A 71,906-nucleotide genomic window follows, 5' to 3' on the forward strand; every position below is an offset into this window, starting at 1 on the left:
GCATAGAGTTTAGTTCAGGAATTTACATTAAAACAAACAATACAAAAAGCGGTAATCCCTGCATATAACTTAGTTCAGGAGATTACATTAAAACAAATAATAAAAATCATAGTAATCCCTGCATAGAGTTTAGTTCAGGGAATTACATTAAAACAATCAATTCAGAAACAGTAATCCCTGCATAGAATTTAGTTCAGGAGATTACCAAGAAAACAAACAATTCAATAATAGAAAGAAATAGAAACATTCACTAAAAACATCCATTAATAACGCCAACCACCACACAGCTCATCACACAGGTCACCACACAGGTCATCACACAGATCACCACACAGGTCATCACACAGATCACCACACAGGTCACCACACAGGTCATCACACAGATCACCACACAGGTCATCACACAGATCACCACACAAGTCAACAACTCACACTAGGGTCGATGATCACCCATCAACACCAAAGTCGATGATCACCCATCAACTTCAAATAAATTATCTCACAACAACCCACATCATTTACACAAAATCATCACACAGATCAACACATAATATTGTTTCCTCATCTCCAATAGCCTCAAACAATAATGAAATCATTCTCCAAATATTGTTTCTCAACTCAAACCATCACCAAAACCATACCTATTTCTTTCAAAACTCAAAGCCAACAAAACCATCTTTTATTTCCAAAACCATATATTTTCCTCAACATCACATTATACAACAATAGTAATCTACACACTCAATTCCACCAAGATATATATATTTCACGTAAAGATATATATACGTAGTCATCCACTCAGGGATACCACTAATACCAACTATAGTTTTATAAATTAATTACTCGAAAATCATTTATATCAAAACCTTGTTTTAACTTACCCATGAACCGTTGTCGATCAAGTTCATATATTTTAAAACAAATAATTTATTTTGATAAATATGATTTTGCATACTAACAATTAATTCTACTAAATTAAACAAAACTAATTTATCGACCAAAACACCGTGAGATTTACTCACCTCTAAATCCAGCTGCGTCTTCACACAAACCAAGACAAGCACAAAATCATCCATACTCCGCTCACACAATTTCGTCAATCACCTAAAGCAAGTACAACCTCGATTCAGCACACGAATTAACAAAAACCATTTAATTTCGAAACTCCCGAAACACATTAAAAATCCGAAAGTGACGTCAATCAAGGCGAAACTTCATCCAAGACCACCCGGGGTCTCCAGAATACTTGTACAATCAATCCATCAAAATTACAAGTCAATCGGACGGCCGAATCCCAACGGATCAAACCGAAAACCCTAAAACTTTGAAAATTCATAACATGCTCATACGATTTCCAAAAATTACAAACTATATATCGAAATGCTCGTATCGACGAGTAGACCGCACTGAGAAGAAGAAACTGCCCCAGAGGTGGCCGGAAGCCGCCGGAAACCACCACCACAGTAGCGGCACCGCCACCAAACCAAAGTCAAAATTTGACAAAACTTCCAACATGAAAGTTCTTCATCTCAACTCCAATTGAAACTTTCATAACTACACCATAATCAGATTATGAGCCAAAAAGTATAATTTTACCTCGCAAGCCGAAGGATTCGAAAAACCCTAGTTTCAAAAACTCCAAAATTCGATCACCACAGATCAAATCGCTGCAAGCCTTCTTGGGTGTAGCTTCTACTTCCTCTGGGCTAGAAAAGCCCTCAAAGAACTCGAGCTATAGTGGCGGGAGCTGGGAAAACCAAGGCCGGCGATTTGAGGCGATTTGCGACTCCACCGTGCAACTTCTCGGCCTTGTAGCGTCGTCTACGGTGCTTCCCACGACGAATCACCACCATAGACGTGTAGAGGGGACTGAGGAGAGCAGGATTCCCTTTGGAATCGAAGCAAAAGGTATCACAGCAATGACTACGATACCCCCCCCCCCCCCTCCAAAACATCATCCTTCCATCCTTGCCTTGCCATGGAAAAGCACCACCACCGAGCCACGCCACCACAGACACAACACAAGCCAACATGCTCCGACCACACTCCACCGATCTGGACCCTCCCATTCCAACGAAACAAACTATAAAACTAAGACAACTAAGAAAGCAAAGACCCCTCCCGGACCGAGACGCAGCGGCAGATTCGCCGGCTACGGTCGGCCGGGAGAGCCAACACACAGGATCGGGTTTTCTTTCTCTTTGGAGCGTGAGGTGCGTTATGTCGGTTTAGGGTTTTTTCGAATGAGTCATAGTTGAGTGACCATTTGTGAAATTCTCTCTATTATTAATTTATTAATACGAATTTTAAAAACTTAACCACTTGGTCGGATTTACCCCTAAAAATACGCCATCTGGCATGCGGCTTAACGCCGTCATGGACGGCAGGTACGTATGTTGGGTCGGGCCGGGTATTTGGGGTACCAATGTGATAGTTTCGGAAAGTTGGGTATGAAAATTTAGAATGGGCCATAGTTGGAGTACTATTTGTATTTTTTTCCCTGAATATTAAGTATAAGTATGTTCAACTTCAAATATTGGTGACAGCATAATTGCCATTTATTCTGATATTTTGATAATAATTTTTTTTTTTTTTTTGAATGGGGGTTAAGAGCTCCATCAGATGTTATTATTGATGGAATTTTGATAATAATTTTATGGTTTCTAAATTTTGAGTTGACAGCAAGGGGCCAAAGATAACTTTTTTTTTTCTTGGGAGCTTTATAATTTAGAGAGTACATTTCAGTTATTAACTAGGTTTATGTGGGTTACCTTGTCATCCTGTTGATGTTATATTTATCATTCAAGTTATTTCTTTATACTTTAGTCTTGACACTGCTTGTCCTCAGTCATTTGTGTAGTCTCGAATTTGATGGTAATATTGTTAATTGTCATTATAATTTATATACTTTTATTTATTCATTAGCCTCTGTAATACAAGGATGATAACAGGCAAGATACACCTGAGACAAACGGTCTTGCAAGCCTTATCAAGTTCTATAGTGGTTGGTATGATTGGGATCATTGGATTTCTGCATAAGACAGTTTTTTAGCTGGGTACTGAACACTTTTGCTTTCATACATAGCCGGATAATTTTATTTGGCAACTAATTCTCTCTTGTTCAGTGGGATGCAGCAACTAATTTTAGTTTTAAATACACACCCCTAATTACTTAATACACACTCCTTACTCAATACACCTATCATTTAATTTCTCATTCTAACATTTTACTAAATACACAACCCAAATTACCTAAAATATCCTTAAACTTAAAAATCATGAAATACACTATTATTTAACATTATTTGATTAGTATATATAATTGACCATATTAATTACTTGTGTTAGTTATTGGGAAATCCATAAGGATTCATTATTGTTCCCTTCAAAGTTCAAATAGATGCTTAGAAATAGGTTTTATATTATTTGATCAAGTATTAAATTTTGAGTCGAACATTCAACCAAAATTGTATCAGTAGTTTATCCACAATGGCATAACTACGAAGTTGTCATTGGATGGTCAAACACATTAACACTTACAAAGTTTTATACCTGTGATGTTTTATATTAGATAATAAATTGTCTAATAATCACTTTTAGATAAAAAAAAATGAACTAAAAAGTGGGAGTAAAGCGATATGTTTTAAAAAAATTTAATGCTATTGATTTCGAAATTCTAAATTACATGGTATCTCACCTACAATTCATTTAAGGAAAATTTAAATTAGATGGTTTCTAACTTTATTCTTGTTTTAAATGAGGATGCCATGTATAGAAATTCATTGTGTTTATAATTATAGAATAATATAAGGAACATATGATTATTATTATTATTTTTCTTTTAATACATAGATGTCTATTTTGGTCATTTAACCTACCTATAAAATCTGATTTGAAATATAAAATAATAGAGATGTGTATTAAGTAGTTTGGGGTGTGTAAAAAAGAGCCCTAAAAACCCAAAATCCAGCCCAAGGCCCAAACAGAGAAACAGGCCTAGCTCAGGCCCAGACCCAACACAGGTCCGTGACAGAACCTCGTCGCCGGAGCAGCAAACCCAGACACTTTTTTTTTCTAAATAACTCCCTACATTTTGGGGAACCTAGTGGGTTTCGGCCCAATCAGGACACTTCGTGTGTTTCTAGTCTACAAGTTATGGGTTCTTTTTACACCTAGTTAATGAATCTTCCGGAGTACCACAATTGAGTGCATTGACGAAGGGAGATTCACAATAGTTTTCTTTGTGTTGATGGAGTTTGTAGGCTTTCAAATAAGTGAACTTCATTGTACTAGTGGAGGGTACCCGTATTCCCTTACCTGCTTGACCACTGATGTAGGGTACAAGTATATAGGGTTTATTTGTATGTGTCGTTCTGGCTTTGAGATTAAATGAAATCTTTATTACTCTGTCAAAAAAAAAAAGTAGTTTGGGGTGTGTATTTAAAATTTCTCTATTACTTTACAGTTTGGAAGGAAAAAAAAAAGTATTAGTTTCTGTTTTCTTGTCAAAGTTAGTTTTAGTTGTACTTTTTACACCTTTAATTAGTCAGCTCTTATCTCTATGCATTTGTGTATGTAATTATATGTTTTGGATCAATGGAAGCCTGGGAGGAATGCAATAATCTCCGGAATGCAGGGACATATCAGGTAAGTTGCTCCTTTTAATTAATCAGTTGGGAAAATTTCGCAAACAGTACACCAAGTAAAGGCCACTAATAATTCTTATACATAAAGTTCCAAACCAAGCATTTCAGTACACGAAATCTAAAATTCGACCCACTATCAGTACACGACGTCAATGACGCCGTTAATTTGACACCAAAATGTCTATTATGCCCTCAGTTCTTTTTTTTTTTTAATAAATTTTTTTTTTCGGTTCTTTTTTTTTTCCTTCGTTTTTATCTCTTTCTTCTTTGCCTTTCTCTTCAGTAAAGGTTCATTCTTCCTTAAAAATTGAGTCTTGGACTTGAACCCTCTTGCTTCTAGTGAGAATTCTTGTGGGTTTTACTCAGAATTTGATTGTTTGTGATTATGGATCCAACTTACACTGGACTCCCTGATTTCATGAACGACATTGATTTCAATCCCATGTTACCCAATTCATCTCAATTCCCAGAAATCCCAAATCAGTACCGATTTAACCAGCTCTCTCCAGATCTCAACCTTTTCAGCAATCAGTTTTCAATTCCACCTGTGCCGGATTCCGGTAATCTTGTTCCTCCAATTAGTACTGTTAGCACATAGGGAGGTTCAGTTTCTGTTCCTACCACTGTTAGCCCCGGAGTAGATTCTCCGTCCTCTAATGATATTGACTTCTCTGAAACTGGACGCCAACCTGGACGCCTTCGTCAACAACTTGCTCAACATTCTCGACGCTGTGGGAGTCAAAAAGTGCGAATCGAGAGTTAAAGATGACATCTTTCCGAAACTTGAAGCTCGCCGGAGGAGGAGGAGGCCAGGCTCTTCCCGACCCAGCCCAATTCGTTTCCAGTGAGTTTTCATTTTCTGGGGATGGTGGTGTGATTAAGGTGAGTTGAATTTTAGATTGTTTCGGGATGTGAAAGGTTGAATTTTTGATTTTGGCCGGGTTTGTGGGAACTGATGAGTGATGACCGTTGTGAATTTTTGCTTGGATAGCTGCAGCTCGAATTGATGAAGAAGAATTTTTGCTTGGTCATTAGTTTCCCCAATTTGGGAGGTGATGAAGAAAGGAGAAATGGATGAAGAAAGTAAGCAAAGAGAAAAAAAAAAAAAAAAGAGAGAGAGAGAGAGGGATCTGAGGAAGGAGGAATCGAATAGATGAAGAAAAATAAGAAAGAAAGAAAGAAAGGAAAACTGAAGAACAGAGGTGGGTTTCGAAGTGGGTGAGCTCGGGCTTCTTCTCACATGAAGAACAGAGGTGGGTTTCGTGGAGCTGGAAGAAGGAAGAAGAAAGAGATAAAAACGAAGGAAAAAAAAAACAGAAAAAAAAATTATTAAAAAAAAGAAAAGAACTGAGGGCATAATAGACATTTTGGTGTCAAATTAACGGCGTCATTGACGTCGTGTACTGATAGTGGGTCGAATTTTAGATTTCGTGTACCGAAATGCTTGGTTTGGAACTTTATGTATAAGAATTATTAGTGGCCTTTACTTGGTGTACTGTTTGTGAAATTTTCCCTTAATCAGTTTGTTGTAAATGGTATACAGTGGCATGTATGTTTTTGTTTAGTTTCTTGAAGCTTGTTTATATATGTAGCTTACCTTGCTTGGGCTGAAATATTTCTGCAGGCATGACTTGACCTCGGTTAAATCAGTTCTTATTTCTGTATATGTATCTCTATATATAACCTGTTCATGGCTATAGATGGGTTCGAAAGTTTCAAATAAGTGGTTTATTGAAAGAAAAATTTAAAAATAATGTATGATGTCAGCTGATATGTGAATATGCAAAAGTGTTAATGAATTGAATCTGGTTAGGCCCGGGATATAAAATTAAGTACGGATTGTGTCTCCCTTGGGTGAAAGACCCTAAACCCGATTGGCGCTTGACGCAGTCGGAAAGATCACCTAAGGTTTACAAGCAATAAACCTAAAACAAAGGTTCTGGAGTCCACCAGAGATAAAAGAGATAAATCTCAATTTGATTGATAATATGATAAAAGATAGGTTCTGCAGCCGTTTAAGGTTGCTTATATAGGAGAAAAGAAACCCTAGGGCGACTAACAATGAAACCCTAAAGCCCACGGGTAAAAATAAAACAAATCCAAAATAAACTAGGAAACCGAAAATTCTGAAAAACAGTAAAAGGCAATTTTGAGGCCCTAGACGACCCCGAAAGCCCGAAAAAGGTCACACATCGTGTCATAGCGACGAGTTTTGTTCCTGGCGCGATTCCCTTTCCAGAAAGCTATGGCACGATCAAATCAGACACCAAATGTGAAAGTTGCAATAGTAACTTTGGTCTTGGTTTTCCTCCTTTTGCACGATCGAGCTGTTCTTCAATTCGGGCTGCCATTCGTTCTACATCAGGGCTTGTGGATTCGAGCGGATAATTAAGTAAGAATTGTGCCTCCCTAGGATGAAAGACCCAAAACCCAATCGGGAATCCGCTTAGTACGGGGTGTCCTTGGTGGCCTTAATATGAGGTTCAGCTTGTACGGGGTGTTCTCGATGGCCTTAATTCGAGAGGTATAGGGCCTAACCAGGAAAAAGTGAAAACAAGAAAAATAAAATAAAAATAAAGAAAGTGTAAGAAAGGGAACTTGGAATGGATTCCAAAACCATGTTGAATGAATATACTTGTTGATGGTTTTGAATCCAAGTTTCTGTCAAGAAATGGTTCCATCCTTGTGAGAGAAGTGTTGAGCAGTACTTGTTTGGCTTCTAGCAGAATTATGTGATTGTTCGCAATACGTTTCAAAGGTGGCTAACCCAAAAAGCTGGAAAAAATTAAAAATAAATTAAAAATAAATAACCGAGAGAATTTTGTTTCCCAGTAAGATAAATTGGGAGCGATACAAGTACAGAGGCTTGTTTACAAATTACCGTGTTCAAATTGTTTGAGTAAAATGTACTGACTACTGGATATAAGCTATTATGTGTGAAACTTGACTGCTATTATGTGTGAAACTTGACTGTGTCAAAGTCCGTTTGGTGGTAATGTGCTTGAAAAGGGAATCACATTAAAAAGGGATGGATTGCTCTTTATTACCTCCTGCATATATGTGCAGATTTCCCCAATCAAGTCTATTATTGCCCCGTATCCCTAGATCAGGGACGAAGTTTACCAAAATAAATATAAACATAGTGGTGATTGAAGAGAGGCTTTAAAGAAATAATGTGAGTGTGACTAATTCTATACAAGCGGGTTACACTTAATGGTTATTGTTTTTGACATATTTTTAATTTCGAGGACGAATTTTTTTTAAGAGGGTGGATTTGTAATAAAACATGCGTGGTGACGAGTCTGAAAGAATTTTTTAGAAGTTTTTAAGACACCTGCACTATTTATTATGATTTCATTTTGAAGTTTTGAAATTATGAATAATTAATCAAGAAAGAGAAAATAAAAAGGGAAATTTTGTGGTGCAATCTGGATCATTGAAATTGACCACCGCTTGACCACAGCCATTGAAAATCAATTAATGGAGAACTATGTAGAGGCGGAGATCAGATCGATGCGGGGGAGCTCCAAAAGCTTAAGGCTTCTGACCCCTTTCAGTGACTCGACGACCCGCAACGGAACCCAATTGGAAATCCTCCATCCAGCCACGATGTGGTGACGCACTGGTCTCACATTCGATTCCTCTCCTTACTACAGTTCTACCTCCAGTCTTGGTTTGCTCGATTGATGGGAGAGGAAGGAGTATCGAAGCTCGAAAGATTCAGGTAATCCGGCGGTTCGTCTTCATAGTCCGGCAACGGTTGGTTGTGCATGAGGTGAGAAACTTGGTCCTCTTGTCAAGATTTAGGTCCTGGTATAGTTGTTTTCCAATTTAATTGAGTCTTGAACGAGTTGGTGTTTTTGGGAAAAAAATTCCTTTCTACTTAAAAAAATCTGAATTATTTTCAAATAAATTTGAGGTCGGGATGTTACAAATGGTATCAGAGCGGGGATTAGATCCTAGGATATCATCTTAAGGTGGGCAGAAACTGTAGTATGCACAACCTTCGTCAAAGCAGCCTGAAAACCTCCCTTATGATCTTGAAGTACACATCCAACCCCACCTTTCCTCTGATGGTAACTATAGCTGCATTATAACAATTGTTTTAAGCATAGTTCTTGAAAACAATGAGAATAGAGATTCTTACGTATGGCAAACATACCACGTGGCTGGTAGAGCTGTCCAATCAGAAAACACACATGGGGTGTTTTGGGTATTTTATTTTAGGGAACTGAAATCTACACTCCCAAAATTAAAATCCACACTCCCTTTCAATTTTTTAATATTATCTCCCATCCACTATCTTTTTACTTCCTGAAATATCCCTATGTCAGAAAATTGTTTTATATTCCCCTTTTTTTTTTCTTTTTCTCTCTCTTCCTTATCTAAAACCACGACAACAATTGCTCTCTCTTTCTCTATTCTCATTCTCTCTTCTCCAGCAAAACCTTTTGTTCCCGAAGAGTACTGCTGGTAGAAGACGTTGAGGCCAACACAATCCAATCAAGAGTGCTACTGATAGAAGACGTTGAGGCAAACCCAAAGGAATTGATGCAAGGATTTGGCTGAATTGACCTGATCCTATATCAAATTTGACAGGACCCGCCCCGAATTTCACCCTGAAATCCGAGGTGGCCCTGCGGGGCCCACCTTAGAGATAACTCTACCGAGAACTGGTCGAGTCACCCCTAAAGTGGACTACCCAAAATAGTAACCCACAATAGATCAGAGCCAAACAAAGAACTGCGGAAGCTATTCGTGAACTATGCCTCGATCCATGTACGCCCGACCTCAACTAATAACTCCTGCAAACTGGGCATTAGAAACCGAAGGGCCCAGGGGAAAGTAGACGAAAACGTTAGCGTGAGTGGACAAAAATAAACAATTTAAAATAAGAAGGATTTCATACTTTCCCACATTTATTTCATTAAAAACCTCGATGCATGCACAAATGGTAAAACACATTTAGCTTTAAATCCAAGGATTTCAAAACGATAAACCGACTAGCCTCGCTAGTCAAAACATTCGAAAATAATATATCGTAAAACTGAAATCTCGTTTCTCAAGAAGATAAGACCAGCCCCGCTGGCTACAGTGAAAATCGGACTAGCCCCGCTAGTCAAGCAACGATAAAATATGGGGAAGAAGTTTCACCATACGAAAGAAGGGAGCCTCCCAGGCTCGGGTCGGATTGTCCCACACTCTGGAGCATCCCATGCTCTGCTCTTACTCACCCACAAACACATAGTAAGCAGGGAGGAGTACTAATAGGCTAGCTAGCAATAAATATGACGACCCAGGTATGGCGGGTAAAAACCATTCAAATCCAGTAAATCTATAAGGCTTCCCCATAAGTCCCGCGAATAAAAACACACGAGTACGATAAAATAAATACGAACCTAAACGAAACCCGAAAATCCCTATCTCCATTACTTCTCAAATTCCACCCAAATCTCTTCCACAACACCAATTCCTCAATTTACATATTCCACAATGAAAACGAGGGAAATCCAACGGCCGGATTTCCCACAATTCTATCACAAAACTTCAAACTTCGGAAATTCACAAACAATTCCAAACTCCTCCAAAATTCACCAAACTTCACATACAAGCTCTATGATAATTATAGAATTTAACTAGCCAGAAAAAGAAATTAAAAAGCTACCCTAGCCGCCGCTACCGCCGCCCACAGTGGCGGCGCCACCGCCACCGCCACCAGCTCCGATGGCCACCAAACTTTGGCAGCAGCACCTACTCAACGGACCCAACGTTTTATTCAACTACCACTAAGCCAGAAAACGTCTAGAACTAGTTCAACAATTAATGTAAACATTGAACCCGAAACCGTGAATAGTGCAAGAATTTCAAACCTTCAATTCTTCCTCCACGCTTCAAATTGCTGCAAAAGATTTGGGGAGCATCATCTACATCGCAAGGCGCTTCCAAATGATTATGGTTCGTCGCCGGAGGTGGCCGGAATCGGGAGAAACTGGCGTTGACCAAACTGTCACCAAAAAGTTCTCGGCGTCGATTCGTGGTTTTCCGGTCAAGTCACGGCGAGCCACCACCACCAGCGAGTCCAGGAGGAGGAGACGAAGCTAGGGGTGGTCGCGGTTCATCCCCAGGTGGCCGAAAACGGAAACTAGCCGGAGCTGCAGAGGAGAGAGAGAGAACCGGGAAGGAGAGAGAGAATCGCGCGGGGAGAGAGAGAGAGTAAGAAAAAAAATCAACCCCAACAGTAACTTTTTCAAATTTATACTACTTACCATGAACAGTAACCTCTACCTTTTCGCTTATAACTTTCGCATACGAACTCCGATTTTTACGTACCACATATGCACGCGCTCGGTTTAACGTCCTCTACAACTTTCATGAAGAACAATTTCTCAAATTTTGACCCGAACAAAAAGTCAATTTTTAGGGCCACTAAAAGTACTAAAACGACAGTAAAAGTGAAAGTAAAGGTCGTTTACCGTCCAAATGACTAGTAAACAGGTAAATTGAGATACGGGACGTTACAAAATTCTACACCGATTTTTCATTCTTTTCCTTGTTGTTTCAAGTTTTGAGTGTTGAACTTCGAGACTATGGGTCGACATGGCCGAATTCGCAGAAGGAAGACTTAAACCTTCATCTCCAACAAACGCAAGCATAAGGTACTTATCTTACCATGATTTAATCTAAAGGTTTAATTTTGAGTAATTTTGATAAACTAAATTAAATTTTCTATCAAAATTTATGGTTTATGTATCTTGGATTTTTTTTTTTAATAGGAGTTGATTGCATTAGTAATCAACCATGAAGACAGGCCAAAGTCTAACTGAACTTACATAAGAAATCCCGGAACAAACCGGGTAACCTATCTAAGCCACAAACTAAACTCATTAAAGTCTAACGGGACGCTCGCTGAACAGCAAGCCTAAACTACACAAGACTAATCTCGCTCTCTAAGGAAAATATATTCATCTAGTCTAACCTGCCAAGCACGCAATTGTGGTACAAATATCAACTAGAAACATCTTAGAAAGCCCATAGAAATTACCCCTACATCAAAAGGCTTGTGTTTAGAATGTCTAAAAGCTAGGAGAACTTAAGAAAGAGCTAGTCCCTCCCCTATAGGGTTGGAACCAGCACCTTTCTCAGCCTCCTCAGTAGCCAACAACCTCGGCATCAAGTTGCTCCTCGAGCCCTTCTGGGGATTCTGTAGCTTCTGCCCCAGAAGCCCGACGTTGAGCTTAGGCCCAGAGACCCAGACCCAAACCTAAGCCCACAAGGGAGAAACATTCCAGTCCATCCTCTTCTGCCACTCCGCCTCTACCACTACCATTTCCGGCGGCCTTCCTGCCCACACCATCAAACCGTCCACCGACGTCTGGGTGAACACAGCCGGCTGGAGATCGCCATGCTCCGCCGCCTCAAAACCGCCGCCCTCAAAGAACAACTTCGATTGACGTCTCAGAACGACGACGCCCATATCAAAGCACCAATCTACACATCCTAGCCACCAGCCTCGTCGACTGCCGCGATCAGGGCCGACAACCACCTCCGTCGACGTTGCACGACGCTCGAAGACCGGATCTAACCCAGCAAAAAACACAGTCAGCGAGGCCTCCAACCCAGAAACCTCGCGCCACCATTCACGATCAACGCCGAGACCCCGCTCCGCGCCGCCGCATCTTGTCGCTCCACGATCGTCGCCTTTCCTGAGGGAAGATCGCCGCCGCCAGTTCGAAACCTAGATTTCGAAACCCAAGGTCGCTCCGAGAAGCTCGGAGAAGCCTCATTGTATTATGCCTTTTATGTATCTTGGATTGCTATGGGCTTTGTTAAATTAGAGGTGGTTGTTATTATGACTCACATGTTTGGGAGTGAATTTTGCAAAAAGTAAATTCATTGATTTCATCACTTGAACATAATTTCCAGCAATAGAAGAGATAGCAGAAACCTTCGTATGTTGAGTTGCAAAAGATTCCTATAAATTTGGTGCCCTCAAATGATATCAAAGAGTTACAATTTAATCATCCGTCTAGTATCATTGAAGACCTCATTGTCAATGGTAAGTTTTTCGTCTTACATTTTTCTTCAATGTATTCTGTGTTATCACTTTCTTTTTACGTTTAGAGCTTTTAATTATATTTTTTTTATAAAAAAAAAAAAGAAGAAAAAAAGTAGTAACTTTGGTTGGACAGGGTTAGAGGGTAGTAAGCTGATTGAAGAAAGTTAGAATAACCTCTTCTTAACAATAAGAAAGTGAGAATAACATTTGAACCTAATTAATTTTAACTAACAGTAGTTGTTTAGTTAGTTCCCTAACTATAAATCTGGTGATTTATGATTTAGGAGATCAAACAATGATTGATGTTTCAAATGAATTCCTCTCATTGTCGACTAAATTTTTTGAAAATCGAGAAGACCTTATTGCTGCTGTTCGTAAGATTAGGTTGGTGCAAGGGTATGTTTTGGTAATCAAAAGATCTAAAACCAATAGATATGTGGTTATTGGTTGTGATAGAGGTGGTTGTTATCGAACTGCAGTGGCACCTGAGAATAAGAAAAATAATTCATCTTCTCGTTTACTAGGCTTTGTCACTGCACTGGTAAAGATTTATGGCTGTTGTGTAATTTACTCTTGAAATGTATGCTTTTCCTATGGAGTTTCTCCTTTATACCATTTGAGATAATATAACAGGTATTAGTATCAGCATGTTCTGCAATTATATGTAAAATTTTTGCTAGTACAGACCTTAGCACAACAGCTCGTTAATCTTCCCCTACAAAAAGGGAGAAGCTAGCTGGTTCTTCATATAAACATATTTTGGATGGTACAATGATGAGCACGACCTTCTAGTGTACTCAAGTCTTTTTTTTTCCCTTTTCAGACGCTAATGCACTCATGCAATGCATTGAGAGTATCATATATTGATGAACATTAGTGGCCTGGAGGATATATATATTTTTTCTCTGATCTGGAAATTCATTAAAGAAAGGCAAAAGCCACGAAGGGTTTAGGGCCTGGAGGATATATTTGTTGTTTGGTTTTAGTTTCTTTTTACTGTAATTTCTTCTTGTTCTTCCTTTGTGGCCTGGCGGAATTAAGAAGAAACACTCAGCTTAGTAACATCTTCTTTTTTCATTTGGAGTGATTGTTTGATGTAAGGGTTTTTCATTTTGATGATTAGTTTTGTTTTTCTCTTTACTACAGGTTTTTGGATGGAAGACTAGACTTTTATAAAAAAGATGAAGTATTGGTGTGAATGCGAGATGAATATGAAGATAGAACTATGTTATTGAATTTTGATAATGAGCATCGAAGTTGGCTCGAAATCAGTTATCTTCTTTTTTTATCTCTCGCGGCATATAAGAGTTTTGTATATGACATATAATTATGTAAAGGTACATTAATGCTATATGTCTTCTATCTTGTTCTTTGGTGTGGAAGTGTTTGTTTAAGAGTTGCAGGGAAAAAAATCTAATGGATTCTTATTTGCAACGAAGTTGGAAGATTCTAAGATATATGTGTAGATGTTTGAAGGGAACTAATGATTTCTAATGGAAGATTCTAAGTAAATATATAGATGTTTGACAGAGAGAGAAAAGAAAAAGAAAACAATATTTCAACACAGGAGCATTTCAGGAAGTAAAAAGATAGTGGATGAGAGATAATATTAAAAAATTGGAAGGGAGTGTGGATTTTAATTTTGAGAGTGTAGATTTCAATTCCCTTATTTTAATAAGTAAGGATAGTTTCGGAACACACTTAAAATTTTCTCAATTTTAATTGGGTTGCCTCACCACCACGTGGTACGTTTGCCATATGTAAGAATAGCGAGCAGTATGACTACAAATAGGGGAAAAAGAAAATAAGTGAAGTGGAAATTTTTTTTTTTTTGATGTAATCAAAGGTCTACTATTATTGTCATTCAACCAACTGCAAGGAACTTCAAGAGCATTTATTTCAAGCATATTCATCGTGAGGCAAATTTCGTAGAGGGTGCTATGACATCTCTTGGCCATGCAAATCAAGATCTCTGTATTCGGAGAAAGATGCTTCCCCTTTCAGTTCAATCTAGATCAGTTTGGTGTTGGTGTACTTAGAGGTTTTATGTTGTAGTTGTTTCCCTTTTCTTCTAAAAAACAAAAACAAGAAAAAAAGAAGTGGTTTCTTTGAACACTATTAGCTCTCTAGGTACTCCTCCACCGGTGATCACCCACCATCCCACCTGCATAGGAACAATTCTTAGGTTCACCCTTAGGGTGAATGAGCATATTCACCATTTCTTGCGATTAATGCATAATAACTTTATAATTTCCGATTCGATTGATTTTTTTATAGAGATGATCTTTAAAGGATAATTTAAGATATAAACCGTTCGATTATAAATTTATTAAGTAAAAATATGTTAATCAACAACGGGGGTGAATATTGCTCGTTCACCCTAGGAGTGAACCTAAAAATTGTTCCCTACATGACCAGTTAGCCACCCTTACTGCTCGGGTTTGATTTTTTCAAGACCTACTAAAAGCTCCCAACCTTAAACTTAAGTCCGGAATTTGGTAGTTGCGCAAGTTGACCCACTGAGTTTGGCACAAATTGTTAACACACCCCCTTGGTTAATTCCAATGTGTTTAGGAGAAAACTCCATGTATATATAACTATACATGTACATATGAGAGTTCTTTTAAAGTACATCAATGTACGAATATATTAAAGAAACTAATTTAATTAAGAGGTAGACTAGCTCTATATATTGGTAGACTAGTTTGAGACTACTTTACCTCCGTACATATCGAACTAATTTTCTTAATATATTGATACGGTAAAACTTCTTATGTATATGGTGGTCTCATTAAACCTATACGTGGTTAAATACCGGTGTATAAATGATTGATATGATAAAGAATAATATGGTCATTTCAGTCTCCTCTTATAATATAGGGAGAATTTCACAAATGGTCACTCAACTATGACTCATTCGACACTTTGGTCACTCAATTTTCAAATATATCACTTTGGTCACTCAACTATTACTCTGTCAATCACTTTAGTCACTCAAGGGGTATTTTATCTCACTTTAATCACTTCTCCCAATCATTTTAATACAGATTTATCAATTTTTCACAATTGGTTGGACGAAAATCAACAATTTTTTCTTAATGAAAAAAAGTAACGAAGTGACTAAAGTGAATAACAAAGTAAAGTTGAGTGACCAAAGTGATATATTTAAAAGATGAGTAACCAAAATATCGAATAGGTAAAAATTGAGTGACCATTTGTGATATTCTTCCTATAATATAATATGTTTTTTTTTTTTTTTTGGATAGCGAAGGCATTTGCTTGAGGATATACCGATATAGTGATAGTGATATACTGGAACTACTAGTCGAAAGACGAATATCCAGTATCAGTTTCTAATTGATCCACACGATCACCAAACAGTCCCTCTCTCAAGTCTCAAGTGAATCGAAGTGATCGATCGATTTCAGTTTGATGATTCAATCTGTTTTAAGATAGGCCATGGCTTCTTCTATGATGGGTCAACTGGTTTCTCCATTGGAGAATGGACATCATGTGTGGGAGGACCAATCTTTCATCAAGTGGAAGAAGAGAGATGCACATGTCACTTTACGTTGCCATGAATCAGTTGAAGGTGAGAGACCCATCTCAGTTTCAGTATTCTAACTAGCCATTAATACTGTGTTCATGTTGGATTTCAGAGTCGTATTGGATTTCAAGATATAAAGATATGAACTGGGTTTAAAGTTGTGAACTTTTGAGTTTATATATATTTGTGTGTGTTCAAGCTCAGCAGTTTTTCTTTACTTTATCAATAGGACTGGAAAAACATAAAAATGCTTCTTATGTCCAGGGGTTTTAAACAAAAAGAAATCTTGAATTCTTTTGAACTCTACATTACTAAGCTTTTAGAAATTTTAGTTTGATGATTTTCTCTAATTACATAATACTTTGAGATTTTAAGAAAATGACCCATTTTTAAAACACTCCTTAAGAAGATGAACCTTGGATGTGGCTGCAGCGGTGCTCAATCTCACTATAAGAAATTTTGAAATTCCATAATGCGTCCTCTCTAATGGATAGGACAGAGGTTAGAAAAAGGAAAAGGATTGAATAGAGGAACTCCCGAACCGCCCTTAACTTTATATAAGGCTACGCTATCCCCTAAGGTGTTTGCCCGGGTAACTGATTCTGCAATAATGTAAAAAAACAAAGGGCATCTTTTTAGCATTGTTACTATCTTATTCATTTGTTAATTGTCCTGGCATCCTACCCACGTGAGATATTTAATGATCAAATCTAATGTTTTATATGTTGTTTAGGATCTCTTAAATACTGGTATGAACGCAACAAAGTGAATTTTATGGTATCCAACTCTGCACCTTGGAATGATGATGCTGTTCCTGAAGCTCTTGATAGTGCAGCTCTTTGGATCAAGGGCTTGCCTTTTGTGGAGTCTTTGTCAGGCTATTGGAAATTTTACTTAGCTTCCACTCCTGGAAATGTTCCTTTGAATTTTTACCACACCGCGTTTCAGGATTCTGAGTGGAAAACTTTGCCAGGTAAACATATATGTATCTTTACGTTTACTTTTGTCCTGACATATGTTTAGGTAAAAGTAATAGTTACATCACATCCCAGCGGTGTAGCTCTTTTGGACAGAGAATTATTGAAATGATGAGGAGATGATTATATAAAAAATAACAAACTAATAGAATATGCATCTATTATATATACATGATGCCAAAGAATTATTGTATTATCTTACCATTAGTTTCCTCTCCACTGCTTGCCTTTATATTTTTGAAATGATGAGGAGGTGCTCTTGATGCCTCTACTAGAACCTTGATCCTCAAGGAACTGAGATCTTGTCCTTCATACTGTCAGTCAGAATCTTTGGGATTTGTATAACCATGAGTAGCAGCTGCCAATAGCTCAGCTCTTAACGCAGTAGCTTCAGCCTCCAGGACATTAGTATGACCAAGAGAAGCAACAATAGGATTTCCTCTGTCATCTCTAATAACGAAACCAGCAGCTCCATTATGCTGTTAACAACCTGAACCATCAAAGTTTAATTTAACAAAATTTTCATTAGGAGGCTGCTATATGATAAGCTTTTGAATTTTCTTCTGCATGGCCTTTGATGATTAAAGAGTCGATATTGAGTAGTTATTGTTGCAGCCACATAAAGTATTTGATTAGGAGATCAATGTACCTACTTAAATATTAGAAGTTTCTAGTATGCCAGATATTTTAACGCATAGTAAGATTTTCAGCCAGAGAACAAAATTAGTCATAGACGAGTAATGCTTCAGAGAATCCAGCCAATAAAGAGTGAGGCTAATGTAAAGGGTTAATAGTTTGAGAAAATTTTTCCCAACTTTGCGGGGAGTGGCTACATTTCATAAACTGATGATCAATTGTTTCCCGATCATTGCAACAAAAGGACACAGATCTATCAATATGTTAAGAAGTAATAATATTATCTCTAGTTTTTAATCTTTGTCTGATGAGTTACCAAGCAAAAACTTTAGTTATTACACTGTCCAATTGCTTTAGACCTTTGGAAAAGACTGACAAGAGGCCATGTTCAGTTGTAATAACCCAGCTTCTTCTGTGGCTACATTGAGTGGAAGGCACAAATTTTTTGATGCGAGGAACAAGGGAAAGGTCTTTTGGGTCATTTGGATGGAAGAAGAAACAAAAGAATTTTTGAGGACAGGAGGTGGGAGGAGCTGGGTAATCTGCAGGAGAGGGTTCACGTTCTTGCCTTTCTATGGGCCTGAGTCATTTCGGAGTTTGGGATACTTCTCTTTTTGCAATTTCTTCATATTGGAGAGCTGCTGTTCTCTAGTTTTTTGAAAGTTCTTGTTACTTCTTCGCCTTTCTATTTTTTTTTTTTTCAGTTCTGTGGATTTCTTATCCACTGTTCTGAGGTGCACAATTTATTTTCTTTTAATGAATTATGATTCATATTGAAGAATTGAATATAAAAACAGTGGACAATATCCTACACTCACAGCCGAGAGAGAAAGAAAGAACCTCACTGTTTAGATATCGGTATTATTTTCTTCTTGATTGTATCTGATATCTCATGGACACTAAGCTTTTTGTGCCATTCTTGTTTAAGTTGGAAGCAAGTAGTATGGAAAAATGATTGGGACTAACTAGTTAATAGAAGGGAATGGTCCCGAAACTTAGTAGTAGCCAATGCCTACAGAGCAGACCAAACCCGCACCTGATCCCAATGCTCTTCCACTCCGAAACTCTATGATGAGTATGATCCTCGAAATATCTTATTGTACCCTATAAGGTTTCAGCTTTCTTTGCTTTTCTAGAAATAGTCTACAGTTAAGAACATCCTTTGGGAATCAGGGAATCGGGATGAGTTGATGACCCAAAATTCTTCAATTTCCCCAAACAGCTTTCACCACATTGTACAGTAATATGGCAGTTCTTCAGTTTTCAGATATTAATTTATGGTATGAACTGTAGGTTTAATTGAAGCTTATGTAATTATTAAAATGGTTTCACAAGTGCAGGTACTATGATCTGATGATTCCATATTTCTCTTTTCCTACATTTTTTTCTTAGTTTTTTAGTTAAATTAATAGTATTTTTTTAGCTCATGATATCCTTATAATGTTATTTTAACTTTAACGATGCTGTCATTGAACAAGTTTATGAGCTATTTATGTTACTTATTAATAATGATTTTTCCTTATCTTTGTAAGGATTCAGAAACTTGATATTGATATCATGCAACTTTTATCCTGTAACCATGTCTCATTATTTTATTCTCTCTAATGGAACAGTTCCTTCAAATTGGCAGATGCACGGATTTGATCGGCCTATATATACTAATGTTGTATATCCATTTCCACTTGATCCACCTTTTGTTCCTGTGGACAACCCTACTGGCTGCTATAGGACAGATTTTGTCATCCCCAAAGAATGGAAGGGTATGCTGGTTATCATAGCTGTTTACTAGCATTTTTTTTTTCTAATACACTACAGAAACTGTACCAGGTTATATCTTGCACACATCCTTGTGTGATGATTATCATAACTGATTACTATTTGATGATGCTACCTTTCCCAGTACAGTACAGAAACTGTACCAGGTTATATTTTGCACACATCTAAATAAGCTTTATTATGAACTTTATGAATACTGTAAATTGTAACCATTTTTCTTGTTCAACTGTCACAATGTACATGAAATATTTGTAGGATGTGAGTCCATGTTATCTGTTGGATATGTTTAAATAGTTATTAGTTTACATTGGGTAATAATATTGTACATCTATCTATGGCTCTCATTTAAAAGGCACTACTCAACTCTGCTGATTATGTGACAAAAAATGATACGGTTAACGTGATCATTGGCTTACAGTCATCTGCAGCATCCTTTGATAGAAATCTTTTGATTATTGATGTTTCTGTGCTTATGTGCTCTCTCTTGTCTTAAGCCAGCTATACTTTAGATGACAGTGATTACCTTTTGGCAGGTCGCAGAATTTTGTTGCACTTCGAAGCTGTCGATTCTGCCTTCCGTGCATGGATAAATGGAGTTCCTGTAGGATATAGGTAAATATACTTGTAGAAGGCCCTGTTTTATTTGTTTTAATTTTAATGCATAGCTTCATACTAATTTCTTATGAGCAGATGCTTTCCCTCTATACTATATATTAAATTTTGATTCACCGAATCTTCTCCCGGTTGACGTGTAGTTTACATGGACATTTGTCACCAAGGTAGATGTTTCTAGAATTAGTGCAGGGAATATAGTGACTAAGACTTATGAATAGAGAGTTTTCTTTTGCAATGTACAGAATAACAGTCAAATAAAATTAAAACAAAAAGTAAAGAATAATACTGAAACAGAGGGGTACACTAACATACAAGATAAAGCACATCTTCAAGCTGAGTGTTGGTACTCTTTTGTGCCTGATACTAATTGATAAGAAACCAACTGCACATAAAGTCATCAGATTTGTGATTATCTTTTATTTTTGGTGGTGGGGGGAACTCTAAAAAAGTATCGTTTGAATTATTTAGTGATTTTCTAATCTGTTAGCATATGGATTTTGTCTTGTTGAATTTTTACCCAGTGAAACTGAATGAGTCGTAACCTACATAGTTGTGATGGTAAATTTGTTCTTGTTCTAAATATTGTAAAAAAGAAAAACTTGTTCTTGTCAGTCTTATGGATCTTACCATTCTATCTTTAAGTATTGCTACATCTAAGTGTAGATTGCTTTCCTCTTATGAGTGATGCATAGTTTGGTAAGAACGCCCTGTTACATACATTAACAAATGTTTTCACTCTTGTGGTAGGTCAGTCAGGACAGTCGACTTCCTGCTGAATTTGAAATCACTGATTATTGTTATCCTTGTGGGACGAACAAGAAAAATGTACTAGCTGTTCAAGTATTTAGATGGAGTGATGGCTCTTACCTTGAAGATCAGGATCATTGGTGGTTATCTGGCATTCATCGTGATGTGCTTCTTCTTTCCAAGCCACAGGTTTCAGTTCTCGTCTTTCTTGTTTATAAATCTCTTTGTTTTGTATTAGTTACAAACTTACATTAAACTTTAAGCAACAGCCATTCTGGGAGTTAGTATATAGCTGAAGACTGCGGACATTTATTTATGCATGGATGATTCACGTGGCTACTTATCTATGCAAATGAAAAGATCATTCCATTTCTTTATGTGTAAACAAACATGATTTTGTTCTTCCCCAACCTCCTTTGCACGTTCTGCACATGTGGCAGGCAAAGAAACTGTAAAATGTAATACTAGAATGTTTAAATGGAAGTTTGACTGAGTTCCTTGATGTGCTAATTTATATTTGATTTAGATTAAGTATATGTCTAATATATGTTATTCATCATCCTGATTTATCAGATATATCAGATGACAATTTGTTCTGACTTTACTGGAGCCTTGCATGACATTAAATCTTCCAAATAATTGATGTGCAGGTATTTATTGCAGATTATTTCTTCAAATCTAATCTGGCTGAGGATTTCTCTTATGCAGACATACAGGCAAGACTTTATTATTGAGAAGGATCTTTTTGTTTTCAACTTCTTGGTGTTTAGGATCTTTTTATTTCAAATGTGCAATAGATATAACCATGATATTTTGTGTTTTAATTAGATGGCCGACACTTGCCATAGCAGGTAGTGTTTTGTAAGCCATCAGCTTTGTGTGATAAAGTCTCTTTTCTTATTCCAAAAAATACATGAAATGGTACCGTTGTCTATTAAATGCACATTGTCATAGATTCATTACTCATGCTTTTAGAATCTACCCTTCTATCAAATGCAATAGTCATCGACTTATCCAAAGTCTAAATTGTTATTTTATGTACTTTTTGTCCAGGTTGAAGTGAAAATAGATAACTCCCAAGAAACATCTAAAGACAGTGTTCTTGATAATTTCACTATAGAAGCTGCATTATTTGACAGTGGGAACTGGTACAGTACTGGTGGATCTGCTGATCTGCTCTCGTCAAATGTAGCTAATCTAAAGCTTGATCTCTCACCCAGCACAATTCCTGGATTTCGTGATTATTTGCTGGTAGGGAGACTGGAAGTGCCAAGGCTTTGGTCTGCAGAGCAGGTGGGAAGCTCATCTGATTATTTTCTTTTTCTTTCTTCCTATTTTGTTCTGAAGTAAAAATATTTTTAAGCAATACACTTGCGTTTTAAGCAATACAAAAATATTTTTTCCTCGGGAGTGTTTTGATGAAGAAGGCCAAGTTGTTATTTTTCTCCCCATCTGTGCGTCATGTGTAACCTTTGCTCCGCAAGTGAAATTCAGACGGGCTTTGGCAAAGGGAAAATGGCTACAGCTCCTTGGGGTTGCAGTGTTTTGGTTGTAATTTGGATGGAAAGGAATAGGGGGATATGGAGTGAAGATGGAGGACATTTTGGAGAAAGTTAGGTTCTTGTCAACCTTGTGGGCTTCTGTCTGTGTTGCATTTAAAGGCTCCTCTCTTCTGTCTTTCTCGACTCTAAGCCTTGTTTGGTTCAAGGAAAGGAAATCAATTCCTTAGGAAATCTCATGGGAAAGGAAAACAAATTTTCCACTAGCTTTCCTTTCCGCTGTTTGGAAACATTGGGAAAGCAACGGGAAAATATATGTTATATTTTGTTTCCATTTTAGTGTTTGGTTTGTAGAAGGAAAGGAATTATACTAATATTTCATTTATATCCTCATATATTAAAACACAAATCATAAACTTTCTAAATAAAATTGTCAATAACAATTTTTAACAAGGATATAAATGTATTTTTATCATGTAATTGGTGCACATTTAATGCTGGGAAAGTGGGAGGGAAAAATGAATCCTTTGGAGGATGAGAGGATTCACTTTCTCCCATATTCTCCCTTCTCAAAGGAAAGTTGTTTCTTTCCTTGGGCACACCAAACATAGGAAAGGAATACATTTCCTTTCCCAAATCCTCAATTCCGTGAACCAAACGAGGCCTAAGGTTGTTGTCGTTGAGTTTTTTTTTTGCCTAGGTTTTATCTGATTATTGTAGTCTTTTTTGTTTTTGTTTTGTTTCTTGGAGCTGTGAACTTGTCCACGGCTGTTTCTTGTATCTGGCTTCCTCTTTCAATAAAAGTTCCTTTCTCAGTATCCTGGGTTTGGGGCTGCTTTTGTCTTTTTGTTTAATGGACCGCTCAAACATTGTAGAGTTACTAATTAATGTTAGTTCACTGTAATTAACTTTCTCCCCCTCTTTGTTAAATTATTTTTTTTAGCACTTACATAGATCTTTGATCCTAATGGCTTGTCTGGTTGTTTACACTCATGCACAGCCGAATCTGTACACTCTGGTTGTGATATTGAAAGATACATCTGGCAATATTGTGGACTGTGAATCATGCCTAGTAGGCATACGGCAAGTATCAAAAGCCCCTAAGCAGCTGCTTGTTAATGGGCATCCGATAATAATAAGGGGTGTGAACAGGCATGAGCATCATCCACGTCTGGGGAAGACAAACATAGAATCGTGCATGGTTAAGGTGACACCTACTTTAGCACTGTAGCTCCCTCTTTTCCATTCTCTGCTTGCCAGTTGATAGGAACTCAAGTAGATGTTATATTTACTGAGTTAATAATTTTTTACAGGATTTGGTTTTAATGAAGCAATACAATATCAATGCTGTAAGAAACAGCCATTATCCTCAACATCCTCGCTGGTATGAGCTTTGTGACATGTTTGGCATGTACATGATAGATGAAGCCAATATTGAAACCCATGGTTTCGATTATACTGGACATGTGAAGCATCCGACTTTGGAACCCAGTTGGGCAACTGCAATGTTGGACCGTGTGATAGGCATGGTTGAGAGGGACAAAAATCATGCGTGCATCATCTCTTGGTCCTTGGGAAATGAATCTGGATATGGACCTAATCATTCTGCTTTAGCTGGTAACTGATTGCTTTAGTCATATTGTTATGTTGGTTAGGCTTTGAAGAAACCTTTATTAATGCTATATATGTACTAAATAAAAAACATATAGCATTCATAAGTAGTTCATTCATAATCGTATGGACATTTTTGGTGTGGTTATAGAATTACCATTTCAATTCTTAATATGGATTTGTTTCTTTTTTACTATATTGTTTTGACACTTTCATGCTTAAAAGCTTCTAGAGGAGTAGGGGTGGGACTTTAAGAAGTTTTGGTAAAGTAAGTTTTCTCTGTTTCAAATTAATTTAAAAAATAATAAAAATCGATTTAAATAAGTTTGTAATAAAGATTAAAGTTCGGGTTGATAAACAAGAAAACTGTTTGCTGTAATCCCAGGACGGTGGATAGTTCTTCAAAAAATCCTGCAACTGGTTAGGGTTGTGGTAACTAAGCTTGTAGGGGGATGAACTTTTTCGTAGGAAAGGTAATATTCGGCTTTAGAGTTAAGGTAATGAGTGCAATTAAGGTGAATTTGAAGTGAACTGAGAGATCAAATTGCAACAGCAGTGAAGTAACGAACGAGAAAAGTAATAATTTGTTAGAATTATGTATGGGAAACATACACCAACCCTTTTTCGTAGTATAATTCAGGGATATTTGGGATCAAGCACTACTTGATCACATAGGACTTTAGAAGGGCCTACATTTGGGATAGTTTTTGAAATTTCTCAATTGTTGGAGTAATATTAGTAAAGTTGGGTAGTCAGTTAAGATCATATTTTCTATGAGTTTTTGTAGACTCTCTGCCTCCTCTATCTTTTTCTGTGCTATATTTTAAATGTTAAAAATATTAATGTTTCTTTAACAAAAATTTGAAGGGTGCTGTGACTGAACTGAAGTTGCTTTCGGTGTGTCTCTATTTCTAACCTTTTCCCATCACTTATTGATTTGGATCTTTGATCACTTGCTTTAGGTTGGGTTCGTGGAAAGGATCCTTCACGGCTGTTACATTACGAAGGGGGAGGATCCAGAACCCCGTCTACAGATATTATATGCCCCATGTATATGCGTGTTTGGGACATTGTGAAGATTGCGAAAGATCCAAATGAAACACGTCCTTTAATACTGTGCGAGTAAGTAATTTGATGTTATTGTTTGTTTGGAAAAGTTCGTTTGGTTTGCTGTTATTCACAAAAGTCTTTAAGCTGATAGGATTTGAAGCTCTCTGTTATTCATTCAGATCTTATTGTCTGAATAACATTTTATCGGTTCTAGATAGGATTTGATTAACAAATATTCTGTCCTCTACACTAGTCTTTATGCCATGGGCCTTCCATAAGCAAAACCCCATATGTGAAACTGTACTTATATAGAGGTTGCAATTGTGGGTTTTTTAATAGGGGTTCTGCTTTAGTGCCTGTGATAAATTTTGTTAGTTTATTACTATTATAAAGCTTAAGCTGTTATCCTATTCGGTATGGGCCAAGAACCATTGTTATTCTAACATGTTTCGTTATTATGTAAAGTTATGCAAAGATACGTCTGTTTATGCATATGGGCAAGTAAATATCTTCACTTAAGGATTTTGAAATCAATCGCAGGTATTCACATGCAATGGGAAATAGCAATGGAAATATACATGAATATTGGGAAGCAATTGATGGCACATTTGGTCTTCAAGGAGGCTTTATCTGGGATTGGGTTGATCAGGTCAAGCATCTTTAGTGTTCTTAAGTTACCTTTCTCTATGTCTATTGAATTTAGCAAATGAAAAACCACTTTGACATGTCTCTGGTTCTAGGTCACAGTCAATAAAAGCACACTCATAGAGCACATGCTGAATAATTTCATTTGGCCTAAATCTTTGTCCATGGGCATTTGACTAAGATGCGTGAAGCACTTGAAAAAGTGATGCTTTTTACACCTCCTTTACTCAACAGATAATGTTATCCCATTGATTATTGAAGCCTTATGATGTTAAGTAAATTCGTAATTTGTGATCTGCTGGCTTTTCATTATAAATTATAGTTTATACACACACAAAGACACACTTTTCTATTTGTTCAGAAGCAGAACTTTTCAGGGGCTAATATATTTTCTCTTTGTTTATAGGGCTTACTGAAAGATAGTGCTGATGGTACTAAACACTGGGCATATGGTGGTGACTTTGGTGATGTTCCTAATGATTTAAACTTCTGTTTGAATGGCCTTGTGTGGCCCGATCGAACTCCTCATCCTGCAATGCATGGTAAGTTGATGATCTTTGTCATTCTTACAATTACCACTTTCCTTGGAGTTCCTTAAGAAAATACAGAAAATACTAGCATGTTTTGTCAACTTTCAATTTAATTATGGCTTTGATTATTGTTTTCAGAAGTGAAGTATGTGTACCAGCCAATCAAGGTTTCATTTAGTGAAGGAACACTAAAGGTACTTCTCACATACTTAGCTTTCTGCATATTTTTGTTACATCTGGCAGGAGCTGAATTTCCTTTTGCAGATAACAAATACTCACTTCTATGAAACAACAAAAGCATTGGAATTCTGCTGGGCTGCTCATGGAGATGGATGTGAACTTGGATCTGGAAATTTATCCCTTCCCTTGATTGAACCCCAGAAGACTTTTCATATTGAGTTGCAGTCAGCTCCGTGGCATACTCTATGGGCTTCATCATCAGCAGAGGAGTTTTTCTTAACAATAAGTGCTAAGCTTTTGCATTCCACATGCTGGGTTGAAGCTGGTCATGTCATCTCATCTACACAAGTCCAGTTGCCTGCCAAAAGAGAATTTGTTCCTCATGTAGTTGCTTTTGCTTAGTACCTACCTCACCACTAAGAATGTAGTTTGCATAACTCGTTATGTTAATAACCTTTCATGATTGCCCTTGGTTTCCAGGTCATCAAGACTAAAGATACTACATTCCTTAAGGAAATTCTTGGAGATACACTCAAAGTTGGCCAACAGAATGCCTGGGAGATAATACTGAATCTTAAAATGGGAACAGTTGAAAGCTGGAAGGTATTTTCTCCACCATTGTTCTTTTTGTTTTTTTATTGATAGCATGCTGAAGCATGTTTAGAATCTCCCAGAAAATTTATTTTCTCCTTAAAATCAAAAGTAACTTCAACTACTTAGTTACATGATTTTAGGGAGTGGTCCCTCTCATTTATTATGCTGAATTTGATAGCTGTTACAGTCTTACAGACTGATGTTTATTTGTTGTGTTTCCAGACTCTCTTTTGGACTTTTGTTTGTGATTTCTAGCTTTTATCAATGTCACAAAGTATCTGGGTGATATAGACAGGGTTTTGAATATATGAAGTATGTATAATCGTATGGAATCATTTACTTTTGTTTTTAGAGAAGTACTTCAATGTGCCTAACGTTTTATGAGTTTGTTGTACACGTTTTAGGAAGGCACTTTTGAGTTCCCCAGAATCAACTCTTTGGTCTGGATACATTTTCATTGGCACTCACTGCTGATTTTTTTTTTTTTTGAACTGAGTATACACAACAACTAGCTTATGAGTTTAACTCAGGACTTCCCACTGACAAATGGAAGTCTTATGCTACTAGACCAAATGGTAGTGGGCATCACCGCAGCACTGCTGGGATTTTATGAAAGTGGACTAAATGAGAGTTTGTGAGGTATTTTTCTCTAGTGGAATGGTGAGTGGGACTCTACTGGCCCATTTTCAAGTGGGTCTGCAATATCCTACATGAAGTACCCACATTAGCCACCTATCTTTATTCAGTAGCCTCCTACCCTCATAATAGCTCCTCAGGTAAGGCGAGATGGTGTGAGCAAGTCAATACATAAAAACAGGATAACATGAACATTAGCGAATACCAGCTGCTTAGCCTAGTTCCAATTTCATTTAGACTGATTTAGGTTCTGGATGATGCTACATCACCATATCAAAGAACTTTTGAGAGGTGGGTAGATTTTAGATGCAACTACTGGGGTGAATGATGATGGAAGAGTATATCAATGGTTGGTAAAACTGAAGCTAGATTATTTGATATTTCTGAGAGGCATATGAATATGTGGACTGAGGTTCTTCAGTCTAGTATCGGAAGCAAAAACGGTGGGATATATATGGAGAAGGTGGATGAAGGTCTGTATTCACAATTTCTTTTGCAGTTAAGTCAATTGGGGGCCAATTCTTTTTATTATATATTTTTTAATTTTTTTTTTTTCTCAGGGTGGGAGGCAGTTAATCTTAGCTGGTCTTCCAATCTATTATTTCATTATTTTGGATTTTCATTGAAGTGGCTGAAAGGATTGAAAATCTTATGTTGGAAGTAGTGGGTAAAGGAAAGATGGATCTCTTGGTTAGTTGGAAAGATTTATCTCGTCCACAGAATGTAGGTCATTTGGGTTGAGAAATTTGAGCAAAAGCAGACCCTTTCTCGATAACTTGGTCATACTGAATAAGACAGTTTACATGCCAAGAGTGATGGGACTCTGTTGGTGGGTTCAGAGGTTTGCGTCAGACCCCATAGATAAAACTCAGGGTCTGTTGGTGTTCTCCTAACAATCTTCTTCTCATAGTTTCAAGGATATTTTGTTGGGGATACCTTTTCTAGTCTCATATTTCTCTCTTATTGTTTATTTCAACTTGAATACACTTGTTTGATCCAGTTGATTCACTGCAACAGTCTGGACTTGACAGGAGTCTTTGTTATGCTGAATTATTGGGTACCCAAGTTGTGGATGTAGAAGCTTCTGTCAATGTTTTATGATTTTTTTCGCCTGGCTATTAGTTCTGTTTTGTGTTTGAATGGTCATGTTTGACTTGTTTTACAAAGGATCTTTGTGGACTACTGTTCCACCGTGATTTTATGTCTGAGTTTTTGTTAACAGTCAGTATTGTTCCTACTTCCTGAAAAGAAGAATCATAACAAATGTAGGTGGAAGGAGTTCCTTTGATGACAAAAGGCATATTTCCATGTTTTTGGCGAGCACCCACAGATAATGACAAAGGCGGAGGTGCCAGTAGTTATTCGTCCAAGTGGCAAGCTGCTCATATTGATAACCTTCATTATGTTACCAAGAGCTGTTCTGTACAGAATATGACTGACCATCTTGTGAAAGTAGCTGTTGTTTTTCTCGGTGTTCCAAACAGTGGGGACGGTTCTGGGGTGGAAGACACAAATGCCTTAATTGAGATTGATGTGATTTACACAATCTACGGTTCAGGGGACGTTGTTGTTGAATGCAATGTAAGACCAAGTTCGAACCTTCCGCCTCTGCCACGTGTGGGAGTTGAGTTCCACTTGGAGAAGTCAATAGACCAGATTAAATGGTACGGAAGAGGACCATTTGAATGTTATCCAGACAGAAAAGCAGCTGCTCATGTTGGAGTCTATGAGCAGAAAGTGAGTGATCTGCATGTCCCTTATATAGTTCCTGGGGAATGTTCAGGTAGGGCAGACGTTAGGTGGGTGACATTTCAAAACAAGGATGGTTTGGGAATCTATGCTTCAATATATGGCAGCTCTCCACCCATGCAAATAAATGCAAGTTATTACACCACAGCTGAGCTGGATCGGGCAACACACAATGAAGATCTTATCAGAGGGGATGACATTGAGGTACTTTCTTCTATTCATCTATATTTTTTCTTTCTAAAACCTTCGTTAGTATTCGACTAGTTTCTTTAGGTTAATCTAGGTTTCAAGAGTTAATCAATTATGGTCTATGGTGTTTCAGGTTCATCTTGATCACAAGCACATGGGCCTGGCCGGGGATGATAGTTGGTCTCCATGTGTCCATGACAAGTATCTGATTCCTCCTGTTCCAAGCTCATTCTCAGTTAGGCTCTCTCCAATAACTGCTGCAACCTCTGGCCATGATATCTACAAATCTCAACTTCAACTATAGTTATATCAAGGACTGTAGGCGACTGATGCTCTAATTTTAGCACATCGCTATGAAATAAGATGTTTCCCTTCATCATACTGAACTTTTATTTATCATGTCAATAAAGTGATAAACACAGCAATCTCCCCTCATCATTTATAACAACCATAAGGTCATAACCTGGCATAACATTTTTAATATCTATTTGGGAGCCTTCATGGCTTCATTTCTTTTCTACTCTAGGTAGCATTTTGTCAGATTTCATTCTTTGATCAACTGTAGAGGAGCGGAGCAACCTTGAACATATATATATATATATATATATATTTTTTCCAGACCCGTAAGCAGATTTCGTTCTTTGATCAACTGTTAGATTCAATGGTAATTATATAATGACAAATTTCGAACCCCTCCTTGAAGTTAAAATAAGTATGCTCAACCAACTTGAATAAAGGGGCAGTGACCACTTACCCAATTTTAGTTTAAAAATTGCTCACTTGCTCCACTAAGAGTTTTTTAACCCCAATTACCCGATCTAACATATATTGACTGTATTACCCTCATTTTAATTAACAAATACTCTCTCTCTCCTCCACTTAGCCTCTCTCTCCTCCAGACTCTCTCCACCGTCGCTGGAAATATGCCAGAAATCAAACTCCAGATCAGAACTCGACGCCGCCATCTCACCAGGGCCTTAGACGATGCCATTTCGCTGAAAAACTCGATTATGATCCACGAAGCGGTAATCTTTCCTCGCCGGAGGCAAGAGGGTCCGACCCGTTCTGTGTGTCGCAGCGTGCGAGATCGTCAGAGGGTCTGAGTCAGTTACCATGCCGGCGGCCTGCGCCGTCAAGATGATCCACACCATGTTGTTGATCCACGACGACTTGCCGTGCATGGATAATGACGATCTCCGCCGCGGGAAGCCCACCAACCACAAGGTTTTCGGCGAAGACGTTGCAGTTTTGGCGGGCGAAGCGCTTCTCTCCTTCGCGGTCGAGCACCTAGCCTTGTCCACCGTCGGCATCGAGCCTTCTAGAATCATCCGAGCCGTGGAAGAGCTTGCCCGGTCAATCGGGTCGAAGGGATTGGTAGCGGGTCAAGTCGTGGATATCCACTCTGAGGGGTTATCCGACGTGGGACTGGAGCACCTGGAGTACATACACCTCCACAAAATTGTAGCTCTTCTTGAATGTAAGAAGAAGATAAAAAGGAAAGCCTGAGTTCTTCTAATCCTTCCGGCGTCTGAGTTTCAATATGGGATGTTGCTAGAAGTTATGTATCAATTTTGATTTGTCTGGGATTTGTAAAGTCATGCTGCACTTTCACTTGACCAATATGGGTTTGTTTGATGGTCTATTGGGGGGCAGTAGACACATTATTGGCCCCCGGTAGACTTTGATACGAGGGACAGGGTTCATTATAGTGTGGTGTTTTGATAAGTTACATGTTGTTTTCTGTGTATTAAAGTCAAATTATCTGTGAATCCTACAAAATGGTGCATTTTTGGTGGTCTATTGGGAGGCAGTAGAGACATTGGATTTTGTATTGGGAGCCAATAATATGATTATTGGGAGGCACTAATATGATTATAAATTGATTAATTGTGCCTGTAGTGTATTCATTTTGGTTTTGGGAGTTCATACAATTCACTGGACGGCAATAATATGATTTTTGGGAGGCAATAATATGATTACTGGGGGGCAGTAATATGATTACTGGGGGGGCAATAATAGCCGGATTCCGGATTCCGGTCATCGGTCGCCGGATTTCGGTGACCGGTTTCCGGAATCCGGTCATCGGTCGCCGGAATCCGGTCACCGGTCACCGGAGACCGCGCCGGCCACCGGTCACCGGAGACCGCGCCGGCCACTGGTCACCGGAGCACAGCAAGGTGGAGGGTGACTTCTCTCTATAAGTGAGAAAGAAGGGGAGGGCAAAAAAGTCTCAAAAAAAAAGAAAAAAGAATTAATTGGGTAAAGGGGAAATAATCCCTTAGAGTGTTTTGGGTAAATGGGGTTAAAAAACAGTTGGTGGAGCAAGTGGACAATTTTTAACCTAAAATCGGGTAAATGATCATTTCCCCTAAGCAATAATCAATAAACATGTTATTTTGGTTTCAGTTTTCAATAAAAAAATTTAGGGGCTAAAATTATTAGAGACAACACAATACATATCTCTCCCTTAGGGTTGTCAATGGATTGTGTTGTGTTGAATTTGTGTCGGGTTAAGATATTTGTCGTGTCATAGGAGACAAATTCAAACTCAACCCATTCAATAATCGCGTCGAAAATTTAAACTCAATCCCAACCTATTTATTAAACGGTTTACCTAATTCCAGCATACTTAACCCATTTAGTAAATATGTGGTTTTGTGTTGGACAAAATGACACATTTAAGGGTTAATTGTGACCAATTTTACAAAAATAATGCATAAACCGATTAAATTCACTAAAAACTCCATAAGACGAATAATATAAATAATTGCCCATACTTTTTTTTTGAAGAGAAGGACGACAAATTTTATTGATAGGGCTAAGTTGTACATGAAGTAGAAAGGAGCCCATCAAGTTCTGGAGGGACACTCCCCCTCCATGAGACTTGCAGCCCTGAAACTAAGGCATGTTTAGCTAACTTATGAGCTAACATATTCGATTCCCTATAGATATGAGAAAAGAAAGAACCTGCTAGATAAGGAAGAGAAGCAGAAATATCATCGACAATCCTTCCCAAGTCAGAAGTATCATCACCCTCAGCTCGAATAGCTTGAACTAGTTGAAGGCAATCAGACTCAAAAATTACCGGAGCTAGATGTTTATCCGTCACCACACTGCAAGCCAACCTACTAGCTAATGCCTCAACCACCAATGGAGACCAAACATCAGCACATGGCTCACAGGCTCCAGCTACCACAGTACCAGTAGCATCTCGAATCACCACACCCAGTCCTCCTGTATGTGTTGCCTGATCAAAAGCACCATCAATATTTACTTTCAGCCAGCCAGCCGGAGGAGGGCTCCAAGGCTTCACTAGACGCCCAACCGTAGGCCTGGTACCCCTAAATGCAGCCTTAAAGGAGTGGTAAGAAGTAACAACTTGAAAGTAAACTTGATGCGTGTGAAGGAATTTACCAAACCATAACCGTTGATTACGTTCCTTCCACACCCCCCATAGCAACATGAACAACAATGAGAATGAACTCTCTGAAACCAAAGAATGACAAAGTACTAACCATTCAAGCAATGAACTTGAAGCGGTAGCCAGGACAGGTGACAAATGTGGAGCTAGAGAAATCACCTCACGAACAAAATTGCACTCTCTACTTACATGAGAAACCGTCTCCTCTTCTGCGTCACAAAATAAACAACCTTCACCCACAGGAACCTTGCGGCTTCTAAGCTGTGATGCAGTGGGAAGAATAGAAGCACAAGTTCTCCAAATATGTATCTTGACTTTACCTGGAATTTTGGCAGCCCATAGATGCTTCCAAAAACTGGGAATAATATCAGAAGGAGAGCTACCCGAAGTAGCTTGATGTAGAGAGCCAAAAGCCACCTTATAAGCACTTTTAGTAGAAAATCTGCCCTTCTTATCAAAGTGCCATATATATCTATCAGGGACAACATTAGAACTAAGAGAAATTGAACAAATTAGGCTAGCCTCCTCAGCATCAAAGCTAGCGTGAATTAATTCCTTATTCCAACAGCCATCAACAATTAAATCACTCACCATCACAAGTGGAGAATCACCATACCTTACAGGGCGGAAAAAAACAGGTCGTGGAATCCAAGGATCATCCCAAATTCTGATAGATGTACCATCACCAACCTGCCATCTAATCCCTCCAAGCAAAACTGATCTAGCAGCAAATATACCCCTCCAGCAAGCAGAAGCATGACATGGTGCAGGGGCAGTCAAGAAAGTAGACTGAGGAAAGTATCTAGCTTTGAAAAGGCGACTTACAAGTGAATCAGGCTGACGCAATAATCTCCACCCCTGCTTAGCAAGTAAGGCTAAATTGTGTGCATGCAGGTCCCGAAAACCCATTCCTCCTTCTTCTTTAGGTAGGCAGAGGCGATCCCATGACATCCAATGAATTTTCCGTTCATTGGGTTTACTCCCCCACCAAAAACGGGCACACATTTGATGTAGATCATCGCAAAACTCCTTAGGGAGCAAGAAGCAACTCATAGCGTAGGATGGTAAGGCCTGAGCCACCACCCTAATTAGTAAATCCTTTCCTGCTCCACTAAGCAACTTCCCTTGCCACCCAGGCAACTTCTTACTCAAACGCTCTTTTATGTATGAAAAAGATTCAGTCCGATTTCTTCCCAAATAAGTGGGAAGCCCCAAATACTTCTTGTGCTTAGCTTCAACAGTTACCTCCAGAAAATCTGACAAAGCAAGCTTATCAGCTTCAGGAACCCTTTTACTGAAAACAATGCTACTCTTGGTGAAATTAACTTGTTGACCTGAAGCCAATTCATAATCATGCAGAACAGATTGAATATGTTGACACTCGCTCAAAGTAGCCTTTCCAAAAAGAAGACTGTCATCTGCAAATAAAAGATGATGAATAGCAGGGGCACCCTCACAAATCTTAATCCCTTGCAGGTCACCATTCACCACTTTACGATCCAATAAAGCAGAAAAAACTTCTGCACACAATAGAAATAAATAGGGAGAAAGGGGATCCCCTTGCCTGAGCCCCCTAGTAGGTGTCAGATAACCTCTTGGTTGCCCATTAATCAGGAATGCATATCTCACTGTAGTAACACATTGCATTATCAGACCAATCCAGGACTCATCAAACCCCATCCTAAGAAGCACGGCCTCCAAAAAAACTCCATTCCATACGATCATAGGCTTTACTCATATCAAGCTTCAGCGAGAAAACACCCTCTGAACTTGAGTAACATTTATGAATAAAGTGTGACACCTCGTTTGCCACAAGAGTATTATCCGTAATTAATCTCCCAGGAATGAAGGCACTCTGAAATGGAGATATAATTTTGGGCAATATTTTCTTGAGCCTATTAGCAATAACTTTGGAGCAAATTTTATAGACAACATTGCATAGAGCAATAGGACGCAAATCAGCAACTGAAACTGGATCTTTCACCTTGGGTATTAAACAAATATGTGTAAAATTGATCTCACCAGAGAAATGGCCTGTCTGAAGGAAATTTTGGACTGCCGACACCACATCTCCTCCCACAACATCCCAATATTTCTGAAAAAATAAAGGAGGCATCCCATCAGGCCCAGGAGCCTTAGTTGGGTACATCTGAAACAAAGCAGCTCGTATCTCGTCCCCGGAATAAGGAGCACACAAATCTGCATTCATCTCAGGAGTCACCCTTGGTTGCACAGTTGCTACCACTGCTTGCATATGATTAATGTTTAAATCATTTGCCTTAAACATATTAGAAAAGTACTGCAGCACAACAGCCTCCATCCCGTTCATTGAGTCCTGCCAAACTCCATTGTGGTCAAACAAACCAAGAAGCCGGTTTTTAGCCCTCCGATTAGATGCTTTCCTATGGAAAAATTTCGTATTCCTGTCCCCCTCAGATAACCAAGTCACCTTGGATCGTTGCTTCCAATAAGCATTCTCATCCGCCAATAAACCATCGAGCTTGGAATTAAGCACAACACACTCCTCTTGGTTTTCAGAAGACATAGGCAGATTAAACAAAACCTGCAGCCGGTCACGTATAAGTCCAATCTCCCTACGTCGTGCCCCAAAAAAATTCCTTTGCCATTGACTCAAAGAAAATCTGGTCTGCACAATCTTTTTCGTTACTTGGTTCATTGGGAAACCAAGTACATTAGTGTCCCATCCCTGTCTCACGACATCCTGACATTCTTCATGCAATGTCCAAAAACTTTCGAACCGAAACCTGTGTCGACGACGTTCCTGAACAGTAATGCTACAACGGTAGACTCCCAAAAGAATAGGAGTATGATCACCATGAATGGGGGCCAAATGAACAACCCTAGCTGCAGTGAACACATCAGTCCAGGTCGCCGTGGCTACAGCCCTATCAAGGTGGCTGCGCATCCCCGGCCCTCTCCAAGTAAAAGGAGAACCCTGGAAGCCCAGATCAAAAAGGTCGCAGAAAGATAGAATATCTCTAAATGGCTGCATTTGGCTTTCCCTGCGCACTACACCACCCTCCTTCTCATAGGCGTGCAACAGTTCATTCATATCACCCACCACCACCCAGGGAAGAGAGCATTCTGCACTAAGCGAATGGAGCAACGCCCAAGTGCGATGACGGTCTGCCGTCGCCGGGTGTCCATACAAACCCGTAAGGCGCCAAACAATCCCAGAACCATCGGATTCTTTTACTTCCACATCAATATGGTTCAAGGATTTAGAGCGAAACTTGATATCCACGCCATCAGACCAGAACATAGCCACTCCACCAGACTGACCGACACTAAACACGGCCTCACAATTCAAATACCCAATGCGCAATCTCAAATCCCACATATACTCCCAGTCAGCTATCTTCGTCTCTGACAAGAAGATAATTGATGGTTGCCTCTGTTGAATAAGCAATTGCAGTGCTTGAACCGACGCGGGGTTGTTCAATCCACGACAATTCCATGCCAAAATCTCCATTCTGTTTTGGAGATGCAGAGCTCGACGTGAGAGAAGAGCAGAGAAAACAATCGTCGATGAACGACGATATATGCAGGCACACAGCGTGAGCAGCGACCCAATTGGATTCCTCCCTCGTCTAGAGGTCGGGGTACACGGACGACAGCCGCTGCCGAGAGTTGGCTGCGACGATCGGCGTGGGGAAGACTACCGGAGCCGCAATAAACCACGGGCTGAAGCCCGACTTAGGGTTTTCTGAGAAAAAACCTATGATCGCGTGGGGCGCGTACTAGACATATCTTACATGTATATTTAATCTTGAGAAAGTAGGAAACGGGACATAATTGCCCATACTTTGGCTGCTTTCGGTAGCAGGCTAGCAGATGACTGCTTTTATTTTTCTGCTCCTAGTTTCCTTCTGGCTGCGCTTGTAGCTAAGTTTCCTCTAATGTAATTTGTTTTGAGTTAATAAAGGGCTGACCTCTTTCTTTCAAAAAAAAATTATATATAATTCGTAAATAACTAAATCCAATAATGATGAAGGAAAATGTTTCAAATTGTCTAATCCTAAGTTCAAATACTCCCAACGTCTAAAATTTCAAGAAGAAAATATAGCAAAATCGGGTCATACGGGATTCACTTCATGTTGACAAGTTAATCCGCGGCCAACCCGTTTACTAAATAGGTCATGGGGTCAATCCGCTTTTTAATCGTGCGGGTTTCGAGTTGTGTTATCGAATCATACGGCAAAATTCAGTCAATTAACAGCCCTTACCCTTAATAGAGAAGGTCTAACTGGTGGGTCGTGTTGCTCAACCGAAAGACTCTTGTATAGTGAAGCGCCAACTGCCAAGTGACGAAGTCAACAGTTGGTGACACTGGAAGAGAGGCTTGCTCTGCTCCAAAATTCGAAAAATGAAGTCTTCTCTCCTACTCCTCTCAGCTTTTGCTGCTCTCCTCCTCGCCATTTTCGCTTCTCTCAATCCCAACCGCCGTAACTCCCACTCCCATTCCCACTCCAAATTTTTCTCAGCCTCTTTTCCGCTTCAATTTGATGTCGTTTTTTTTTTTTTTTTGAATTCTGAATTGCAGAGTGGTTCAGTTGGAGGTCACCGGCGGCGGACTTGGTGGTGAAGAATGCCAAGATATACACCGTCGACGAGTCTCTCCCCTTGGCCGATTCCATGGCCGTTCGCAACGGAAGGATTCTCCGGATTGGAAGCTACTCCTCAGTTCAGGTATTAGGCTTTTGAATTCTTTGATTACTAAATGCATGTGAAGCTAAGGAGCTGAGGTTCAACTAGTTTTTGATTGAGGAAATTTTTGATGCTAGCGGTGTTGTGATTAGATTCATGTTCAACTTGAGAGAGAGAGAGAGAGAGAGAGTCAGGAGTGATGGCAACTTAATATCAAGTATTTCACAGTGATTTAAGATATCTGGCACGGCACCGAGGTGAGTGTGAGATTATGTATGCACATAAACATAGAGTTCTGTGTGTTTAGTTTCATGATGGTTGATACTTTATTAGGTATGCAGCTAAGCTTCATTTCAGCGTTGCTAGTATGTATAGTTCTTACCCTGAAACTTTTGTTTAGAGTTTAGGCAACAAATTCGGTGTACGAGTCATTAACTATTCCCTAGACATGGTTTGGTTGGTTAGACTCGGTTTGTTGAGAGACTTTGGGTTTCCTATGTAGTCCTAATAAAATAAGGGGAAACGAAAAGGCCTTCAAAATTGAAAAACATGAGATACAGAGGAAAAATGCAGGGGTGGGGGCTGAAATTGTACAGGCATTTACCTAAGATTATATTCAAACTTCTAATAATTGATCTCTGAAAGTTGATTTGAGTATACTTCCATAGTCTCATTATCTCATGGCCAGACAGAGGTAGTGTAGCACGTTCTTGTTTTTGTCTGCATTCTGTAACAATCCACCTTTAGGTAACTAGAATCTTAGACAAATTAGTACTCCATTGAGAATGTTGTTTCATGGCCTTTTGCTCAAATTGTTTCTCAGTTCTTGTTGGAATCTATTTCTCAGAGTATCAATTTTTTGTTTTTTGGTCTGATCACAGAAAAATATAATAAAATTTCAAAAATAGATGCACTCACTATTGATTTATGTTATATGAATTTTATTTTTAGCTGCCAATCAAAGGTACTTGTTTCATCCAATGTTGTAAGATACCCTTGTCTTATGTATTTTAAAATATAAATGCAGGATATGGTAGGGTATGGGACTAAAGAGTTAGATCTTAAGGGAAAAATTGTAGTCCCTGGATTTATTGATTCCCATGTGCATCTGATCTTTGGTGGACTGCAGGTATGACTGAAGCACTATAATTAATTTTGATTTTTTTTTCTTTTTCTGAATTTTGATATGCTCTTTTTATTCTTCTTGAGTAAAAACTAGAATGAAATGCTTTTAAATATGAATAATAAAGTTGGGTGTGAAATATTGACAATGGAAAACAGATGATGCGTGTAGAACTACATGGCATAAACTTAAAAGATGAATTTGTGAAGAGGATCAAAGAAGCTGTGAGAAGTCAGTTCCCTGCCTTTTTGTTTTTCTCGCAATTTTCTCAAACCTATGCAAACACAGTGCATGTGAATGTAGAATGTGTAAATTTTTCTTTTTATTTTATTTTATTATTTTATTTTTTTTATTTACACTCTTTATTTATGTATTTATTCTTTTGGGATAAGAAACATTCTTTTATCAAAAGATCAAGCAAAGTATATCACAGGGACAAGATGTTTGTGTTATATGGTCTGGTCTACATCCCAAAATAGTAGAAAAAATAAAAATAGAATTCAAAATGCTAAACCATAGCAGCAGTCTGATCATAAAGATTAGCATTGAAGCCTTTAGGACACTAACAGTTCAGTCATCTTATTTGACCAGTAAGAGTCTCTTGCAATAAGCTTGAAGTATATGACTATAAAAGTGAAACTATTGAACTCTCAATTTAACTATAGGATTAAATGAATAATACAATATGATGTTTACAGTTAGTCAAATGAACTCTCAATTCTTTTCTTTTTTGTGATTACGTTTAATCTGCTATATCATTTCTTGAGTGGGAGTATGATGCATCATTAATGATGACCAGAAGTCTGTTAACGCTAACTTTTAATCATGAAAAGTAGTTTTGCTGAGGGAGCATTGTTGAGAATGACTAAAATTCTGATAAATGATGATCTGAATGAGCCATTGGAAGGATTTTTTTTCTTTTCTTTCTCTAATAGTCTTATGTGTATAATATTCTAAAAGAAAAAAAAAAATGAAAATCAGATGCAAAACAAGGTTCCTGGATTTTGGGCGGTGGATGGAACAATGATCTATGGGGAGGGGAGTTGCCATTGGCTTCCTGGATTGACGATATTACACCTTATAATCCTGTAAGCGATAAGTAATTTAATTTTGGGTCCTTCCACAATATTCACAATAGTGTTTTAGTTTCATTAATGTACTTTATTTTATAGGTCTTTCTATCAAGAATGGATGGGCATATGAGCTTAGCTAATTCAGTGGCACTCAAGTTGGGTGGGATTACTAAATCATCAGAGGATCCAAATGGTGGAACCATCATGAAAACCACCAGTGGAGGTATTATTTAACTTTGTTTGTATGGCCAATATGCTTGTGGGACCAGCTCTTTCAGCATCTTTTTTCTGTGGCTTTCAAAGATTACAGTCTTTCAAATGTGATCAATAAAGGTTTTTTAATTTTGAGAAAAAGAAAAATATGGGCTATAAGCTTTCAGTTGGCTCATCCTGAATCTTTTCAGTTACTTGGATAAGAACTGACAACCTACATGAGTGGTTATACTATGCTTTGCATTTCTGCCTTTGTTAGGAGTCTTGGATTATGCATCTCCCTAACTTGTATGGTAGACTAACTTAATTTAGTTGAGAGAAGAAAAGACACTGAATCCTCAATCATTCTGAGAAAAGAAAATTACAATAGTACGTAATTCTTTTACTATTAGGAAAAATTCTCAACTCCAGTCAGATCAGGCATCTGGAAGTGTTGCACTTCTTTCAGTGTTTGGACACGACCCTTTAGTGTTATCCATATCTCAAGCTTGTATGGAAAAGAATTTCCTTATAGTACTGCAGAAAAGTAAAATATGTTAGCAGTAAGTCAACTCTGATAACAAAATGAAGGTATGAGAATACATAATTGTCATATTTGTAATTGTCTTAATTAGGAAATATTCTCAAGTCCAGTTGCTTCAGTATCTGGATGCGGTGCCGTTCACAACTTTAGCATGAGCGGGCATGCTGGCAATTTTTAGGTGCCGTTCAAATGGCATTGAGAGGTCACTTAATATAGTGCCCCATGAATAAGCAACTAATAGTTCAATTCATAAATATTTCTTACAACAAAATTCATTGTCATATCTTTTGCCCCATGTTATCATGATTGGCAACTCATAGTTGAAATATGACATCGTATTGTGCCAATAAATCATTGGTGTTGAGTTGAAAGTGAACTTGTCATTAGGAACAAAGACGTATTTGGAAGCCTTTTTGAAAGGTTTAGAATATTGGGCCATTATAGATACAGGCAGTCAAATTTAAAGATATGTTGGCAATGAAGAGCATTTGCTGGGGAGAGATCCTGGAGAAAAGGATATATTGGCAGGTGTATAAAACCTTTGGTAGGACTTCCATTGGACAGCTGTTGTGTGGAGTTATTAAATACTTGTAATGAACTTCTAACTTCATTGAAAAAAAAAATGGAAGCAATAAGAGTAGGATGGAAAAGAATTTCATCATGATCAGATTGACACCTTCAAGCCAAAAAATTTACTATATTTACTGCAAAACTCCCCTGGTTGAGTGTTTTAGATGTGATGTGGGTGGATTGGATGGAAATAAATAAAAGGAGCTTTGAAACCTATATTGGTGCAGAGTTGGAAGGCTTTTGGAGAGAGTTAGGTTCTGGGCATCTGTTTCCGAGGAATTTCAAGATTACACTCTTTCGTCTATTCTTTTACATTGGAAAGCAGTTTAAATTTAGGGTTCTTTGTCCCTGTTGAGCCATCATGTTTAATCCTCTAACTATCTTCTCTAGTGCGTCTTCCTTTTTTTTTTTTTCATTTTTTAATCCTTTTGGGTTCTTAACATCTTTAGATAAATACTTGATGCCATAATAAATTACTTATATTCCAAGTAATCATTTTGCAGAACCTACTGGACTGTTGATTGATTCTGCAATGGAACTTATCCTTCCACTCATTCCAGAGGTCTCAGTAGAGGAGCGGAGGGAAGCTTTGCGTAAAGCCAGCAATCATGCCTTGATGAGGGGTGTGACGACAGTTGTTGACGTTGGTAGATACTTTCCTGGGACTTCTGTAAAAGATTCCTGGGAAGATTTTTCAGGTCTCCATTTAAGGGTTTGTTGTGTGTCCTTTGAGTTGAAAGTTGAAACATTACTTTTTGTGTCTTTGGTTCATTTGATTTTGTTGTTCCTGTACAATGTGACCACCATCACCATTACCAAAATGAAGAAAAAAATTATCAGGCAAATTTAAATGATTTCATGTACAAGGAGTTTGGAAGCAGCATATTAAAATAAGACACGGCTTCAGTTAGACATTCAGTTGCAACACAGTAAAACATAATACATCCATGGAACTTCATAATGTACATAATACGTGTTGCATTTCGTTTAATTTCACTGATCATAGGAGATGAGTTTGGCATTTTTAATTAAAATTTAATTGCTCCTTCAAATTAATTCTTGTTTACTTGGTTTCTCATTTCATGCTTTTTGCAGATGTGTATCAATGGGCTGATTTGTCAGGGAAGATGACGATCAGGGTCTGCTTATTTTTCCCACTGGAGACTTGGTCACGTTTACGTGTATGAATTCTTATCAGTTGCTTGTTTTGCGTAAAAGGTGTGCTAAAAGATAATTGATTCTGAACCTGATGGTGCTGAAGAATGATTCTTCACATGTTCTTTATATCGACTTATGAATCTTCTGCCTTCCTTATAGAATAATTCTGTTCAGTCAGTCTAGGGAGCAATTAGTATACCTTTTCTGCAACTGCAGTGTGATTCAAATTTATGTATCTTTTTTATATCTCAAAAGTGTATCTATTAAATACTCTTTCTTTTCTTCGCTGCAATGAATAGTTGAGGCTTCAGGGCCAAAAAATACGAAATACGTTATGCTTCTATGGTCCATAACTCTATATACATCAACTATTCTAATTTTGTTCTTATATCTTCTTTTTTTTTGGTGAAACTTTTCTTTTGCTTGTTCAAGTGGAGATGTCACCATAGATTATTTTAGTGGTGAATACCTTTTCTCAGAAAAGTCTTGAATGAATGCTTCAAATTTTCTCACTGTCTATTGTTCCTCTTAAGACTTTTATATTTCCTTTTCAGGATCTTATTAACAATGTTGGCCAATCTATGAGCCAGTGGATTTATTTGGGTGGGGTTAAAGCATTTGCTGATGGGTCTTTGGGTTCTCGTAGCGCACTTTTCTATGAGGTGAGAATAAAAATGCTTGGGAATCTACAATTATATATAGTAAACAAAAAATTTATGTTTGAAATCTATTGACTATAACCGCTTCCACTATTCTGTATATATACATTTATATCTCCTTACATTTACTTTCTTCCTCTTTTCATCTTGTCATTGTCATTGAGGGAGGGAAGGAATATGTTGTAGTGAGCTAATCCAGTTCACCTCGTACTACTGCTTTGTGATGTGAAGTAACTTTTCACATAGCCAGTGATTATATCGTTTTCCTGAACTTCATTTTACTTCTTGTAGCCGTATGTTGATGAGCCTCATAATTATGGCTTACAAGTAGGAGATTATGAAAGTCTCCACAACCTGACCTTAGCATCAGATAGAGTTGGGCTTCAGGTGTTGTCTCAACTCCCTGTGAATTGTCTCTACATGATGTTACTGTGATTCAACTTTTAAAAGTTCCTTTCTTTTGCTTAGGTTGCTATTCATGCTATAGGCGATCGAGCAAATGACTTGATCCTCGACATGTATGAGTCAGTCATTTCAAAAAACGGAGTGAAGGATCGAAGATTCAGGGTAAAAAAATTTCCCTGATAATGGTTGCCCTATATATTGTATATATACCATGTATAAATTTCACAGGTTACTTTCCCCTTTTCATTTATGTTTGCATTACTGGAGCATATGGTTTCAGATTGAGCATGCGCAGCATCTGGCACCTGGGACACCAGCCAGATTCGGTAAACTAGGGATTGTTGCTTCAGTACAGGTTGATCACACTACTCCTTGGTATCTAATCATTTTTGTAATTAATTAGCGTCTTAGGTTAATAGAACTGCTAGTACAGTTATTTCCAGAATTATTTGTAATGGTTTGAGGTTCACATTTCAACCATATTCTGATCATTTTGCATATAAGAGAATCCAACCTTTTTCAAATTGGTGTACCTCTTTATTTGTGGTTAGTAAATCTAGAATTATGTTTAGCTTGTTCTCTAAGCATGCTTGGGAGTTGGGGGATAGGTACTTCTACTGGTTACGGGAGAACATGTTACTGCACTTTCATTGAGACATTTTATTAATCTGCAGATGGAGGAAGTCTTTTCTTCTATCTTGGATAGGTGTTTCCATGTATGTGGTTTGTTATATTATAATAATCTGTATTATATATATTTATGCAAATATATCTTGAGTGAATGAATTCCTTGTCCCCTTCTGTGTTCTTATAATCTAGTATGCTTTCTTCGTTCCTTTTGAGTTTTAGTTCTCAGACCTCCGAGTCATTACCGTTAATGCTTTATTTTATTTTATTTTTATTTTTTGTTTTATTTTTTTTGTTTTTGGTGTGTGGATAAAATTGGTATGGCTTACTGAATCCACCACTTACTAATAGCCAGAGCACCTGTTAGCTGATGCCAAGTCTGTAAACAAAAAGCTTGGGATAGACAGGGCTCAGAGATCATATTTATTCCAGTCACTCTTGGGTAGCAATGTAGAATTGGCATTTGGCTCCGACTGGCCAGTAAGTATAATGACATTTATGTCAGGATGAACTTGTTGCACCCAGCAATTAATGTTGTTTATTAGTGAAATTTTTTGTGAATTTTAGGTTGGTGGCATTTTGCAGGTTGTAGACATTAATCCTTTAGGTGGTATTAAGACGGCAATGAAAAGGATACCCCCGGCTTGGGATATTGCTTGGGTTCCATCAGAGAGCGTTTCTCTGAATGACTCACTGAAAGCGTAAGGACAATTGCATCTGCTATCCTTTAAATAATGTCATCTCTACTACTCGCCAAATTCTTTTTACTGGACTGCTGTTTAGAATATTCACATTCGGGGAGACCCTAAATTCACTAAGAATGCTGATATTTATTGTGATATACTTATTGTGCAAAACCCACTTAGGTGGGCTTTGTCATCGTAGGTCACACCCCCCAAAATTCTGACCTCAAGTCATGATTTAGGGCAAAATCTTTTTTAGTCCAACCATATTTGGTTGGTAAGTTTCAAAAATTTTAGAAGCATAATAAAGGTGGGTTGGGATGAAAGAAAAAGTTATGGAATTTCAGAATGGTCATGCTCATCATTTCTACCCCAGTGCTGCTCTGTTCAAAGGGGGATAAAGATCTGATAAATGTAGGTAAAAAGTTATCGTGATAAGTAGACGAAAGACCTACCCATGACCATATATATCAGAAATAAGGAACCTGCCTTGCCTGTAGAATCAGAAGACATATGACCACTTCTATTGTCTCCCATTGTCTTTTTAATATTATCTTTGTTGCTGGAACGGTCTTTTACTGCTGAGATGGATGACTACGATGAGTTGTTCGAAGTGTTCATTATCTTTCTTTCTAAATGTTGCCGACTGATCAATCAAGGTTGTTTGATGTTTCTTGCACTCATGCTGTAGTTCTACTTTTCCACCTGAAACATTTACAATCATCATCACAGGTATACTCTTTCAGCTGCTCGTGCATGCTTTCTTGACAGTGATCTGGGATCTTTGTCCCCTGGAAAACTGGCAGATTTTGTCGTACTTTCCATATATTCATGGGATGACTTTGTGGCAGAAGGATCTGCATCCATTGACGCAACTTATGTTGGTGGTGTACAAGCCTATCCGTGAAACCCTATAATCTTGGAAAGGATTATGTGTTCTACAGAAAATAGGAATGCCAAAAGAGAGAATAGCTTAAAAGTGGTATGTATATAATTTGTTGAACAATGTGGGATGAAGAGGATTATAGCAAAATTTTCTAGTCATAACTAATCTGACATAACACCTGCAAGCAACATTTTTTTTTTTGAGAATATATTATTATTATTATTTTTTATCACAGCAACAACTTATAAATACAACAACTAGTCTCTTTGTGAATTGAATTCTCGACCTCTTACTTACGAAGGGAAAACTTATGCCACTAGACCAAATTAGGGGTGGACTTGGTTCTATTGGTTTGGTTTTTTTATACTAGCCGAAATCACAATGGAAATTCGATTAACCGACCATATCGGTTAATTGATATTTCGGTTGGGTACGGTTAATATCAACCGGATTGACATTGTTGATTTGATCCTTATTTCTAATGATGATTTATTAATTCTTACATTCTTCAATTAATTGAGGAGCGCTCTAGAGCTAACCGGTTAGCTTCTTAATACGAAGTTAACTAGCTTTTCGACCAACTTTTCGGTCACATATCGGTATCTCCACCATTAAGTTTTTAGGTCTCTATGAATATGTCACTTCTTCAAATTTTCAACCAAATTGATGATTTTTTGTGTACCGAACTCGATCAAATCGATGAATGAATTGAATATGTTCAATCTGAAACGTTCGTGTTCAAAATTTATCTATATTTCGGTGATATTTATCCAACACATACATCATATTGGTTAGATCATGTTATCCAAGCTCACTAACATTATATCCAATTTTTGCTCCTGAAAAGTTTATTTGGAATGTCAAGGTCCCTACTAAGGTGAAGATTTTGGGATGGCTTGTGGTACTGGGGAAGACGAATACATGTGATGTTCTTCAAAGGAGAAGACCGGGAAGTTGTTTTTCTCCTCATTGGTGCATTTTATGCTAAGCTCAAGGGGAAAGTGCTGATCATGTCTTCGTGCACTGTGAAGTGGCTAATTTCTTATGGAAAAAATTATTTAGGGAGGCAAGAGTGGACTGGACAACTCCATTAGAGAGAAATGACTTGCTAAGAGAAAACCCCATAGCGTTTGGTAAAGGTAAAAAGGCCAGAACCCTTTGGGGTTGTGGGGTGCTAGTTGTAGTTTGGGTGGTCTGGATGGAAAGAAATAAAAGATTATTTGAAAACTATGGAGGGGTGGAGAAGGAAGACCTGTGGGAGAGAGTCAACATCTGGGCATCCTTATGGGTTTCTATTTCTAAGGAATTCTGTTAGTATAGTGTTGGCATTCCTTCTTCACAAATCTCTACTCCTTAAGAAGCCCAAGGTTGCAGCCCAAGCCCATACATGTTTAAATACATTTGTTGTAGTTGACTTTGTTGTCTTGCTGTCAAAGACCCATGTGAAGACCGGAAGATCAGTTTTGCTGTCAGCTTCCCCATCTTAGCATAATTGTTTAATTGCAATTGTTTCTTTTGTGTGGCTGCCTTGCTCTCGAAAGCCAAAGACCATCTTTGAAGAATATAGTTCAATTTCAACTTGCAACCTCATCTCAGTTTGCTGCCTTGTTGTCATGGTTCCCAATCCCATCTCATATTGCTGTCTTGTCCAAGATCAAGCTTAAATCTTGAAGATCAAAAGAAGACCCATCTTCATCTTGGCTCTGGTAAGCTCATGCATGACATCTCTTTCACAAAACCATGGGTTTTTCATGGGTTCCCTTCTTGTGTCAGTTTTGATTATGGAGCTTGAGTGTTTTGGGTTCTTGAATTGGTATTCCCAATTGAAATTAGGAACTTGGGTTTACATGGGCAATCTGAAATTATGGGTATGGGTTTACCTACTCCAATTGAGATTAAGGGTTCTTTGAGTGAACTGTCCCTTCTCTTCTTCCTCTATATATATGGGTTCTCTGTTCCATTTCGGTGATCAAAAATACTTTTGTGTTTCAATCCCTTTGTTTATCAAGAGTTTATCTCTTTGGTTTTCTGTTTTTCAAAATGTCTTGTTCCATGTTGAAAACAATTTGAAAAACACAAAACCATTCATGCATATTCATCTCTTGCATCCCATGAGTTCAGTTGGGAATTGTAAGCTTCAAAGGTGAAATCTCCAAGTCGAACTTGCTGCGTTCATAGCTTGTGTCATAGTTGAGATTTCTGAGTTGTTCACTTGTGTAAACAATTAGCAAGGAGTGATTACAACAGTCTAGTGAGTTAGTCTAGGAGGATTGCCGCGTCAGTGCAATCCAATTGTTGTAAACTTGTAATCTGTTTCATTAGTGACTTGGTTTTGGTCTTTCAAGAGTAAAGGCCACGCAGATGTTTTCCCTTGATAGGGTTTTACTGCGTCAACAAAACATGTGTTCTTTATTGCTTTAGTTGGTTTGTTGAATTTACAATACAATCTGTTCATTATCAGTTCTCAGGATTGATCACCCTGTTGCAATCCCTGAGAAAAGTTTTTGAACGGAAAAAATTGGCTGTGAGCCAATTCACCCCCCCCCCCCCCCCTCTAGGCTCCTTCTAGGATCCACAAATTCAAGGATTATAATCTTTCTTCCATTATACTTAACTGGCAAGCAGCTGTAGTATAAGCCCCTAAGCCTTGATTAGTATTATTAGACGAGATGCTAGGCCTATAGCCCTCGCTGCCCTCTTTAGTTCATTAAAGCGGACTCCTTGTCCGCCTCCCTGTATCTCGATTTTTGCTTTTTTAATAAAAAGCTGTTTCTTCTATAAAAAAAAAACATTATATGCGGACTCTGCTTTCTATACAATAAAGAAATAAGTATACCTGGATTTTAATAGTCTTTAATCTCTATCTAAAGAACAAGATGATGAGCAAGCTACTTATTGCAAGCTAAAGTCCTCCTCCAATACGATGATCTACGTTCTGGAATTTCAATGCCACCACTGTTTCAATCAAAACAGACCGGGTGGATAGTCTTGGACTTGGCTTTGATTGAAACTGTGGTCAATTTTTATGGTAGTTCATAAAAAAGATGTTGAGTTTTGCTTTACGTTTCAGGAATTAATTTGACATGATTGTTCAATTTTTTTATTAAAAGCAATTAAAGAATTTTTTTTCCTAAACGACAATATGAAAGGTTGTTTGCGTGGTTTTAGTTTGTAATTTCCTTAAAACTCAACTTTTTGACCGTTCGGTTCTGGCAAATTCAAGTGCAGCTGTAGGTTTTGTCTTCCGAAACTCAACTAGAGATCCTATTTTAGCGTCAGCAACAATGCGGGTTCCCAGGATATCCTTTTAACCAAAACACTTGCTTTAAGAGTAGGATTAGATGCAATGTGGCTTCATGGCTTCACAAATATTGAAGTTGAAGGTGATTCCAAGATCCTCGTTGATAATACCACTGGTGCAACCTCTGTTCCTTGGTGGATTAAGCATCTAGTCTTGGATATTAAAGGTCTTGCAAGAATTGTTAAAGTTTCGTCCTTTAAGCACACACACACAAAAGCAAACTTCTTGGCTGATGCAATAGCCAAAACTGGGCATGGTTTCCAAGCTCAAAGTTGGAGTCGAGCTTTTCCTTCATCTGCTAGTCAGGCTTTCTTACTGGATAACTTAGGACTAGGTTGTTTGCGTGGTTTTTGTTTGTAATTTTTTTATCATTCGAAAAAAAAAAAAAAAAAAACGACAATGTAAAATAACGATTTCAATTTTTCTCAAAAGAATTTTGTTTAATTTATTAGTTTACAATTACATCAACACAAACTAATGATGTGGTAATTGGGATTAGAATTTGGTAAAAGATTTTGTTGTCTCTAACACTACTCTATGGAATAGCCATGACTTTGCGAGCCACAACCATGCTTTTATTCTTAAATTCAATAAGATAAGTAATCTTCAAAATTCATGACCGGACAGGGCGAACTCTTTGAGGAGACATCGAATTAGTATTAAGTGATATCTAATAACTAATAGCTGATGTTCACCGCATACAAGAACTTCACCGAGATACTCTTCTATATCCACATAAGTCCATCGTTTGTGGTCTTTGTTTTTCAGTCTTATGAAAGCCAAATACCGTTTAGTCTCATAGAGTACTGAAACAATCACTCGCTAGGACTAATAATTGGGTCTACTGTAATTGTGGCCTTGGCTACATAATAGTTTTAAGAACGAGACTTGTGTTCAGCATTGTTAAACCTATCATCCACTAGATATGGAGGGCTCAACTGAGGAAGGTAAGTGGTCGAATTTTCTTTTAGGCAGTGTTTGGGTGAGGTACTTTGAGGAGGGAGATGACTTTTAGATGGGATTAAAAATCCCACTTGAAAAATCCCTCGTTTGGCAAAAAAACAGGGAGGGACTTAAATTAGACGGGATTTTGAGAGAGGATTAATAGACGGGATTTTTTTGAGACAAATTCTCTCTATTAGTTTCGCCTCGAGAGGTGGAATTCTGAAATTCCAAAAACGGCGAAGAACCATGTCTATCCAATGGTGATTTCTCGCTCTTTCTCCTTCCTGCATCGCTCATGTCCAGGTTTGATCTCCCCCTTGGGCTTTCGTTTTTCTTTGTATTCTAGGGTTTGGTGGTTGATTTTAAGTAGTGCAGATTTGTTATGTAAGACTAGAAGTTTGTATTGTATGCTGTTGTGTTGACTTTTTCTGTACTTTACATTTTTCTAGTAGATTGGAGGACTATTGTCTTTTCTCTTTTCGATTATACTAACATTGATCCTTTTTGGTTGTTTTAGTTTAATGCAAGCTAGAAAAGGAATGGATAAGAAGCAAAAGGTTATGAAAAAGGAAGAAGATGGAGGCAGATACTTGCGAAGGATAGAGCCACCGGATGTGGGGCTGAAAATGCAGAGGATGCAAGTGTTACTACGAGCATTGAAGAAGACAATACTAGCCTCAGTGGAACGAGAGGTAGTTTTCAAGATGATAGTTTGAAGAGAAAAGCAGTTTCTTCTACTTCAACAGTTCCATCACGGCCAAAAAAAGTAAAGGAAGAAAAAACAATTGTTATGGCGGTGTCTGAAATGGTTTCTAGTATGGTTTCAACAACTTCGAAGAAAGCAAATGTGACGGTTGATGAAGTCTATGAAGAGATGATGACAATACCTGATTTAGAAGAAGACCTTCGTTGGAGAGCAATTGAAGCGTTTGCTAACAATGCGACAAAGTTTCAAATATTAAAGAAAATTCATGTACTTACATAGCCATTTGCAAGCATAATGAGCCACGCTCATGCTACCGCCAGCGGTACCAACTCCCGCCAAGGGAGTGACCTACGGGAACACAGCCAGGCAGGCTACCGCCCGAGCCCCGGCTTACCCCCAGACCACCGCCGACGCGCCGCCACGCGCCGCGCCAAGACAGCATCAGAAGCTCCAAAGCTGGGGACTGAAGCACACCAGTCCCACATCGAAAACATGAAGAAGATCAGCTCCTTCTTCACCTATAAAAGGTTCTCTCTTCTCTCCTCATTAATTACGCATTCAATACTTACCTACTGTTACTTTGTCAACATAAATGCATTGACTAACTTAGGCATCGGAGAAGAGAAGACCGCCCAACGCGGTCTCCCTCTGACGCCCTTTGTATTTTACTTGACAGGTAGCGGAAGTTCTGATAACATCACAAGTATCGGTCCGCCCATCGGACCAGCGTTAACAAATGTTTAGCTACCGCTGAACTTTAAACATTAACAATTCCAATTGAGAAGAAAAGTGAATTTGTTTTGAAGTCAATGCCATGAGACTTTAGGATGTTATCACTATCATGTTATTAGAAAGTTCGACATTTTAAGTCTATGAATTCAAGCAAGACCAAAATCGAATTGTGACTGTGAAATTTCAGTTATTGCATTTTTCAAATTTCTAGTGTTTTTCATAGTTTTTTCATTTTAATGGAAGTTTTGGAATTAATTGGTGAAGCACAAATTTTTCTTGTTTTTTTATTTTTCTGAAAAGCAAATTTTTCTTGTTTTACATCTATTGTAATCAGGGGTTTAGGCTCAATGTCCCCCCCTTGTATTCGGCAGTTTCATTTATCAAGGCTTGAGGGCAGCCGCACTAGTCTTTTACTTAAAAAAAAAAAAAAAAAAATGCTATTAACTACAATAGTTCTATAGCCAAAATATATATATATATATATATATAATATAAAAAAATAATATAAAAAAAAAGATTAATTTTGTCAAAAAATAAATATATTTACAAAATTCCATAATTAAATCCCTTCACTCAAAAAAATTACCCAAACAAGTCCTTTAAATAATCCATCACTTTATGTCCCTTCATTTTAAGATCCCATCACCTCATAATCCCTTCACTTTATAATCCCATTAGTCCATCACCTTGAAATCTCTTGGAACCTCCAAATCCCCTATCCAAACACATTGTTAGTTCACTCTCCTCAACCATAAAGAATGAGTTTACTAAGATCACACTTAAATCCTTCTAGACAGCAATTAACCATCCTAATAAAACCCCACAGTATCGATTATCAAGCACTGAAATCTTCATATTTGTGAATTCCTCATGTATTATATCATATAACTTTTGTGGAGCTTTGTCATTGTTGTTCGAGATGAGAAAAAGAAAGTGATGCGACAACGATGTGGAGAAGAAGAAAACTAAGACAAATATATATACAGAAAGAACTATGGTTCAACACACCACATAAGAGAGGGCACATCTTTTTTCCATCCAGGGACTTTAGGCAGATTGGAGACATGAATTAATTCAAATTGAATGGGTTATGCAGAAGGTTGGTACACCAGCAATTAAGATATTGAGTGCAATAAGGGTCAAGTAGAACGTAGAAGAGGAACTCATTGTATACAATTTAATTATAACAATTATATATATATATATTGTTGTACACTTATCTATACTTCGGTGATATATTTATTAAATGACTTATATATCCTTATATAAAAAGAAGACGGTTAAAGACAACAAAATATTAAGAAAAAATATATTTCTTTGGTCTCTCTCTAAAAGCTATATTTATTTATTAAAATTTTTTTTTTAATCAAACCCAAGGGGCGAAATAGTATATTCATCACAAGCCAAAATAGGCCGTTACATACTGTTTCGCTGCCATTTAAAGACATAGACAAACAAGAAGATAGTGGTAGTATCCATAGTGGTACATAGAAATAGACATACTCATTATACATTCAAATACGTAGAGGTAGCAGGGATCCTCTATTGGTACTATGCCAAAGGTGCTAGAAACCTAGGTTCCTAATACAAGGAAAATTATTGTAATTAGACAAAAAGCTAAAAACATAGGGTTGGGCTTAAGGCCAAAAACCCTAGAGGTGCTAGAAACCTAGGTTCCTAATACAAGGAAAATTATTGTAATTAGACAAAAAGCTAAAAACATAGGGTTGGGCTTAAGGCCAAAAACTCCAGCCTAACATATCCTGATCAAGGAAACTCCAAGGGAAGACCTACTCAAAAGCCCAGCAGGCATGACTTGGCTCCAGCCCAGCATCCATCTCCAACCCCGTGCCAAGCTCGCAATTCTAGCATAGCTTCGTTGACACACGTCATCGTGATGTCCATGATCCCCGCCGCCACGGAACAAAACCGCCGCGACCTAAAACACCGCAAAGCACGCCGCCACAATCTGCCTCACACCGAAACCGCATCAACCCAGCACCCTGCAATCCCACGTCGCCGCCAATTTTGAACTCAAAACCCTGCAACAGTCGTCGTTGAAGAAGCCGAAATTGAGACCCACCGATCCTGCAGTGCAAAGCCACTAGAACCAGAGATTTGACACCAGAAACCCAAAGCGCGCGAAACCATCCTGCAAAAACCCCCGAGCGGCCCCCCTCACAAGAGTTCTCTGAATGCTTGTATCAATCCTCATCTAGCAGCGGCGTCGACGTGGTCTAGAGGCCAGCCCAGGGCCACCGGCGGATGAAGAGCAATCTCTCAACAACCGCCGCTGGCTTTTCTTAGGTTTTGGGATGAGAGGGTTTTGTTGCATTTGGAGGTTTCTCTAAAAGCTTTATTTATAAATAGAAATACAATTTATATTACTTTTATTATTCATTTCCATTTCAATTCTCATTTTTCATTTTCTTTGTTCATAAAAGCTTTCGAAGACAAAAAAAAAAGGATTTAAAAGAAAATGCATTCAAAGTTAATTACTTGGTGAATTATACAAAAACAAAACTATGATGTAGTAGGAAAAAAATTAGATAAAGGTTTTTCTCATTAGTATAATAAGATCATAAAACGAGGGATAGAGAGCCATCGTGTAAACTAAACCAAATAAGTCTGTGAAGCGGCATATAAAATAAAGCTAAATAAGTAAATATAAACAATAGAATGAGCAATTTGATTTTGTAACCTAGCTAAAATGGTAGCAACCATAAAACATGAAACATCAGGCTTGTAACCAATTATGGTAATATTTTTTCATTAGTTCCAATATATAATTTTTTTTCAACATTTATTTCAGGTTTTCTTTTTTTGGTAAACAAACAATTATGGGAGCATCTTCTCAAAAAAAAAAAAAATTATGGGAGCATTAAAACTCTAATGCTCGGAACATTCCATTTATAAATAAGGTTAAGTTAAGTACTTGAAAGAGGTTTAGATAGCAAATTTTACATTTTAAAAAGCAAATATAAAGTGTAAAGAGCATGGGAAGTCAAATGAGCAAATATAGAGGTCCCAATAGAAAAACTTATGATCAAATGGAATTAACTACAATTAAAATTAAGTTACAACTCAAAGAACTTAAAAGTACCAATAGAAAATTAAATACATATAGAAACTAAGAAGCCCTTCTAATGAGGACTAGTTAAGAACTTTCTAATCAACATTTAAGGGGTTAAGTAGATACTATGTATTTTTCCTTTTTTTTCAAGACATTTTATGACCTAGCGCTCTGCTAGGGTTTGTGGAGCGGCGAGTCTTCCTGATTCGTCGTGACCTATACCTACTCCTTCATGGAGAAAACTTTAGGCTTCGGCCTCTAGCTTCATGCTTGTTTTCGTTGGTTTCGGAGGCGATTTGTTTTTTTAGGGGAGTTTGGGTGCTGCTGCCGATGGGCCAACAAATTGTTGGGACGACATCAGAGGAGGGCGGCGATTGTTGGGAGGAGTGGGATCCGGGTAGAGGCCACGGTGTTGAAGCGGTGGTCAATCAGTGGTTGCGAAGGGTGGATCTTCTCCGGTCGAACCGCATGTCTCTGGTACTGTCGTGTTCCGTCTATGGGTCTGCTCTTGGTGGAGTAGGCGACATCTTCTGGGAAGACGACACCTCTTCGTGTGGCGGCATGGCGGAGGCATGGAGAGTCACTGGCGGTTGGGTCGATTGTCGGGATGTTTTGGGTGATCGCAGACGACTTCGTGGGCCTTGGGCTCCAGTTGATTTCTTGGATTTGAGCCTGATTTCGAGTGGGTGGACGATTGCTGGTTTGGGGTTCTGTTTCCATGGGTTTGTGGTTGTAGGCCTTCATTTGCCTGTTACCGGCGTCAGGCGGATCCGGATCTAGGATCCGGGTGGGTTTTGCAAAGGGATCCGGATCTGGGATCGAGGAGAGAGTGGGGCTTGGGCTGCGTCCCACTATTTCTGTTGGACTGTTGCTCATTTGCTAAAATGGTTTGGGGCTCCTATGCGGTATTGGTATTGGATTCGGGACCCAAGTCTTTGGTATCTGTTCGTGAAAGATTGTCTGCCATCATGACCAGGTTCTGACACCCTTGGCCGGCTTCGATCTTTAGGTGGGTGAGTGCCTTCATTCCGGCGCCAAGTTGATTTTTGTCAAGTTGTGCGTTGGAGTTCGATGGGTAGTCAAACCAACGACTACTCAATTCACTACACGGCTGCAATCCGTAGTGTAAAATCAGCACTGCGTTTCGACGCTGCTGCTCTTGCATTTTTAATTCTTTGTATTTCAGATGCAATTTTTGCGTCTTTTCCTTTCACATCGTTTATTTTCTTTTTTAGGCCTTTTGGCTTGGTATCATTGTAATCTTTCAATTTCAATAAAGGGCTGACCTAATTTTACTCCCAAAAAAAAAAAAAAACTTTCTAATCAACGGTTTGAGAGACCCACTTTTTTATTATATTACGGCAAATCAACCGTTAGATTTTTATGTATGCATGAGTAGATTACTTATGAAAAATTTCTTCTAAATTGTTAATCGTTAAGGTACCGAATTAAATCAAATAAATAGACGAACCAAATCTGTCAAACATGAACCGTTCATGTTCATAATTGATAAGTCATGATTATGAATGTCTTAACGATTTTCAATTTGGTTGAAAAATTGCATAAATGATCTACATATAAATATCTAAACATGTAACGGTTGATTTACAGAAATGTAATCGAAAAATTGGTCTAACACAAAAGTATAATTATAGTAACGATGATCAACTAATCTCCTATACTAAAAATATAAATATTAACTAATTATTTTATATCGGTTCTGTTCGATTTAGGTTGATTTTTATCGGTACAGTACTTCAGTTTGATTCTGTACGATTTTTTATTTGGGGTTTTGTCCATTTACCCCATTTCTAGGGATTTTTTTCTCCCTCACCCCATTAAGTTTTTTTAATTCCCTCTTACCCAATACACTCTAAGGGAGTCTTCCCTAATACCCCATTAAGATTTTTTTTTTGTTTTTAATTTTTTTTTAATACCATTTTACCCCTCACCCCTTTGTTACTTAGAGAGAGAGAGAAAATGGAAGAGAGAGAAACTATATGAGACTTCGCCGGAGCCCGTCACCGGCCGCCGGAATCCGGTCACCGGCCGCCGGATTCCGGCCAACTTTCGCCGCCCACCGGAAATTGCTGAAAATCTCACCGGAAAGTTTTTTTGCCCCTAATAGACATCTATTGCCTCCTAATAGAGGGGCAATAGACGTCTATTGCCCCAATAGTCTATTGCCCCCTAATAGACGTCTATTGGCCCCCAATAGACGACTATCAGCCATGTATTGCCCCCAATAGACGACTATCAGGCATGTATTGCCCCCGAGTAGACGTCTATTGCCCCTCAATAGACGTTTAGATTACCAAAATGGTAATTAATCTTCCTAAAACTACACAAATAAAACTTTGATTAAAGAAAAAAAATGAGGAGATTACATCAATTCAAAACGTCTATTGCCCCCCAATAGACGACTATTAGCCATGTATTGCCCCCCAATAGACGTCTATTGCCCTCCAATAGAACTTTCGGTAGCTGAAATGAGAATTTATATTCCTAAAATTAGACAAATAAAACTTTGATTAAAAAAAAAAACGAAGAGATTATATTAATTGAAAAGCGCCTATTGCCCCCCAATAGACGTCTACTGCCCCCAATAGACATTAAAAAAAAAAAAATTTCACTTTCTGTCTGCCCCATTACTTTAAAAAAAAAAAAAAAAAAAAAACAACTGCTTTGGGCACCCAAGTCAAGAGCGCGACCAAGACCACCGGATCGAAGCACCTCTGGAGCTCGCCGCTGACTTCTCTCACCTCTCCGAATCTCCAGTCCTCGTCGGAGTTGCGAAGAGCCGCGCTGCAGGTGAAGCAAGGGAGCGGGCGAGCGGCGCCGGATCTGGGGAACACGCCGGCATGGAGCTGGTGACGTTGGAATGGTCTGAAGAACGAAGCAGCCTGAATTAGATTCGATTCGAGCTTATGGTTGCAGCGAAAAAGCCGACATTGAGCTGGTGAGGTTGCCGGAATTCGTTCATGGTGGTTGAGATAGGAAGTTGAATCGGAGAAGATTGATGGAGGAAGTCGGCGAGCTCGTCGGTGAATGAACCTCGATCAACATCTGCTGGATCTGCTTGGAGATTGGGAGTTGAATCGGAGAAGATCGATGGAGGAAATCGGCGACATCGCTCCAGTCAGTCGGCGCCGGAAGTAGAGAGAGAGAGAGAGAGTCGACGTCTGGGGAGAGAGAGAATGAGTGGCAGTTCTTGTAATTCATTAATTGAGTTAAGGGTATAATGATAATTTGCCGTCAAATTGTGTATGTGGGAATAAAAATCTGTTGCTGGGGTAAGTGAGATAATTTTTGTTCATTTTGGTGCTTTTGGTCAAAAACCATTATTATTTTAACAACTCCATCTCTAGACCAAATAGTACTAGGCAATAAAATTTCGTCCGAAAATTTTGATAATTTCAGAGAAATTTAAACCCAACACAACGGTCCAGATAATATCCAAAATTCCATTATTTGTTTAAAATGTTATAAAAAAACACCACTGAGTCGCTTCTCTCTTCGCTCTTAACAAACAAAACGATGAGCAGCTGGGTTGGAGCTTCTTCTTCTTCTTCTCCATGGCCTCTCAGGACCTCTTCCTCTTCCTCCTCCTATCCTTCCAAATTCTTCAAATTCCATTCATGTCCTCCTCCTCCTCCTCCTCCTCCTCCGTTTCGTCCTCTCTGCCTCGCCCAATCCAACCACGTCGGCAGCGACTTCAAATTCGTGCTTCACGACGCTCTCGATTCTTCTGGAATCCTCACCTCTCACGCCAGAGTAATCTCCCCTTCCCTCTCGATTCTTCTTTTTCTATTCCAAATTTCATTTCAATGCATCTACTAATGTAAATTGTGCCTTCATTGTTTTTTCAATGAAATTGAATGCAAATAGAAATCTAGATCAAATAAAGTTTGTAATGCTGTTCATTTGATGTAGTTAGTTTCGGCGAGACTGTACATATATACTTTCTTGCAATGTCTTGATTTTGAAATCTTGTGGACTTATTGTGGTGATGTATAATCTTGAAATAATCAGGATGCTAGGGAGGGATTCTGCTCGCAAATCGGCAAAATGTCTGATATAGAGAGGCAAACCAGCATTAGCATCAACCGCCACGTTGATTTAGGGAAAACTGCTCTTTATATTGCAGCAGAGGATGACTCCCTCGTGTCGCATTCGTCCGTTCCGCTTCCAGTGGATGCTTTTATCAGTAGATTTGATGATCTTTCTATGGACTATTGTTCTCACTACAACTCTTCATTGAAATCGTCGCCGGAGAGGTTGTTGAAGAGTTTGGAAAATTATTTGTACATACACAAGGTATCTCCTTGCAACATTTAATGTTTGCGTAAAGTTGAACTAGTTTGTGAAGTTTATCTAAAATGTAAAGGGCTGTTTTGCATTTTAATGTTTATGACTTTATGTTCTACATGAATAAAATACATTGCCTGCAATTAAGTGTGTCTCCATGCTGTAACGAATGTATCTGTTTTTGCTTCTATTTATCAGGAGTATATAGTAAGGGTCTTAGGTATCTTTGGGGTTGCGAAACTTCCAAAGCGATAAATATTGAAAGAACTCATCATGTATTTGTTTTCGGGGGTGGGGCTCGGGGTGCCATGCAAATAATGTGTTATGTCTGTATCAATTAAATAACTTACTGAGGAAGCAATTAATTTGTCAAGAAAATTATATTTAACATCTTGTATTTTAGATCAGGCCATCAGGATATATGTATCTCATTGTCATTCTTTCTTCAGGGATTCCGAAGAACCAACGCAAGGCATCTCTTAGAAACACGAGCTCTATATCTCCATTCGGTCTGGAAATCTGCGTTACTGCCTTTTTTCTATGTTATGTCAAGCTTGTTTATGAGAGCACTACAAATGGGTACTGTTGTAAGGAGTTTTATGTTTATGTTGAAAACAGGTTTTGACACATCGTTCAGGATCAACTGCAATGCTATCACTAATATACTCAGAAATTCTGAAAATGCTTCGCTTATGGGGACTTTTGGATTTTGATGTGGAGATATTCTTTCCTCACGATCCTCATAGTCTTCCAAGAGGCTATCCCAAAAAGAAAAGCAAGGAATCTGATCATGCACACATAATGACATCACAAGCCCTTTTGGTTGAGGTGATTCATCTCATCCTTACTGACCTCTGTTTTGTGCCTTACCTGAGTTACTTCCTATCAACTAGTTGTGTTCACATGGTTATTCTAATTAGGCTTCATTAGCTTAATTATAGGAGATGACGTTAGATTGATAGAATATTCTAGAATGGATTGATTTACTAATTTCCTGTAATTAGTACATACCAAATTCTGATCTCTTATTTAGCTTACATCAATCCTCCAACTTGGAATAAAATATCCACATTTATTTTAAACAAGGAAAAGGAAATTTTATGCTAAACCCTCTTCTCTCAAATCTCAGCAAGTTCTATGCTACACAGGTCCTCTAAGAAGTATGGTATTGCTTACATTGCAGTATTGTCCACTGTTTGATTGATTTCTCTTGTGGTCTTTAGTATTTCTTTGCCATTTTTTTTCAAGATTGAACAACCTTTTCCCCCAAGGCTTTGTACTAGTTTATCAGTGGTTATGGCAATGTAATCTAGGTTACATTCAAAATTACATTGGTCCCATTACTCTAGACTATTACAGGTCTTACTACCTCAAAAGTAGCTGACATTCTATTTTATCAAGGATACAATGAGCTTGCACATTACAGTGATGGAGTTGCTTGAAAGTCGTTATCTTCAGTTGATCATTGAGTACGAGAATTTAATGCTCACCAATCTTGACCCAACGACTGACTAGTTATTCAAAGAAAGAAAGTCCTTTATTACGATCTAGATATCATTCATTATATTTCAGTGCAACAGTTTATAACCATGCATTGTTCTTTGTATAACTAAAGTGGACATTTGGAGTCTCACGGACCACGGACATTATTGGAACAATATCATTCAATAATATGAATTTAGATCCACCTTTAACAAGAATCCCTGCAAAACAGCAGCCAAGTAGGAAAGTGTTGTTTGGCCATTTTGTTTATCAACAAGGTCCTTTTCAAAGCCTGTGTTCTTCTACTGATTCAAGCCCAATTAGATAACTAAATGGGTTCCTATTTGGCTATTTATATATTCATTTTCCTTTTGTATAAGTTTCTTCTCTGGAGACCCAAAAAATAGAGAGGTTGAATCATTAGGCTACGCTCTCGGGTTTCCTAACATTGATGTCTACAAAATTTCTATGTCTCATATAGTTTTTTCATGTGCAGATTCTAAGAAATTTGAAGGATGCTTTCTGGCCTTTTCAGCATGATCAATCAGGGAATTTATTCTTAAGGGCTGCACGGGCTGCTAACTTCATTGATGCATCAAATGTTGATGAAGACAGGTATTTCAATCTGATGATACTTAATTACTTTCCAGTTCTATGGGCATTTCCTATAAATAATTGTGTTTATTTTTCTACTTATAGAATAATTTTCTAGAGTGGGTGTCACAAACTTAAACTTTGTGGATGTGAATGCTGGCGCCACCCTGTAATGCAATTCAATGATATGGACTATTGTTTTCAGGTCTACATTTAAGGATCATCCTTGTGAAAAGTTAGCCAAAGGAGAACCATTTAGCTATCTATGTATGATAAAATGAAGAGATAAATAAACATTGAAAATCATGATAGTAAACAAATTGCAAAACTATTTCAATTTTGGTGATATGTGCATGGGTTTTTGTTTGCTATTTCTTAGAAACAAAAAAGAAATGACCTGTTCAGAATGTGGTCCAATATGAATAATTATTGTGTTTTATTATTATTATTACTATATATGTATACACATGCATATGAAGATACTTGTCTTTTCCAGTGGCTTTCAGCTTGCATCTGCTAAGGCTGCTCAACATAGGCTAGATCGTGGTGTTTGGACCAGTGTTAATTTTGGGGATATGAGGCGTGCATTATCTGGTATGTTCAATATAGCTCATTGAATCCTAGTGTCAAGAAGATAAGCCATATTCAATATATTAATTTTCTTGATGCTGTTCAACTTATGGCACATAACTTGAGCTACAACCTCCAATGATGAGGAAGAACCTAGTAGCATTTTCTTGTAGACATGTTTTTATATAAAAGCTGTTGGTTTTAAGGTTTTACAATTAGTGTTAGATGCTTTTGTAGGGGTATTATTAGAAAAGTACTATTGTGGCAGGCATTGGTTAGGCTGATGCTTTTGTAGGGTTGTTATTGGAAAAGCACTATTGTGGAAGGCATTGTTCAGGTTCATTTTATGTATGTCTGGGGGGCATTGGGATTTTTAGTAATAGAATTTTGAGTTTCAAATCTAAATTCTTGAATTTGAATTGAAATTTTATGTCATCTCTCTTCTGTATCTTATCTAGAACAATCTGTTCTCTTAGCTCATGAGGTTGTAATAACTTCTGGATGCATATGGATTTGATACGTAGAGAAACTGAGTTCAAATGGTCACATCATGTTATGCAGATGCATGTTTTCTTTTTCTAATAACTATAAAGTTTAAAGGCCCGCAAAGCATTTGCTCCATTGCGTGTGTGGCCCCTAAGAGAATATTCTAGCAGCAGTCATTTAGCTAATAGTGCTGTAAAATTGCTGTAACATGTTTGTAGAATTGTGAGAATCTTCAGCCCAAGTGTCCAGATGGAGAAAGAAATTATGAATAAACTTCAGAAAAATAATTATAGAAAGAAACAAATCTCTAGATTCTCTTGGGGATTTTTGGTATCTACATATGAGGTTTACAATTCAAAATGAGGACAACAGGGAAAAATGAGATGTGTACTCGTAATTAGTGCGTGTCACCCTCTTTGATACCATAATTTGATGCCACTATATGGGGAATATTTCTTGGCTAATGTTATGTAATGTAAACACTAAACAGTTATGTCACTTTGCATCTTAATATGACTTGATTCTCTAAGATCTCAAGCCTCAAGAACACAGTTTTGCAAGTATGACATTGAAAAATCGTTATGTTTTTTGCTTCATATTTATCGTACTGTGAATATTTCTTCTACAAACTTGACTTGAGTGTGTGCATACTTTTGTCAGAGAAGAAAATCATATACTTGACCTGAAATGTGTGCCTACTGTCACAGCTTGCGAACGTCTTATTCTCCTCGAAGCTGATTCAAAGGAATTGAGAGATTATAGCATTCTTCTCTACCATTGTGGATTTTATGAGCAATCACTTGAATTTTTAAAGTTGTATCAGGACACAAAGGTTGGTTTTCTAATTTCTATATATGTTGCATAACATGTGACTTCTATAGCAAATTAATAACATTAAATTTTATCTGTTGCAGACTCGCCCACAACTTAGACGATCATCTAATTCATCAACCAATCTAGAGGAAGATGCTGTAGAGAAGTTGATGATACGCCTTAAACTAATTTTGATGGAGGATGGTTGGAGCAGGCCTTCATATGTAAGAAACTTTCTTGGTAACAGCTCTGATCCATGGTAGTGCTGCATGTAAAATCGTTGCAGATAGGTACAAATTCTAATCTGTGAGGTGCATGTACACTTGAAAAGAGACTTCATTGCACTGCAACCCAGACAAGTTTTGTCGGTCTTCCAATGACACGATGCACTGAGCCCACGGAATTTGGAGTCGTCCCAGATTGTTCATTTGCTTAGTCGAAACAAGGTGTTGTAATATAATAGAGTAGTCCACACGATCATCAGCAAACTTGGAAAACTACACATTGGATGGTTGGAAGTATCAATCAGCAGAATGTACGTTGTTGGAGTTCAAAGGTTTGTGTCTTTTATCTCTGCTCAGTAGCTTTAAATTTCAAACTCCATGATAGTCACATGTATAAGCGTGCAATTCGATGTATATAAAATGATATTGTAAGCCTGCTTTTAATAATAAGAAGCTAATTTATTTCTGTTTATAGAAATTTGCTATTATAATTCTGATTCAAGTGACGAGATTCTATAAGAATGATGGAGATATTTTAGAGAAGCTTCTGTCATTATTACAATGCTAGCCAATTCGTGCAAGTTCTATTTTTGTTTATTTCATTGGAATACATTGACTATACCAAGTTACCAACGTAGTCCCTCAAGCAATGTAGTCTTAGCCTCTACTCTATTTGTGTCCATCTGTGGTGGGCGGTGGCGATGCTGGATCAGTTTAGTGGCCACTCCGTATGAATATCACTTCGGGAAGTTTGAGCATAATTTCCTCTTTTTTTTTTAATTTATTTATTTATTTATTTATTTATTTATTTTATTGTGGATATATGGGGACCAAAAGGCCTAATTAAAAGCAAAGAACAAATTACATCTCAGAATTTATAATCCTAATTCTAGGTTCCTTTCAAAAAAAAAAAAAAAAAAAAAAATCCTAATTCTAGGACTTTCACACAAGTCATCAAGCAAGCTAGAAATAACTCGTGGAGGGGGTTGCTCCATGAATTGAGCTCCAATCTCTGCATCCAAACCAGCTTTGGAGAGAATGTCGGCAACTTGATTTACTTCACGATAGACATGCTTAAGATCATAGCTGTGCAATTGTCTTTGGAGAGCTTGGCGACAATCAATAATAGTTTTTAAGGGGTGCAAATCATCCACACCTTGTTGAACTAGGGAAACTAACACATGAGAATCACTTTCCACTAGAAGATGACGGCAATGATGAGAGAAAGCCATTTGTAGTCCCAAAAGTAATTCCCAAGCTTCCGCTTGAAGGACAGAACCGCAACCAAGGTTAGCATAAAACCCAGAAATCCAAGCACCAGTGAAATCTCTCAAGACACCACCAGCACCAATTTTCCCATTAAGATTTCTAGCACCATCAACATTTAATTTAAAGCAATGCTCAGGAGGTTTCTTCCACAACAAACTAACAGAAGTTTTACTGGACTGTTGAGGCTTGAAAGTATTAGCAGATTTCCATTCCCTGGCAGAATCAATAACAACTTTCCCAGGATTAAAAGGATAGTGAAACCCCTCATCAAACACCATTTTATTCCTCCACTTCCATATGTGCCAACATGTATACACAAATATTGAACACCATTGGAGATTACCATAACAGATTTTCCTGCATTGAGAATTAGCAAAGAACCACCCATACCAATCAAGCTGCATAGTCCTGGAAATAGAATCCAAGCATATAACACTATTCCAAATCATCTGGGCAACATGGCAATCTCTAAGAAAATGTAAAATTGTCTCAGGTAGGTCATGGAAAACAGGACAATAACAATTAGTAGCAATTCTTCGTTTAACTCTTTCAACATTGGTGAGGAGTTTACCATGGCAGACCAGCCAAAAGAAATATTTCAGTTTAGGAGGTATTGGTAACTTCCAGAGAAAAAACCAGGGAAAATCCATGATATTTTCTTCCTTAACCAAATAGAGGTAAGCTGATTTAACAGTAAAATGGCTATTACTTGTTCCTCCCCAAATCATTTTGTCTGGACCACAATCTTGAAAACCTGGAGGAATTCTAACAATTCTATTGACAATATCATCACAGAAGTGAATTTTAAGGAAATTTATATCCCACTCACCATCATTCCAACAATCTTTGACTCTGAGACAATCATTGACAGTAGCCCGACTCAGAGTATGTCGTAGAAGTGGTCCATCAGTAACCCACTTGTCATTCCAGAAATTGGCTGAACTCCCATCACCAATTCTCCAAACTAAACCTTCCTTTAATAATCTGATTCCATGAACTATACTCCTCCAAGTACTAGAACTTCTAGAAGCGATGAAAGGGAGCAAAATTTTTGTCGGCAATATGTGTGATTTTATAAGGGAACACCTTTAACGACGAAAAAGTTATCGTGGAAAATTTTCATTCTTTATTTTCACTACTTCTGCGCAAAGATCGATCTCAATCGGTGATTACTAAAGATAAGCTTTATGCTAGCTTTGTTTGTTGATGATAGCTTTCTGTTTGGTTTGGCTACAATGGAGGAGTGTCAGCAGATTAGAAATATTCTGTTTACCTATGAGCTTGCTTCGGGTCAGCAGGTGAATTTGAATAAGAGTAGTGTGGCTTTTTCAAAGAATGTCAGAATGGTTGAGCAAGAAAAGCTAGCTGCAGCCTTGGGAGTCCAACAAGTTGATAAACATGAGCGTTTATTTGGGGCTCCCCACACATGTGGGTCGTTCAAAATCAGAAGCCTTTAATTACTTGAAGGAGAAGCCATCGAAGAAGGAGATAAGTTGGCATTCCAAGCTTTTGAATGGAGTAGGGAAAGAGATTTCTCATTAAAGCAGTTGGTCAAGTTGTCCCTATGTATTTGATCAACTATTATTTATTGCCACAAGGTTTATGCCATGATCTGCATCAGTTGTGTGCTCAGTTTTGATAGGTGATTCGGAAGCAAGCTAGTAGACAAATACAACGGCAATCTTGGGAGGGACTTTGCATTCCAAAAAATGGAGGTATGGATTTCAGAGACTTGCACTTCTTTAATTTAGTGAGGTTAGCTAAGCAGGATGGCGCTTGTCGAAGAACCATTATTCATTCTTATAGCACGGTTGTACAGCACTCTGTCCTTCCCGGATTGTTCTTTTTGGGAGGCTGAATTAGGGAGTCAACCATCTTTTCCTTGGAGAAGTGTTTTAGAGGCTAGGAGCATGTTGCAAACTGGTGCTAGATGGATGGTTGGTAACAGTGCAAATATTGAGATTTGGAAGCATAATTGGCTTGCATAGAAGATATGGAGTTAGGCCATGGTCTGCCCCTCCAAGCATGAGTCCTAAGTATGTAATGAGCTGATTGATGCCCAAACCGCAACATGGAAGCTGCCACTGCTGCGGCATTTGTTCTCTCCACAAGAGGTTGACTTAATTTTGGCTATTCCACTTGGGCAATGATGAAGACAAGTTAGTGTGGCACCCTCACCGCAAAGGTTTGTTTACTACTAATAGTGATTATTATGTAGCAAGTGATATTGCTCTCAATCAGGTTATTTACCCTCCTCAGCCTGATGGTTTTCAAAGATTGTGGAAGACAATTTGGGAGGCAAAAGTTCTCAGAGAGGTAGCCGTTAGTGTTTGGAGAGCTTGTCTAGTTACTAGAGGATATGAGGGAGAAACTTCTTATGTTTTATGTGATTGTCCTCTGGAATCGGTTGGTCATGTTTTTGCTGATTGTCATGTAGCAAGAGTGTTGTTGGGCTCGATCTGTTTGCAACTTAGAAGTCCCTTTGACTCCAATTTTGTTTTCAAGGAATGCACGCTACTCATGCTATAGTGTTCCCTCAGGCTCTTTCTTCAAAAATTTGAAATGTTCATGTTCTATTTATGGACTCTTTGGAAGAATAGAAATGCTACATTGTGCGAGGACAAGCCTAATTAAATTGCCTGCTGATATTGCGTCCGAGGTATAATTAGGAACCACAAGGCTGAGTTCTTGTTCGGATTCGCTGAGTTCATCGGAGAAGCCAATGACACTGTCGCTGATGCCCTTCGAAGATATACACTTTTTTAATTTCTTCCTCTTTAAAATACAATATCGTAAAATAATTGTAATTGGTGTTAAAGGTAATTGGAATGCAGAGAGATTGTAGAGAGAATTGGAATAATAGTTGTGTGTATTCATTGATAATAGGAGCCCTATATATATGGATTACAAAGTACATAATCTTTGAGTATAAGGATTCCTATTCTAACTCGGAGTAGGAAATCTCTCTTATTACAACTATAGAATTAATCCTAGTTTGACAAGGCACACTAAATGTCAACATTCTTCAACACTCCCCCTTGTGCCGCTCAAACTTGGTGGTGACGTTTTGATCGTTGTCTCGTTAAAAATCTTGCTCGAGTAATAAAAACTCTATGGGACAAAAACAACCTCGAGGATGAGAAAAAGAGTGCAACACGTCATTCACTCTTCGAGATCAAACACGTAGACATCATACCTCCCCCTGATGTCGACATCTCCCCCTGATTACTACAATCATGGGAGTTCGGATAACTTTCTCAATCCGATTCTCTTCACAGGTTTCTCGAAAGTGGATTTAGGTAACGACTTAGTGAATAAGTCTGCTACATTATCCTCTGATCGGATTTGATTCACTCCAATCTTTAGAAGTGATTGTTGTTGCTGATTGTAAAAGAACTTAGGCGATATCTGCATGGTTTTATCGCCCTTGATGAAACCTAATTTCATTTGTTCAATACAAGCTGCATTATCCTTATAAATGCATGTAGGTTCATCTGTGGTAGACTTCAAACCACAAGTTCCTCGAATATGTCTAATTATAGACCTTAGCCATATGCATTCACACACAACTTCATGTAGAGCAATAATCTCTGCATGATTCGAGGAAGTAGCAACAAGGGTCTGTTTTGTAGACCTCCAAGATATTGCGGTGCTTCCCATGGTAAAGACATAACCTGTTTGGAAGCGACCTTTGCAAAGGTCAAAGAGATACCCTGCATCAGCAAAATCCATCAAAACATCACCATCGTTTTGATGTAAGGGAGGTGGGTGAGACCGGCCACCCTTGGTGGCGGCGGCGGCAACATGGCCGGCCAAGGGGGTATAGACGGCGGCGCTTTACCGTATGGGGTCCGATCCCATAATTTTGTCATTCCTCTTCTCTCTGTAGGGATAAAACAAGCCCATATATATATCGTACCCTTTAATTATCGAAAGATTGTCTTTACACCAATTCAATGGTATCGCGTTGGTGCAAGGCCACATCTAGCCAACAAGTTCATAACAAATGAGGTGTCCGGTCTTGTATTGTGTTAAGTACAATAATGCACCTATTGCACTTAGGTAAGGCACTTATGCTAATTAACATATCTTCGTCATCATCCCTGGGACGAAACGTATCCCTCTTAGGGTTAAGACTATGGACGACCATGGGAGTGCATCTTGACTTTATCAAAATGCAAAGCATTCATTGACAAGGTATACAAGTTCTAAATCTAGACAAAACCGTGTTCTCCCAAGGTCCTTCATCTCAAACTCGGATTTCAGGTGTTCAGCGGTTTCCCTTGACTCTCAAGGGTTCCAATTATGTTTATTGACATAAACCGCGACAATTGCAAATCCGGAACTTGTCATGGAAACGCACGGGCATAGTTCAACATATCCCTTCTCAATCAAGTAGTCACTTTAGTGAGCATTTCAACCTCATTGCAAACGCTCTCCGTGGTCTAGAGCCACTTTACTTGGGTAAATGAAGTTCACAAGAACCTTCATTGAATTCCGTATCTAGATCCCTATAAAGATATGTAGTGACTACATTCGTAAGCTGCATGTTCAGTTATTCGAAAACCACCAAACTGACAAGGTAGTGGAGTGCAATGACATCCATTACGAGAGAATATGTCTTCTCGTAGTTGATTCCAGGGCGTTTTGTGAGAAGCCTTGCTCCATAAGGCGATATTACCATCTCTTTTTCTCATCACGCTATCTAACGAAGACCTATTAATGTCAACAGGTTTTATGTTAGGAGGTGTTAGCATATCAAGCCCGAAATCCTTCCTCTTTGTTAGTGAATCCAATTCAACTTGGATCACATCTTTCCATTTAGGCCAATTTTCTCTACGATGGCATTCTTCAACGGAGCAAGATTCGATGTCATAGATCTCAATAATTCCACGTCCTCATGTACACTAGTGTAGTTTGTAGAGATCTCTATATTCACAGGAATTGGTTCTAATATTGAGGCGTCCCCCAACGATGTCTCTTGGACATAACCACAATCCAGAATATTCTCATGAGATGGATTTTGAGTATCAATGATCAATGGATCAAGTTGTGCCAAACTCGCTCTCTTCCTAGGGCGAGAATCCATCGAACATATGGGTCTCCTACGCTCTCTAGCGAAACCCATGGCCTATGACGCCATTATGCCACCTTATGGCGTCACCATACCACCATCCATGGTGGTGATGCCATGCCCATCTCTCCTGGGTGGCGCCATGTCCTCTTGTGGGGACATCAATCCTTGCAGGCATGTTTGCAGCAGGTATATGTGATCTCGTCACTTTTAGGGGATCGAAATGAGACATAGTGGGGACAGACCATGACAATTCCTGTCGTTCCTGTTGAACGTTGACGTTCTAATCTCCCCCTAACGACGGGAAGACTGTCTCATCAAAGTGACAATCCGCAAATCTAGCGGAAAAGAGATCGCCTGTCAAGGGTTCTACATAGCGGACTTATAGTTGGAGATTTATATCCAACACAATATATATATATATATATATATATATATATATATATATATATATATATATGCATTCGTTGCAATGACTCTTTTTGATGTGTTGTGGCGGCAATTGGCACATAAACCGCACACTCAAATATGCATAAGTACGAGATATTAGACTCGCACCCAGTCACTAGTTGTAATGCAAATAAAAGTTGAGTGGCTATGAGTCGTAGATGAATTAGCATAGCTGCATGTGATATTGCATAACCCCAAGCGGAAATATTGGTGCGCATTACCAATGTTCGGGCTACCATCGTAGTCGTTTAATGGTGGCTTTTCGGCGAGACCATTGGGGTGTGTATATGGGAATATGATGCCTAATATCAATCCCCAACGATATGCAATAGTCATCAAAAATTTTTGATGTAAACTCTCTAGCATTATCAAGTCTAATTAACTGAATGTGATGATCTGCGTATTGAACCCATAGTCGTATGATTAGGGCTAGGAGTTTATCATAAGCAGCATAACGAGTGGACGATAGCACGACATGTGACCAGCGTGTCCGCACATCAACCAACACCATAAAACATCTAAGCAGTTTGCAAGTTGGTTGAATCGATCCACAGAATCCCCTTGAATTCTATGTAAGAATGAAATTATTTCCTTAGTGTCCTTTGCATAGGATGGTCTCGATCCTAAAAAGCAGGCTTTACAAAACAAAATATGGGTTTTAGAAGCAACCAATGAAGATTTTGGTTGAGCCATGAAGTCACAATTGACTTTAGAAGTAAAAAGAGGAGGTGAATTGGGGTTCTTGGCGTCATAGCCAAGTGATGGCCGCAGGGGGTAGGCGGCGCCGGCCATTGGTGCCGGTCTAGAATGGTGGCGACGCTGTGAGGCGCATGGGGTGTGCCATGCTTCTTCTCAAATCAATTTTTGATTCTTACTTCTCTTCGTTCTGAAGAATGGATGTCCATGTGAAGTCTTTAATAGACGGATCATCATGTCATGACCTGGGTGTCCCAAACGGTCATGCCAAAGCCTATATGTGTCAGAAACCCATAAGTCATCTCTCATGACATGGTTTGATTCAATGATTCGAATAGTGGTTGCAAACAACCCACTAGAACGACACATAAGTTTTTCTAAGACTCATTTATGTCCGTAGTCATTAGAGGTGATGCAAATGAACTCTTGTCCATTCTCATAATGTGTTTCCACATAAAAACCATTGGTTCTTATATCTTTGAGATAATATTTGAATTTAAGATATGTCCAAGACATGAAATAGAATAATCGATACTTTATTAATAATAGCCAATGATTACATCAAAGTTTCTTAACCAAAATCTAATCCAAAATAAAAATCAAACTTAGACAAATTGTAGTCACTCAATCCGTTCGATAACTCCAATTTGATAGTGACCAGGTAAGGTAAGACGAGATTTTGGTGGAGCTATGCTTACTTTTAAAATCGTTCTCTCAGTTCAAACCTTTTCTAGACATCACAATTAATTGGATGAGCCTAGTGAGAAAGAGTTAAAACAAAATGTCATTTATTGACTAAGGCATAATTGCCATTACATAATTCTTGAAAAATAAAGACTATGCTAAAAAATCTGCGGCATTTTATCTTCATCGCCAGATTTAAAGTCTACCATAACTCGATATCTTGATCACCGTTGATCAGGTACTCCATAAAACATAATGTAGAGGATGCTCTCTTGATTGAGGCGTATTGACCCAATATACATGATCCTTAGGACCATTGGCGTTGGAATAGTGTTACCATGGCCAAAAGTGGCGCCATGGTGCCCAACCCCTATACCCTCAACGTCATGACTTCTTTGGTCATGTATTCGCCAACTTTTTTGGCAATTACCTTCTTGAGCATGTTGATCATATGGATTATATCGTCCATGGCGACTTCTTCTAGCCATTGAACGGTGCTCATGGTAGCCATCTTGAGGCCTACCATATTCTCTATTCACAAATTTGTGGTTGTGCCTTTCAACACAAGCCATAGCTCTAATTAGCTAATGGAGATTTGTGATCCGTCCTTTATAGATTAAGATTCGATAGAGCTCAGAGAATCTTAATTCAGTGACAGGGAAGGTAGTTAGGGTTTTCTCAATCAATTATTCTTCTGTGATAGTTTTTTCTACAAGCATGCATCAATGATCTGATGCGGATAGCTTCCGAACAATATTCCATAACTATTTCAAAGTTTAGAGAAGCGGAGATTATTCCATTATGCTT

At 38.2% G+C, this 71,906-nt stretch overlaps 3 protein-coding genes and 1 pseudogene across 5 annotated transcripts; all 4 read left to right on the top strand.

The window, feature by feature from the left end:
- The first annotated feature begins 16,002 nt into the window (after positions 1-16,002).
- Positions 16,003-30,203, top strand: LOC133713503 (uncharacterized). Of its 2 annotated transcripts, XM_062139546.1 has the most exons (17): positions 16,003-16,294; positions 16,983-17,222; positions 19,476-19,622; positions 20,172-20,250; positions 21,006-21,189; positions 21,651-21,716; positions 22,054-22,293; positions 23,500-23,706; positions 23,813-24,116; positions 25,073-25,232; positions 25,701-25,809; positions 26,212-26,347; positions 26,474-26,529; positions 26,600-26,899; positions 26,996-27,118; positions 29,015-29,698; positions 29,817-30,203. In XM_062139546.1, the coding sequence occupies exons 1-17, from the start codon at positions 16,162-16,164 to the stop codon at positions 29,985-29,987; spliced, it is 3,339 nt and encodes a 1,112-aa protein (XP_061995530.1). In that variant the 5' UTR covers positions 16,003-16,161; the 3' UTR covers positions 29,988-30,203. The 2 variants fall into 2 exon arrangements, with proteins under 2 accessions (XP_061995530.1, XP_061995531.1); XM_062139547.1 differs by lacking the exon at positions 16,003-16,294 and having other exon boundaries at positions 17,081-17,222; positions 19,493-19,622.
- A 403-nt stretch (positions 30,204-30,606) lies between these two features.
- LOC133716154 (heterodimeric geranylgeranyl pyrophosphate synthase large subunit 1, chloroplastic-like) lies at positions 30,607-31,189 on the top strand (annotated as a pseudogene).
- A 6,195-nt stretch (positions 31,190-37,384) lies between these two features.
- LOC133718625 (protein LONG AFTER FAR-RED 3) lies at positions 37,385-45,933 on the top strand. Of its 2 annotated transcripts, XM_062145499.1 has the most exons (16): positions 37,385-37,570; positions 37,669-37,814; positions 38,800-38,901; positions 39,054-39,126; positions 39,877-39,983; positions 40,068-40,191; positions 41,778-41,972; positions 42,370-42,455; positions 42,987-43,094; positions 43,383-43,478; positions 43,560-43,658; positions 43,777-43,851; positions 44,171-44,212; positions 44,475-44,603; positions 44,709-44,824; positions 45,539-45,933. In XM_062145499.1, the coding sequence occupies exons 1-16, from the start codon at positions 37,492-37,494 to the stop codon at positions 45,711-45,713; spliced, it is 1,752 nt and encodes a 583-aa protein (XP_062001483.1). In that variant the 5' UTR covers positions 37,385-37,491; the 3' UTR covers positions 45,714-45,933. The 2 variants fall into 2 exon arrangements, with proteins under 2 accessions (XP_062001483.1, XP_062001484.1); XM_062145500.1 differs by lacking the exon at positions 44,171-44,212 and having other exon boundaries at positions 37,386-37,570; positions 45,539-45,931.
- Positions 45,934-57,933: 12,000 nt separating this feature from the next.
- LOC133717819 (uncharacterized) lies at positions 57,934-63,404 on the top strand. The gene is made up of 8 exons (XM_062144563.1): positions 57,934-58,223; positions 58,482-58,766; positions 59,207-59,266; positions 59,376-59,585; positions 60,736-60,854; positions 61,330-61,427; positions 62,597-62,721; positions 62,804-63,404. Exons 1-8 carry the CDS (start codon positions 57,987-57,989, stop codon positions 62,963-62,965), a joined length of 1,296 nt encoding a protein of 431 aa, XP_062000547.1. The 5' UTR covers positions 57,934-57,986; the 3' UTR covers positions 62,966-63,404.
- The last annotated feature ends 8,502 nt before the right edge of the window (positions 63,405-71,906 follow it).

Source organism: Rosa rugosa, chromosome 6 (genome assembly GCF_958449725.1).
Source record: "Rosa rugosa chromosome 6, drRosRugo1.1, whole genome shotgun sequence".
NCBI lineage: Eukaryota > Viridiplantae > Streptophyta > Magnoliopsida > Rosales > Rosaceae > Rosa > Rosa rugosa.

Excerpts from the sequence above, each read along its gene's own strand:
- LOC133713503 (XM_062139546.1), top strand. The coding sequence starts at position 16,162 with ATGGCTTCTTCTATGATGGGTCAACTGGTTTCTCCATTGGAGAATGGA. Across the intron at positions 26,900-26,995 it reads AAAGAGAATTTGTTCCTCAT|GTCATCAAGACTAAAGATAC; the intron begins GTAGTTGCTTTT and ends CTTGGTTTCCAG. Across the intron at positions 29,699-29,816 it reads TCAGAGGGGATGACATTGAG|GTTCATCTTGATCACAAGCA; the intron begins GTACTTTCTTCT and ends ATGGTGTTTCAG.
- LOC133718625 (XM_062145499.1), top strand. The coding sequence starts at position 37,492 with ATGAAGTCTTCTCTCCTACTCCTCTCAGCTTTTGCTGCTCTCCTCCTC. Across the intron at positions 38,902-39,053 it reads TGATCTTTGGTGGACTGCAG|ATGATGCGTGTAGAACTACA; the intron begins GTATGACTGAAG and ends AATGGAAAACAG. Across the intron at positions 43,095-43,382 it reads GTAGCGCACTTTTCTATGAG|CCGTATGTTGATGAGCCTCA; the intron begins GTGAGAATAAAA and ends TACTTCTTGTAG.
- LOC133717819 (XM_062144563.1), top strand. The coding sequence starts at position 57,987 with ATGAGCAGCTGGGTTGGAGCTTCTTCTTCTTCTTCTCCATGGCCTCTC. Across the intron at positions 58,767-59,206 it reads ATTATTTGTACATACACAAG|GGATTCCGAAGAACCAACGC; the intron begins GTATCTCCTTGC and ends TTCTTTCTTCAG. Across the intron at positions 59,586-60,735 it reads CACAAGCCCTTTTGGTTGAG|ATTCTAAGAAATTTGAAGGA; the intron begins GTGATTCATCTC and ends TTTCATGTGCAG.